The 67,951-nt window shown below is 38.2% G+C and overlaps 10 protein-coding genes across 13 annotated transcripts; 4 read left to right on the top strand and 6 right to left on the bottom strand.

Moving 5' to 3' along the window:
* The first annotated feature begins 303 nt into the window (after positions 1 to 303).
* LOC131770456 (trace amine-associated receptor 9-like) lies at positions 304 to 1,583 on the top strand. Its single transcript, XM_059086165.2, has one exon. It carries the CDS (start codon positions 304 to 306, stop codon positions 1,576 to 1,578), a length of 1,275 nt encoding a protein of 424 aa, XP_058942148.2. The 3' UTR covers positions 1,579 to 1,583.
* Positions 1,584 to 3,298: 1,715 nt separating this feature from the next.
* On the bottom strand, positions 3,299 to 7,168 carry LOC131770429 (YTH domain-containing family protein 1). Its single transcript, XM_059086141.2, has 5 exons — positions 7,014 to 7,168; positions 6,866 to 6,890; positions 6,694 to 6,773; positions 5,044 to 6,510; positions 3,299 to 3,736 (listed from the first exon to the last, which is right to left on the bottom strand). The coding sequence occupies exons 1-5, from the start codon at positions 7,032 to 7,034 to the stop codon at positions 3,701 to 3,703; spliced, it is 1,629 nt and encodes a 542-aa protein (XP_058942124.2). The 5' UTR covers positions 7,035 to 7,168; the 3' UTR covers positions 3,299 to 3,700.
* On the top strand, positions 7,151 to 29,011 carry LOC131770428 (vacuolar protein sorting-associated protein 11 homolog). Of its 2 annotated transcripts, XM_066166871.1 has the most exons (37): positions 7,151 to 7,336; positions 7,409 to 7,483; positions 8,473 to 8,524; positions 9,021 to 9,142; positions 9,586 to 9,639; positions 10,119 to 10,187; positions 10,370 to 10,467; positions 11,190 to 11,236; positions 11,574 to 11,668; positions 12,198 to 12,287; positions 12,408 to 12,459; positions 13,422 to 13,506; positions 13,717 to 13,781; positions 13,922 to 14,001; positions 14,281 to 14,360; positions 14,528 to 14,599; positions 15,286 to 15,364; positions 15,759 to 15,803; positions 15,973 to 16,074; positions 16,243 to 16,284; positions 16,391 to 16,458; positions 17,033 to 17,111; positions 17,194 to 17,308; positions 17,779 to 17,844; positions 18,929 to 19,041; positions 19,518 to 19,652; positions 20,208 to 20,296; positions 20,424 to 20,498; positions 20,893 to 20,989; positions 21,243 to 21,323; positions 21,878 to 21,925; positions 22,032 to 22,105; positions 22,257 to 22,352; positions 22,445 to 22,504; positions 22,871 to 22,937; positions 23,048 to 23,113; positions 28,129 to 29,011. In XM_066166871.1, the coding sequence occupies exons 1-37, from the start codon at positions 7,322 to 7,324 to the stop codon at positions 28,225 to 28,227; spliced, it is 2,847 nt and encodes a 948-aa protein (XP_066022968.1). In that variant the 5' UTR covers positions 7,151 to 7,321; the 3' UTR covers positions 28,228 to 29,011. The 2 variants fall into 2 exon arrangements, with proteins under 2 accessions (XP_066022968.1, XP_066022969.1); XM_066166872.1 differs by lacking the exon at positions 17,779 to 17,844.
* A 950-nt stretch (positions 29,012 to 29,961) lies between these two features.
* On the bottom strand, positions 29,962 to 31,095 carry LOC131770457 (octopamine receptor beta-2R-like). The gene has a single exon (XM_059086167.2). It carries the CDS (start codon positions 31,093 to 31,095, stop codon positions 29,962 to 29,964), a length of 1,134 nt encoding a protein of 377 aa, XP_058942150.2.
* Positions 31,096 to 32,527: 1,432 nt separating this feature from the next.
* On the bottom strand, positions 32,528 to 35,013 carry LOC131770458 (uncharacterized). Its single transcript, XM_059086168.2, has 3 exons — positions 34,921 to 35,013; positions 34,183 to 34,292; positions 32,528 to 33,546 (listed from the first exon to the last, which is right to left on the bottom strand). Exons 2-3 carry the CDS (start codon positions 34,286 to 34,288, stop codon positions 32,528 to 32,530), a joined length of 1,125 nt encoding a protein of 374 aa, XP_058942151.2. The 5' UTR covers positions 34,289 to 34,292; positions 34,921 to 35,013.
* A 2,156-nt stretch (positions 35,014 to 37,169) lies between these two features.
* On the bottom strand, positions 37,170 to 38,385 carry LOC131770512 (galanin receptor 2a-like). The gene has a single exon (XM_059086231.2). It carries the CDS (start codon positions 38,315 to 38,317, stop codon positions 37,256 to 37,258), a length of 1,062 nt encoding a protein of 353 aa, XP_058942214.1. The 5' UTR covers positions 38,318 to 38,385; the 3' UTR covers positions 37,170 to 37,255.
* Positions 38,386 to 39,688: 1,303 nt separating this feature from the next.
* LOC131770480 (E3 SUMO-protein ligase NSE2) lies at positions 39,689 to 42,628 on the top strand. The gene is made up of 3 exons (XM_059086189.2): positions 39,689 to 40,028; positions 40,286 to 40,487; positions 41,089 to 42,628. The coding sequence occupies exons 1-3, from the start codon at positions 39,775 to 39,777 to the stop codon at positions 41,314 to 41,316; spliced, it is 684 nt and encodes a 227-aa protein (XP_058942172.1). The 5' UTR covers positions 39,689 to 39,774; the 3' UTR covers positions 41,317 to 42,628.
* Positions 42,629 to 43,151: 523 nt separating this feature from the next.
* On the top strand, positions 43,152 to 46,527 carry LOC131770484 (E3 ubiquitin-protein ligase RNF217). The gene is made up of 2 exons (XM_059086193.2): positions 43,152 to 43,975; positions 44,609 to 46,527. Exons 1-2 carry the CDS (start codon positions 43,416 to 43,418, stop codon positions 44,946 to 44,948), a joined length of 900 nt encoding a protein of 299 aa, XP_058942176.1. The 5' UTR covers positions 43,152 to 43,415; the 3' UTR covers positions 44,949 to 46,527.
* Positions 46,528 to 46,544: 17 nt separating this feature from the next.
* LOC131770482 (protein FAM8A1-like) lies at positions 46,545 to 51,987 on the bottom strand. Its single transcript, XM_059086192.2, has 5 exons — positions 51,580 to 51,987; positions 50,478 to 50,580; positions 49,363 to 49,489; positions 48,958 to 49,124; positions 46,545 to 47,661 (listed from the first exon to the last, which is right to left on the bottom strand). Exons 1-5 carry the CDS (start codon positions 51,977 to 51,979, stop codon positions 47,490 to 47,492), a joined length of 969 nt encoding a protein of 322 aa, XP_058942175.2. The 5' UTR covers positions 51,980 to 51,987; the 3' UTR covers positions 46,545 to 47,489.
* Positions 51,988 to 52,499: 512 nt separating this feature from the next.
* Positions 52,500 to 67,332, bottom strand: LOC131770481 (uncharacterized). Of its 3 annotated transcripts, none has more exons than XM_066167820.1 (19): positions 67,305 to 67,332; positions 66,095 to 66,229; positions 65,440 to 65,572; positions 65,053 to 65,124; positions 64,650 to 64,721; positions 64,006 to 64,077; positions 63,083 to 63,154; positions 62,640 to 62,711; positions 62,061 to 62,135; positions 61,436 to 61,507; positions 60,899 to 60,970; positions 60,503 to 60,589; positions 59,723 to 59,800; positions 59,160 to 59,234; positions 58,623 to 58,837; positions 57,992 to 58,117; positions 56,156 to 57,739; positions 54,828 to 55,512; positions 52,500 to 54,455 (listed from the first exon to the last, which is right to left on the bottom strand). In XM_066167820.1, the coding sequence occupies exons 2-19, from the start codon at positions 66,159 to 66,161 to the stop codon at positions 54,053 to 54,055; spliced, it is 4,032 nt and encodes a 1,343-aa protein (XP_066023917.1). In that variant the 5' UTR covers positions 66,162 to 66,229; positions 67,305 to 67,332; the 3' UTR covers positions 52,500 to 54,052. The 3 variants fall into 3 exon arrangements, with proteins under 3 accessions (XP_066023917.1, XP_066023918.1, XP_058942173.2); XM_066167821.1 differs by having other exon boundaries at positions 65,440 to 65,569; XM_059086190.2 differs by lacking the exons at positions 65,440 to 65,572; positions 67,305 to 67,332 and having other exon boundaries at positions 66,095 to 66,230.
* Positions 67,333 to 67,951: the final 619 nt, after the last annotated feature.

Here is a 67,951-nt window from a genome sequence, read left to right as displayed (position 1 = left end):
GATCAACACTTCAGATGAACAATCCACTGCTTCTGAAAATTTAAATTGTTCAAAAACAATTTATTATTTTCTTTTGTAAAGTTATTTGATGATTCTGCACAGATATGACAAGCATTAAGGCAAAGATAATATAATTTTTCACCTCACTTGTTTTCGAAACGTTCCGCGTAGATCCTGCTACCAGGATGTAGTTTACTGACGTATTTTTTGGAGTTACATAAGTTACGCATCATAGCGCTCGTGCCCCAAAACGTCATTGACTCTTGCAAAGTATACTTCAAGCGTTTGATTCTAAGATCAGGCATGTCTTTTCATCAAATAATCGCAGTTCTCCACGCTATTTTCAATATCGTCGGACTCCCCGGAAACGTGTTGGTGTTCATGACGATCACGTTTGAGAGGAGATTCAATGTAATGCGATATATTTTACTCGCCAGTCTTGCAGCGTCCGATATTCTCTGTTTGATTCTTACAAACTCGTTCCGCATCGCCAGCATAGCAGAAGAAAAATGGCGCTACGGACAAACGATGTGTTACCTTAATCCGTTTTTTGTGCGATATTTCTACTTCAACACCGTTCTGCATCTGATAGCTGTTTCTTACGAAAGATACAAAGCTATAGTGAGATCTCCTTTGACCCACGATGGCACGATGACAAAATGCAAATCAGTGTTTATCGCCCTCATCTGGATAGTTCCGATTCTAGTTTCCATCGGTCCGTTCCTTGGTTTTGGCAATTACGTATACAACCCCGAAGTGTTCTTCTGCGAGCAAGGATGGTCAGTTCATGATGATTCCATAGCAAGAAACATTGCGTTGTATGTGATTGGCATGTTTCTTGTGCCTTTTCTGGTAATAGTTTTCCTAAACTGGCGAGTCTTAAAGACGGCAAACATTCTTAAAAGAAACGCTGCCGCGCCGATCCTCAACGAACGCACCGTTGGAGCGGAGATCCATCGCAAAGAAACGCTGAGGCGCATGAACGAACGGAAAGCAGCCGTCGATGTCAGCATTATCATTGCGGCGTTTCTGTTGTGCTTTTTACCCGGTTGGATTGTAGGACTTTGCCGTCAGTTCGTAAAAAATGTCAAGATTCCAGCAGAAGTTACTCTATCTACAACTTGTATCTTCTTCGTCAGCTCAGTATGCAATCCTATAATATACTCCATCCGGAAGCGAGAGTTTCGAACCAGAGTAAAGAATTTGTTTAGGCGGGTTGGGGTCGCGCCTCATGTTAGCCCTAACGAAATCAGTTGCCAAGTTGAAAGCGCAAGTCTTCCACTTCGTCGACAATCGAACGCTTTCTTCTTGAAAACAAGAAGAGGACCACTCCTAAGTTTCTCAGGTTGCCAACAGGGCTCTGATCAATTTATTTCAATCGAGGCTGGTGTAATGTCACAGAGACCTTGCCTCAGTCCCATTCCAGAGATGGATACTGATAGCGAACTTCACTTCAGTGAGATTCCGATAGACTATCAGTTAAGAAATTGTGAGTCAGAGGTTCTGCCAAGTCAAATTCACAGTTTACACTTGGGAAGAGTGGGCTTTACAAAAGAGAATACCCTAACCTTTCTGTAGTTGTAAAATAGATCTATATTCTTGAAAAAAGAGAAGTAAACTATCGAAAAACGCGTTGCATGCACTCTTAAAAGAAACTGCCTTACCTAATTTAACCTCCGCTATAACAAGATATTTTCGGAAACGTTGAAACTGAAAATCTTCCCCAGAACAAGTAAAGTAAGCAATTTGCATGACGAAAACATTTTGTATCACTTCTCTTCGCTATAAATGATAAAACAATTTCAAGGTAATTTTATACATTTCGCCTTTTGCTTGTTTTGAGTGTATTAGTGTAGAGAAACCAAAACAAAAGTACAGATTAGGGACTAGCATCACAAGGAGCCAATAGAAGTTCTAGTTAAAGACACGTGACTTGCAGAAAACGCGGCGAAAAAAAAAACTAGTGACCAGGCCGCGATTGATGTCGAGTTTGCATCCGATTGATTGAGCTTGAGAATTTAGCGTCAATAACAGAGTAGTAGAACAAAGCTATCATTGCAATCTCCGATTACTTTCCATATTAATATTTAAAAACCACTCTCATGAGCAAGCCTTGACTAGTTTTCGTCACTGCTGCGGTATTTATTAATACATAATTCATCTTTCTCCGCCAATTTTGTGTAGCCTGGGGCCCCAAAGGATTAAGTCTGATAATCCTTAGTTTTCATAAAGGAATGAGAAACAGAGAAAGTAAGATTTCCACGTCGTGTTTTGAAATTAGGTTTCTTCCTACTCACTAACTCTTATTATGAATGTTATTCCAAGAAAAAACTCCAAAGCTTCAAATATAAGGAAGGAGTGAAACAAAGAACAGAAACACATATTTAACAATTCAGGACGCATGAGAAGAAGAATGAATTCATTCAGTTTCTCTAGGAAACTCGCCGATATGCCCATATTCCATGTCTGTTCTTCGGACACTAACTTAGGATAGGGTGAGGGGAAGTTAAGTAGGAGAATGTTTGGTAGGCAGCATGAAACAAGGATTCAGGTGAGGGCATATCGTCAACTGGCAAAATTTCACTAATTATTACTCAACACCTACGATCCTTTCCGGTCAATATCACAGTTGTTAATGATTTCACCCAAAATTGCATTTTTCTCCTTTTTAGGCCGTCACCACTAATTAGCACCTCTTAATACCGCCTAAATTCACTGAGAATTCTTGAAAATACAACAGGTTATAAAATTGCTCTAACATCTTTTAGCCCGTCATGCATTAAATAAGGAAGCAAACTGAAACGAGATAATGTGCAAAGAAAACACCATTAAAGGTATTTTACCCAAGGTAATTTATAAAAATTGTAGCTATTGTCCAAGTGCTATGCACCTCCTCCAATGAAAAAACCTTTCGCTTCTCACCACACTTTTGCAAAAACTCTAGACCCAGGACTTGGATATTCTACGTTTCTTACAAGAGTATCATGTTATGACTTGTGCATTGTCACCCTTTCATGATGTTCTAAATATCAATTCTCAACACTGTTTGGGATACATTTCTTACACTTTCAGAACTGAGAGTTTGGTATTTCATCAAACATTTTCCTCATCAATATTTATACCCTCCATCAGCACTCTGCTAGAAAATGAATAATTATTGTTGAGAGAAATTCTTTGGGTCATCCCTGGGAATTAAATGCTTAAAATTTTTAAGTGAAACAAATGTAATCATTCAGAAGGAGGTGAGAATTTTAGTGACATCAGATTGTACCATTCAATCAAAGAATCAAAACCAATATCACACAATTGTGGTTTATTGTGAAAGGACCCCCAGCTTACTAGCAGCTATGCATAACAGTCTTAAGCCAACAGCACCACCTTGGCTCCAACCTACAGTACTCAAGGAATAAAAAACAATGATCCTACTACATGTACTTGGGGAGCTTTTGAGCTCAGACCTACCTAAAGACATAAGCTTCCTCCCAGCACGAGTCAGTGTATATTTTTTTTAAAGTTTATACTGGTGATTTGTTATTTTGAAGTTGAGACTATACAGAATTTCAAATCACCATTGGAATAATTGAAATTCTCCAAAAGCAAATCATTAGAGGGTTCCTTTGCCCAACAAGAAAAGAATTATTGGAATAATAGTTTATTCAGACTCTCTGGCTAGGGAAGGCAGACTTATGAATGCCCTTCTTTATGGTGCTTTGACTCCAACAACTTTCTTTCCTCCCTGAAAAACAAATAGAAAGAATTTTTTTATTCAGTAGATGTTAACTTCATATCTTTTCTCTCATAATGCTTATTTTAATAAGCAATTTGAGAATTCCCCAATTATGGGATCTAAGTGCTACTGATTATCTCTTGGAAGAGGAACCTTTTCCAACCCCTTTGCTGAGGTATAGAACTTGCTATCTATAAATACAGTAAAGCACTACGTAAATCTCTTCCCTCTTTAACCCTTAAACAGAATTTCTCCTTACAATATCTTTACAATATCAACCAGATAAGTGATGAGAATAAAGAAAAATATCCTTTTGAGGACAATTGGTTGATCCAATACTAAATTCTCTGAAATAATGATATAAAAACTGTATGGTTGACAGTAAGGAGAATTACAAATTTGATCTAGGAGTTAAAGGGTTAAAAGCGTATCAATATAATTTGTGATTTCATATTCAAGCTATAGATATAGTGAATTAAAAAGATTTGCAAAGATAAACCCGCGGCAAACTTCCTCATTAAGTTTGTTTCTAAAACGTAGCACGTGCTTCTCAATCGATAACTAGACGCCATCTTTAGATTTAGATGAGCCTGACGTTGTATATCATCCATCCTAGTGTCCACTTTGTAGCACGTTAAAGATCTTTTCCCTTACTTAATTTTGGAGGGTCTATCTAGAACGCTGACAGCGTAAAGAAAGATTTTGTTTGTCTTTGAAAATGGCAACCAACTTTTTGAGAATTGGCTACCACTTTGAAGAATTTAGGAGCCAAGTGGCTATCAGAAAAAAAGTTAATTTCACGCCCTGAACAGCAGAGAAACAGAAACCAGGAGACGAAACAATTATTCCATTCTTGATAATTTCTTAAATAATATGCCAGTGACAGTCTAGAAAATAAATGTAAACAGCTAAAAGTACATGTGCACTAATGTATTAGCACAATCATGTCACCATAAATAGCCAGAAATGGTTCTACTTTCTCTTGCCTTTTTTTTTTTTAATTTTTAAAATCAAAAGTCTTACAGCCAAAAATTAAGTGTGAATTCCTTGTTCATGAAGGTAGAATGCTGCAGATTTCCAATCTTTATTTTCCAATTGCTACTTTCCAATCATTACAAGGGGCAAGAATGGTGGATTTAAAATTTTAAACAAGGATGTTTTTTGACCTAACTAATGCCTAAAAGTAAAAAGAAGATGCACCTCTCAGGAAGACCTTTGGCTTGCACTTCCAAAGCTTGGCTTTACACATGAGGAAGTATAATTACTTCAAAAGTAATGCCTTAATGTCACTGTGTTTCAAATCAGCTCAATCTTACCTTTTTAAATTCCTCATCCTGTCGTTTCTCGTAATGGCCAAAGTCATCAAAGATTGACGTCTGGTGCTTGTAAGAATGAATGATCTTCAGTACCTGTTTTCCTTTCTCCAGTGGGACTTCCTGGGTATCCCGGGAATTGGTAACAGGCTTGTTGTCATTGTTCTCCAAGCGAATATGACGTAATGCATTGTTTGGCACATCCTTCACATAGAACCATTTCACATCAAACTTGCCTTTCCACTTGTCCTGAGTCCAAATTCCAGTTTCAATCTCCATATCGACCTCCGATGTCATCATTGCAATTCCACAGAAATGGCCACTTCCATTCACACTGAAAAGCAGATAAATTGGAGATTTACTGCCCTGCTGCTCTTTAAAAGCATCGTTCAAACGCCTGTTTCCATGCTCTGTGCTTGTCCACACGGAGTATTTGATTGAACGATGAATATCGTCCTCGCTGTAACTTTTGATAATGAAAAACCGGGCATTTTTCTGAAGTAGGCCAAATTCCTTTGGATTGTAACAATTCTTGGATCTCAATTTATCAAGAATTGGAACAGATTCAGATGAATTAACTGGTGGATTCACAGGTCCTGGATTTCCGGACATTCCTCCTGTATTGGGTCGCGGCCTTGTGCCGCGGCCAATCGCAGGCTTGTTGGGACCAGATTTTACTGCATTTCCCCATGCTCCAGATTCAACTTTAGAAGGCCCAACAGTTTGTTGTGAGGTTATTGGAGGAGGCAGTTTTGGTTTTGGTGGAGGTAACTTTGCCTTTGGCTTAGCTGGTTGGCTTGCAATAGCAGCCCAAGACTTTGGTTTAGTCTCAGAAGGAGTAACAGTTGATGAACTAGTTGCCTGAGATAACTTGGTTTGATCGTTCAACCCTTCATTTCCTTTGTCATCTACTCCTAGAGCCAAACTAGAAAGGGCATTTTCCACATTTCCAGTAGAACCAAACTCCTTTCCTTTCAAAGAGTCCAAATCAACTCCAATAGGATTCAAAGCTCCGTGTTCAGATGTCGGAGGTGGTGGTGGTTGGTAAAAATTTGGCAACATTGCTGCCCCCTGAGACTGTTCCCCCCATGAAATATCAGTAGATGTTCCAGGAAAATAGAGTGCTGGGGGGCCCTGAGAGTTATGGGTTAAACTGCTTAGATAAGCGTTTGTAGAAACGGCGACTCCTGCATTGTGATTGAACATCTGGTCTTGTAATAGTTGTTCTCCGTTCCCAACTGCTCCGAAACCCGATGAAGGAAACAGCGTGTTAGGATTGAGCGAAGGCACTCCAGTGGACCAAGTGCCGTCGCTGATTCCAGCAGCATTCAGATAAGGGAATGGCATCGGAGGTAATCCTGTATTGGAACCCGTTGTTGTCGTAGGATAAAATGGTGGCAGATAAGTGTCCGTTAATTGGCTCGGCAAGCTCGTGTTGACTTGTTGAGAGTTCAACTGTTTCTCGGTGCCCTAAACAAGAATTTATGATTATCGTCGTAAGCCGATCCATCGGGAATGCCATGACGTTATCGAAGGGATAGAAAAAAAGACATGGCAACAGTTAGTGTAGGCCCTTGAAGAAATCAAATCGTGGTTAAAGCGGAGTGGTGCGAAGAAAATACGCCTGCAAAGTAAACATCTGACAAATCTCACCTGTTTCGCTCCCGGATGGAGGTAACGATCGATATCTTCACCCGCCACATTCTGTAATTCGCCATTTTTGTTCACGTACCCTGTAAAATATTCGAAACAGCGTTAATCGATTAACTATCACGCAAACGGCTCTTTGCCGCTTAAAGCACGCAGTAAAAAGACAGTGACGTACCTTTTCCGCTGTGATCCTTGGGTCGCTGCGCACACACGAGGGAACACGCATTCAGGAATGCAGAGGAAATTAGAATCAAATTAGTCGTTGTTGCCGTTGGTCGCCAAGAAATCGGCGAAAAACGAAATGATTTAAACTGAAAACATACCTGGTCGATAGTAGCTGACATTCCCTAAAAGAGTACAATAGTCTCCGATACTAAAATCTCCAAATGATGGTCACTTCGTTCCACGTCGTTTAGATTATGAGGAAAGAGAACAAAAGAAAATGGCCGCTCCTTCTGTGGTTCGTCTGCGCGTGCTTTGCGTGACTTCACCAAATTTACGCAACTTGTCAATCAAGTATTCCAAATATGGTATTTCCCATAGGCCTTTTTGGGTAGATTCTAAACAAGATGGTGGACTAAGGTACGAGGAACCAGGAATTGAAATATTTTGTTGACAATACTTCAGCGCGATGGCATTATTACAGGTTTGTTTTGGCCATTTTGATGTTTTCATAATCACAAACCAGGGCTCAAAAATGAAAGTTTTCGTCTTGCAGTGGCGCCGGTTCAATTTTTTCGACAAGGAGGTTCTGAAAGACCCCGGAACGACTCAGCCATTTACGGGTCTGAAGGTTGGTTCTTACAAACATAACTAGGATTTAGATGACGTTGATAAGAGTATGAATTTATTCAAATGAAAATTTTGCTCCCCATCTCTTTTTAAATCGATTCATAGCTTATGTCATCGATGAAAAAACTTCAAAATGGTTTGCAACCAGATCTCCTCCCATGCTGGGGGAGGGGTGGTGTGGGATGGGGGAGGGGGTGCCTTGCTCCATCTCACAAAAATTTGTTTAAGTTAAGTTAAGTTTTTACTCTACAAATTTACAGCAAATAACCAAATACTGCAAGGACATTGATTGGATGATCCCTACAAGTAGTCAAAATTGCAGACTGACATAGATTTCATTGCAAAAGTGATTTTCTTAGTAATTTATTTTGTCCAACATGGTGCTCAGTTTTAACAGGTTTTGAAAATATGTCTGTGTTTAATTTGGAATGAGAAAGTGAAAGTCTAATGAAAAATGAAATAAGAAACTGAAAAAAGTGTTTTTGGCAATTTGCACAATTTCTAAACTAGGACAAATCTTCCAGCACTTGAGTGCTACAAGACATGTTTATAATCCTGACTTACATTACAGTCAAGTGTATTCCTTTCAAAGCATGTTGTATATAGAAACAAGTTTTTGATGGCCTATCCTAAAAGAGACAATTTTTACTTCTACGTTGGCAACTGTTGAAAAACAATTTCTTTTTTGTCCCATTTTTGGCCTATATTTTGTGGTCAATTCTTTTGTGAGTGTGGAAGCTGAAAAGAGATTTTAATGCCCACTAAGTTCAACTCTTTTATTTGGAATTTATCCCTGATACTTCTAAAATCAAACCATCAATCTTGATACTATGGGTATATTAATTTTTGTTGGGGGTGATGTGTTAGGGTGAGGTCATACAGCCAGTGGGGTGGGGGATGTGTGACTGTTTGGACACTGACTTGTGTTGATTTCATGGAGATTCATGTAAATGTCAATATTTGAATAGAATTCATGTTTGTGTCATATAGGATACTAGTATCACAGCATGCACAAGTGGAAGAGGCCAGCTAGTTATTGGAGGCAAGTGATCTTTATTACAGATTGAGCTCAAATTTTGCCATTATAGTTTATTTTAAAGATGCAAAAAGCATTTTAAAACATGACTTTCAAACAGAAAGTAGCTGGGGCTGTGAATAAGTTTAGAAGTAGAAGACAGTTAACCCTTTAACACCCGAGATCTCATTAGTAATCTCTTTACTGTCTGCCATACAGTTCTTTTGATGTTAGTTTGGAGAATTTGGTAATGGATCAACTAATAATTCCCTAAGTGATGTTTTTCCTTTTTCTTGTCACTTGTCTGCTTGATATTGTATCGATATTGTAAGGAGAAATTCTGTCTTGGTCACTCATGGGAGTTAAAAGGGTTAAAAAAACATAGGCTGTTAAGTACCGTGGGTGCCATGTAGTTTTGTTTAATTATGCTCAAGACTGGCTAATGTAAGATTTAGGAAAAGTAATTTTGTTTTTTTTTTATATAGTGCAGTGATTAAAGTATTTGGTTTTTGTATTTTGACAGATTCAGCTGGTTTTGTCCACTTCCTGGGCCGTGATTTAACCATCACATCTTTCCAGGCCTATGAAATGCGTGTGTCACATTTTTACCAACTTAAACAGCAAAATATTTTATTTACAGTTGGAGTAAGTGCTTCATACTCAATAAAACAAATTAATTATGTGAAGTACTTCCCTTTACACCTTAACATCATTGTGCATCTTCTCCACACTCTTCTCTACACATTTCTTAGATTCTAACAAGGAGAATTTGTAAAACAATCAAAAGCTTTGTTAGTTGCTGATCATTTCCTTTATTCTTGTGACTTAAACATTTTATTCAGGAGTGATATTGTAAGGAGAAATTAGAATCTTGTCACTCTCAGGGATCAAAGGGTTAAGGATTCATTAAGATGTCACTGGGCTACAGCTCTCTTTACAAATACAAGACAATTATTTCAAGCTTTTATCATTTCCAACTATACTATGTATTCCTAAGACAAGCAGTGTGGTGATGGCAGTTTTGTACATCATGTCTTAATGATATTGTTGAAAGTGTCCTCATGAACTGTAATCTTTTATCTCTACAGGAAGATGAAGTAGGAGGAATTGATCCAATTATGAGAGTTTGGAATCTAGACAAGGTTTGTTTTCTAATATTTTTAAGCTACACCTTATGACTTATACTGTAGATAATTAGAGCACATGTGCACACACTTCGGTTTCTGCTTTTAACAGTTTCTCTAAGTTGTTTGCAAGCTCCTTTAAGAGTTTAGCAAACTCATTAAATTTTAGAGCAAGTTTTTCTAGGTAGTAAGGAAACTCCACTAGGTTTTTCAGCAAAGATTGCTTACTTGATGGTGAACCCACCTAAATTATTGGAAAACTCGCTTCTGTTGTTAGTGAACTCATCTTAGTTGTGAGGAGATTCATCTTAGTTGAGCTCACTTTTAGCTGTTAGCAAACTCATCCTTTGTAAGTTGTTAACAAACTGCTTGAAGTTATTAGGAAACTTATCAAAGTTGTTAGCAAACTCATCTAAGTTGTTTGAAAGTGATGATATTCCATGTTAGTGTGTGTCTTTCACTGATGTTATCAATTAATGAGAATTGTTTTTCTCTAGATTGACAAGTATGGAAACCCTGTCTGCTGTTGCATGCAGCGGCTTATTCCAGGAAACAAACCAGTTGCGGTACAATTTGTTTATGATTATTTTACATCATCTAATTTCACAAAAATTTTCATTTTCTCTACTCAGTGCTTATAATTAAAGAAGTTATAGAAATTGGTCAATTTATCCTGAACTAAATATCTAAACCTGACCTGGAGTGGTATATTGAGGTTTTAAGAAAGGACTTTTATTCTGAATGGCAGGTGTCTTGTTTGGCATTGATGGAAAACTTGACACAGATGGCTGTAGGATTTGCTGATGGTACTGTTCTTGTATACAAAGGAGATATCACCCGTGATAGGTGAGAAGCAAAATGTCATTGACTTAAAAATGCACAGTAAACAATGTATGCAGTTACTATTTTTAGAGTACTGTCTCTCTTTCATTCTGAAGGAGATTTTTGTTTGTGAAAGTGAATTATTTTTTGACAGTCCCAACAGAAGTCATTATGAAAATCATTCATTGCCAGTACCACACAAGTGGCCTATTTATTGCTAAAGAATTTTACTAGGTAACTTACTTTTCATTCAGAATGACAATACTTTTTTGCTTGATAAACCTGGATAGATATAAAATTTGTGATGAAGACTACTCGAGTCTTAAAGCCAATAACATCATCATGAACAGTAATTTACAGAACTGTGCAGTAGCTGTATCTTCAACTGTAATCAACTATGCTGCTTTTATCTTTCAGCTTCCAACCAAATTTGTCAGATCACTTAAAATTCATTGTCATTTTTGATATCTCCAGCCTTGACCATTAATTTTTCTTCCTAATTAGCTGAGTGACTTACTTTGTAAGTCGCTTTTACAAAGGGCAAAACATTTGAAACTTCAGCTTAAGAAACTCTTTCCTCCTGTCAGTTACTTTAGAAATTTACCTTTATTAACTAGTGATTTACTGTCTACCAATGCAATATTTTGTGGTTTTGTAAGAGTCAAAGTTATTTTTCCGCATCAACAATAACAGCTTGAAATATCATTGCCTATTACATTATATCATCATTCTTTATTGTTTTTAAGGCACACAAAGCAGAGAATTGTTCATCATGACAAGCATCCTGTAACAGGTACAGTTAGGTTTAGTTTTCTCCTTAAAAGGGTAAAAAAGGTGACATTGTTACAATGAAAATGGTACAACAATCAGTAATCAAAATAAGGTTCTATCTAGAAGATTATATACTGTGTTGGAGGGGGGGCTAGAATTTGAATTTTAATCAAGTTTTCATTCATTTCTTCAGTATACACTGTGTTTTTGGAATAAATACTGATGCCATTAGTGTTTCAATAATCATTTGGTAACATAGGTAGAACAGAGTGTATAGCTATAATAGGAATTAGGTTTACTCTGATTTGTCGTGAATGATGGCATGATGATATTTTGCTATTTTTTGTCACCCAACATAGGACTTGCCTTCAAACAGACAAGTGACAGTGTAATTCTGTTCGTTGTGACAACTGAAACAGTTCTGTCATACAACACTTCAGCTAAAGATCGTAGAGTGAGTACCAGTTTTGGTTAGAAATTTTGTGGTTGTGTGGCAATATGATGTCAAACTCAAGGAGTTGTCATAGACTTTCTAACCATGTGATGTAGATTCTTTGCATATGTTCAAACGGAGTACAGTGTACCATCCAAGTTGACATAAAATTGAATTTTTTAAATCTCTGTTGTGGAGCTAAATCTCAGCATCCTTACAGTGATTACATGTCCTGTCTAGTATTCTTTTATCTTACAGTTGTTAAGACTTTCTCACGCATGGAGGCATTTTTATAGCATTTTGCACTTGTACCTTAAGCTCTTAAAGGTCAAAATTTTGAACACAAGAAGGGTTGAACTTGTTTGTGCAAAGGAACTAATTTTTAGATATGTTGCTAAGCCACAGCTGAGAAAAAGGGATTTTCTGGCCAAATTTGTCCTTGAAAATGCTGCTGTATTAGAGAGTATGCTACAGCTCACAGTTATTTGTTTTTAAAAAGTAGATTTTCATCAGTAGGATTCAGTATTTTATTTCTAAACTTTATCCTCAGGAAGTACTTGATGCTCATGGCTGTGAACTCCGTTGTTCAGTTATGAGTGATGCTTCACAAGAAAACCAATTTATTGTGGCTCGAAAAGAGGTCAGCCTTGTATACTCTAACTCAGTGTACCTGCCTTTAAATAATTCTCAATGTCTATTTTGGTACCTAAATGCACTCTTGAAAATTGACTATTAAATTGGCACTGATTTTTTTTCTCAGGCTTTGTATTTTTATCAAGTTGATGGCAGAGGTCCTTGCTTAGCATTTGAAGGTATTTCTGATATGTAAACAAATTTAAAATGTACTGTTATGCACTGTTATGATCAGGAGATTCAATAAAAGCCAGTTACTGACTGTCTTTGGCCTTGTGTAAGACCTCTGACAGCAAGCAGGCTCATGATTGGGTTTTGCCTTATGGCCTCTTAAATGGACAATGCTGCCCATTATACCATCAGCATTTGCCTTTGGAAAAATTTATTGAATCCGGCTTGATATCTTCTTTATATAACAAGTAAGAATAATGTTTTCTGCCTGTATTGGATGGTTAATTGATTGGAGTAATGGCAGGTTTATGAAATTTTCATATTAACTTAATGGCAATCCTAATTGATATGTATGTAAAGGAAATGGAGGGTTAGGATGTAGAACTTAATGTCTGGTCTACTGGTACAGCACATGAACCTAGAAAAATCTACAGCAGAATCTGAAAATTGCAAGAGGGCTGAATTTGACTCATTGATAGAGATAGTAGTCATGCTGTGCTTGGTTTGAGAACCTCTCCTTTTTTGCAGTGGTAATAACTTCAGTCTGTCAGAAGACATTATTTTCCTAGTCAGTAGCAAAGATTTGCCTGAGAAAAGAAATCCAAGTTGGAGCTTTCTAAGCTTTCTATGGAAGTGAAGCCTATAACTTTCATTCCAAGTTCCAACTTGTGGCATAAAAATTCTGAAATATCTTTATTTTTTGTGACAAAATTTTCTCACAGGGCACATTGATTTTGAATTAACTATATTCCCTTAAAGTGATAAGCATCTAATTTCTCCAAAAAGTATTACCCCTGAATCAAATGTAACGGTCGTGAGAATGAAGGCAATGATCCTGAACTTGATTGTTAGACAAATTCTCCTTGTAAGTACGATAGGAAATGTATAGAGAAAGGTTAGGAGAACTTGCACATTGATGTAAGGATGTAAAGGGTTAGTAAGATATAAATCTGTTTTGATGCCGTTGCAGGTGAGAAACAGATGGTAACATGGTGGCGAGGGTATCTTGTTGTGGTCAGTAAGGATAACAAACAGATTCAAAGACCAGCAGTAGGGTAAGTTAAGAAATTCATAGAGGACTGTTAAATGGCGACTTTGAACAAACTTCAGCTAGGAGACTTCTAGAATATATGCAACTCAGCACTAAAGGTAGTAACGCTAAATATATATTTTTTTAAAAAAAGTGCTGTTCATGTTTTTTGTTGATAAAAATTATTTTGTTTTAAATATATAATATTGGCTATGCTATTCTTTTCGGTTTGCAGAGGAAGCTCTCAACCAAGGAATGTCAATGTTGTCACTGTTTATGACATTCAAAACAAGTTTATAGGTAAGGGCTAGTGGATGCCGAGAAGAATGGAACCTTCTGATAATTGTCAAATAGTAGGAACATTGTGTGTGATTTATCACATCTTCTGTAAAGAAGAGGAGGCCAATTACATTGGTAAATTTGTGATTTTCTTTTTGCAGCTTTTACTGGGACATTCCAGGGTGTAATTGATGTGGTATGTGAATGGGGCAGCTTGTTTGTGATCACAATGGAAAATAAGGTAATTTCAAGTAATCTTGTCTTTTTGTATTAAATATGCCAATAATTTATGTTGATTTTGCTATGATTTATTTTTATTTCAGGCCTGATAAAAATCTGATTTATGAAAAACAATTATTGCACCCTGCAAAACACATTACTTTAAATATCTCTTGCTGGAAAAATGTTAATGTATTAGAAGGTGAATTGAGAGAACCTGCTCTGATTCCAAAAGCTTTTAAAGAACTTTAGGTGCATACATGTAGTAATTCTGTAAGGTATTTCCCTTTTTTGTGGACAGATTTTTCAGTTAGAGGAGAAGGATACGCAAACAAAGCTGGAAATTCTTTTTAAGAAAAATCTCTATGCTATGGCAATCAGGTATTGTATATTCAAAAATTAAAGTTGAGGTTTTTTTAAGTATGGAAATTTTGATATGCATTGTAATGTTTTAAAAAATAATTTTTTTATTTTCATTTTCTTTTGTTATTCCTTTTTTCTTTTTGGGTTCCATTTTGTTCATTTGTCTTTTGTTTGTTTCCTTAAAGCTTGGCAAAAAGTCAGCATTATTCTGATGGACTGATTGACATCTTTACACAATATGGAGATCACTTGTACAGGTAGTGACTGCAATAGAAAATTAAACTTGTGCAATTGGGTTTTTTTTTCTCAATTGTTCAAAGATGCATTCTGTGAGAATGTTGATCCTATTAGAGTCAGTCTTAACATTGGGCCTATATGCCAGGGTTTCCTAGTTAGTCTGTGAAAAGTGGAAGGACTTCTATTTCATTCTTTTAAGGGATTTTGTCTATTCTTTGTTCATGCAGGGAATCTAAATACAACTTGAAGTTTCTCCTTCCAATATAAATTATTTTTTATCCGTAAAGTATAAAGTTGATGTCAGTAGACAACCCTTTAAAGGGTGCTAACCAGTGATCACATTGACCCTTTTGACACTCTGCGTGACCAGTATTTATTTCCTCCTCACTTCATCACCTCTAAATCAAACATTAAGGTAGTGAGATTAAGGAAATGATCCCCAACTAAAGGGGCCTTGTCAGCACCTTAGGAAATGTATAGAGAGAGAGAGAGCAGTGTAGAGACTATGCATAGTGATGTTAGGTTTAAATTGTTAAGGCAGAAATCTTTAATCTAGCTGCCTGGATAATTATCAAATATGGCTGATTATATTATAAGCATTTACTGAGTAAATACCTTTAATTAACTTACCAATAACTTAAATACCAGTATACTAAATATGTGACTATCACCAAGAGAACAGTTATCTCTTTTCCCTCTCTTCCAGCAAAGGGGATCATGATGGAGCAATAAAACAGTACATTAAGACCATTGGTCATCTGGAGCCTTCTTATGTCATTCGTAAGGTATTGAACAGTTTACAATGTGTATAATGTTATGTTTTGAAGAAATAGTTGCTCTGAATCAGATTGTGGTGCTCTCATCTAGGCCACTGTGTTCTAACATTCAGAACCATTTGAAATTTTTAAATAGTGAAGGAAAAAGATGAGGCACAGGGTGGAAATCAGGGCAAAACTAAGTTTTAGTTCAGTTTTAATCTCACATAAAATAAAATTTAGTTTTGCAATGATTTTCATTGTTGGCCTTGCCATTATTATGCTTCACAATGCATAGCAAATCTCTAAAAGTTAAAATTGTCTCATGCAGGTTTCCAAACGTTCCTTGTCAATGTTAAAAGATAAATTTATTTGAGATGTGGAATTAAGCTCAATATTTAAATTATAAGTTTTTCATTTTTAGTTCTTGGATGCTCAGAGAATTCACAACCTTACAGCGTATCTTCAGGTTAGTGGAAGAGTCAGCTGCACGCTGGTGATATAATCATTCTGATGTGGGCCTCTGTGCTACTATCCTCAGTCTCAATGACAACCAGCTGGTCACAATTTCGAACCTTGAACTATTGTTACTCAAAAATGTCATAAAAAATATTGTTGTTTTATTCATCCTTGGCTAGGCTCTCCACAAACAAGGTCTGGCCAACACAGACCATACCACTCTTCTTTTGAACTGTTACACCAAGCTGAAGGATGTCTCAATGTTGGATGAGTTTATCATGGTATGACTTAGGATCAGTAAATGAATTCTCCCAATTATTCTCATACAAGTCTTATTATTGTTCTTTGGAGAATTTCTTGTCCAATCTGGATGACTCTGCACTTTCATCACATTAAGCTTGACACTACAGTGTAAGAATTTACATTCATTTCTCCTTTTTTCCTATCAGACTGACAGGGAATTAAACTTTGATGTTGAAACTGCCATCAAGGTAAATGCTTGCACTACTGCGCTAAAAAAACTGTGTGAGAATGGTACATTTTAAATCTTCTCAGGATCTTCATTTTTTTTCCTACAATATTTGTTCCTTATTTTAGGTGTGTCGTCAGGCAGGATATTTCAAGCACGCGGTGTATTTAGCGGAGAAATACGAACAACACGACTTGTAAGTTTAAGGAAAAAGGATCGAATGCTTTTAACATCAGTACGCCCATTCTCCGTACTGTTCTCATTTCATATCCTAAGGTACTGACAGGGAGAATTTGCTAACAATCGAGAGCCTCTTAAATAAGTCATCACTTCTAATATTCTCGTGACCTCATTGTTTGATCTCCCCCCCTGCACCCCTCCCTCACTGGTGGTAAATTAAGAGTTAATTTTCTATAATCCCTCCTTTAGAGTCCCTTGGCGACAACTGATACCCTCCCTGCCGTTCCCACTAAAATCCAAATCCAAAATCCTTCGAGCCCCACCCTCAACCCCGCTTCCCCCCTCCCATTTATAGTTTCTTGGCGACGACTGATACCCCTTCCGTTCCCCCTGAAAACCAAGTCCCAAATCCTGACCCACCCTCCCCAAAAAAACCCTCCGAACCCCACCCCCTCAGGCTATAGATAATGAATGGTCCATTGGAAAAATAGGTAGCTGATAGCGAAGAAAAGCACAACACTGCGTGGCCTATGCTCGGGAAAATGGTTTAATCTGTTGCATTATTGTTGACTCGAATTTCCCTCTAATAGATATTTAAAGATTCAACTGGAAGACCTGAAGGATTACCAGAGAGCGCTGTCCTACATTGGAAAACTAGGATTTTATGAGGTACAGTAAATTTGTGTTTCGACTTTAAAGTGATAAATACTGAAAGAATGAAGACGTAAAGCTTTTCTGTCTTCATTTCAAGGCTGAAGGAAACATGAAAAAATATGGAAAGAGTTTGGTGAATGCTGTCCCTGATGAATCAACAAAGCTGCTAAAAGTTTTATGTACGGATTACAAGCCGCAGCGACTTCATGAACGTGAGTTTTGTTCGAGCATTTCGATTTTGTGTGGTCAACTCAAAATCAAAGGAATAACGTCAGCCAATTGGAACCGGGACTATCGTCTTAAAGGGTCAGTGAGAAATAACTGAACGCAAAAACTTGCAAACTTCCTAAAGCGCGGGAAAACACAAATTACCAAGTCGCTGTTGATTTTAGCTTGCATCTGATTGGCTGGGTAGGCGACGTGAGTTTCGTAGACCATTCACATAGCGAAACAATGCAGTCCTGGTTGACTCCCAAAACGAGAAAAAAATCATATAATTTCAAGCTGACGAATCGATTTTTGCGTTTTGAATGAGTGAAATTTTGAATGACTTCACTTCTCCTTGCAATCTGGTGATGTTATGGATCTTGTAGATTTTAAATCGTTACTCTCCGAAGGTAAATTGAGTTGGACAGATTTTAGAGAGTCGGGAAGGATAATATTACTGTTAACGTTGTTGTAGGAACAGTTTCCGGTTCTGTCACACCTGTTAGTGCTGGGGTTTATCAGTCCTTCACAACCGCTCTCGGTAAGCTGCTGTTGCTATTCAGTCACCATCCATGTCTCGTAACACGTCGCAAACCACGTCATACTCACGTCAAAGTCACAGTCAGCGTCACATCTCGTCCTCCCACATTTCTTGCATTGTTTACGTCAAATTTTATCTCACTGTATACTTTAGACATATGTTTTGCCGTGGTATACATCATGTTATTTTTTGCGTCAATGCATAACCTCCATCTCCCTCATGGAACACAGCATTACTTCTTTCAAGCCTCACTCGCCTCGAAGGACTGTTCTCCATGAAATTTTACCTTCGTGGTAGACTTTCAAATGGTTCTAAGTCATGTCTTACTCGTCACGTTCACTCTCCAATCAGTGTTAGTATTGGTTCTTTTGAAAGACCACTAGTGATGGTTGGTGTCTCTGGAAAAATTTGGCTCAAATTTTCAATTTTATCCCATTCACTACGTGTCGATCTTATCAATTTTTTTTCTCTTCTTTTTGGTTTATATCCTTCAGTTTGGTATTTTTGCTGTCTTACCAAACAGATATTTTAGATTTATTTTGATATTTTTCTTGTCATAGTTAACCCGCCTCGTTGGAATATTATTGTGACACTTAAAAAACAATGAGTAGGAGAAATACTGATCAGTAGGAATCGAACCAAACGATACACTATTTTTCTGGGTTCTCACAGTAACACACTGGAAAGTGTCAAGTAAAACTTGAAAATGAACTCTCCGCAGAATATTAGTTATTTCTTCGTTGCCATTTCACTCCTGTAATTCAGCCATTTACAGAAGCGCAAGCAGTGATCCTTTAACATCAAAGAGTCATTAGAATCTAATTTCTCCTTCCAGTAGCGCTCATGAATCAAACATTTAGGTCACGAGAATAAAGGGAATGATTACCTCTTGATTGTCAAACAAATTCTCCTTGCCATTGCCATTGGAAACGTGAAGAGAACAGTACGGAGAATATACATGTAATGTTAGGGTGTAAAGGGTTAACGTTGTCTGAAGGTTCCGCCAAATCTGATTAAAAGAACCTTCACAAATTATGAATTGTTTATGGTGATTTTCCTGCTGTCATGTACGTTTGATATTTAGATCCTGCATCAGATATGGAGAGGAAGATTTACAAGGCTCGCGCTGAAGAGTTTATTCACATCTTTGTTCATCAAAAAGCCAAACTGATTGAGTTTCTGGAACATATGGTGCAGGTACGGAGTCACTTTCAAATCATTACTGAGTCTGGGTTCTTTCAAAATTTGTGTAGGAGATACGAGATTCTAGTCAGCGGAAAGGGCTTCATGTAAGAGGCTAAAGTTCGAACACGAACAACGTCATCGTGTTGTGTTCTTGAGCAATCAATTGAGTTGATAATTTTTATTGGCTACCGTAGACAGTTTCAAAGCTGACGTTTCGGGCGTTAGCCCTTTGTCAGAACGAATGTAGGATATCATGTCAGCCGAGATACTTCCGATAGCAAACAAAAGTTGTCGAGGGTGGTCGAGCACAGCTTTTCACAGCCCGCGCCGATCCTTTTTGCCCTGTGGTTTTGTTTTATGGAAAAGTCTTACACAGGAAGCCTGAGATTTTGTGATAGATCAGTTATTAAACTTCAAGGAAAATGATTACATTTTTCTCAAAGTATTTTTACATTTGTTCGAGTGTGTTTTTTTTTTCTTTTTTGAAGGTTCAGCCTAATTCGTCTAACTTGGTGTATAACACTCTCCTTGAGCTGTATCTGAATGATGCTGCTCGTCAGAAGAATGTTGAGGCGCAAGTCGAACATGAACGTAAAGCTCTTGATTTGCTGAAAAATGTGGAGGTATGATCATGAAAATTGAGTGCGTATTCATGGGCAAATCAATCGTACAACTCACAATTTACTGCCGTACATTTCTTTGTAATTTAGAGTAGAGATACGATTTTCTATTCATAAAACACTCTATGGTCGTTAAGGTTATCTGTTGTGTTATATTCCTGCCCACCGAATGATTTATCATCACTTTTTTAGGGAGTGTTTTCTTGGTTGAGATTATGGCCGATATATTTTTACTCTTCTGATTGAATGAGCATGCTGTCTTCGTACCTTGTCTTTCAGCGGTCTTCGATGCGCAGGCATCGATTGACGAAGCTTCTAGATCAATGTCAGTATCTGAGCAACTGCGCCCTACCCCTCCTCCTACCCAACGACAGTCAACTGATGACAAGTTAAAGTTAATGATGAGCTAGGGTAGGTGCGAAGTTGCTCAGATACAGACATTAACCCAGGCTTCCTATGAAGTGTATCCACAGACAGACGCTGAAATGCTCACTTTGCAGCATCATTGATTTGCGAGTGTTCTGAGGGGTTTTTCTTTTTGCATTAATCTTTTCAAAGGCACGTTACGACATTGACCACGCCCTGGTACTAGCACAGATGCACCACTTCAAGGCTGGTATCTTGTATCTGTACGAAAAAGCCAAACTGTAAGTTCAAATCGAAGAAATTTTTAAGTTTAGACTTATTTACAATACGCCTCAAGCTGTATTTATGCCAGAAAGTTTTCCTTCCTCGCACTCTCAGTTTTATTACTTTTATCTTTAATTTGGATAGATACCAACAAATCCTTCATTACCATATGGAGCAGAACGAATATAGTCACGTGATAGACACGTGCAAAAAATATGGGTAAGTTTCGGGAACTTTTGAGAATGTTTGGGAGAATCTGTGCTATGTTACCGATTATTTTATGGTGGGAACAAGCGAAAAAGCGGCGGCGGTCATTAGTGTTTGCACTTAGGGCGGGAAAATTGTGTAACCGGCGTTATATGGCGGGAAATTTTGTGACTGGTGCCAAGAGCGGTAAAGCATGCCAGCAGCAAGGGCGGGAAAACATACGTGCACTTGGGGCGGGAAGATGTGTTACCGGTGACAGGAGCGCAAAAATGCACTTGCGCTAGAGGCCGAGTCAATGGCATGAAGAGCTCAAGACCAAGTCGCAATGTAAGTTTTTGCTATGCTTCTTATTTGTTGCGTAAGTGACATGGCCTTAAGTGAATTTGCCTTAAAATTTTGTTTTTAGGACGTCAGATCCAAGTTTGTGGGTGCAAGCTCTCTCTTACTTTGCCCGACGTGAAACAGACTGCAAGTCCCAAATTAAGGAAGTGCTTGATCATATCCTTTTATAGAGTTTCTTAGGTTCCATGTAATGCTATTAAGCATTTATGTTTTATTGTGCATGATCGTGAGCTTAGACCGTAAAACCATTTTCCTCATCGCTTTTTATTGCGATTATCACTTTGCGTTATAGTATTGTCAGTTATAGATTGTGGTTCTTGTGCGCGTGTTGACATGCTCTGTATGTAAGAAGACCTCGTAACTAGGTGTATTGTTAGGTAAGACTGATATTTCCTTGACCGTGAGTCACATATCGACCGTGGAAACCTCATGTCTCCTCTACTCGTGTTGCAAAACTTGGCACACAATTCAACAGCCACATTGGCAGTGGTGAAGGTAAGAAACAATTACCACTATGAGGAAAGCGAAATTTATCGTCCTGAATTAGCGTCAATACTCTTCCCAGTGACGTTGTCAGCCTTAGTGAAAGTCGGTAAGGAGGGGGCGAGTAAAGAAAGGCGAGGAGGCTTTGTGTACTCAAAGTTGAAAAAAAAAAAGGCAACATGCTTGAATCGCGGGAAAACGCAAGTGACCAAGTTAGGATTGGTTTTACTATTGCATCTGATTGGTCGAGATAGTGGCGCGAGTGTTTTAGACCAATCATGGAGCGAAGTAAAGCGAAACCAAAACAATCAGAATCAATTTCAACGCTAAATTTGAAATCGCCCAATCTAAGAGAAAGTAGCTTTAAAATCTGAATTTTTTAGCTCAGTATTGGAAATGAATGAAATTCTAGAAATTTGCCTAATTTTTAGTTTGAAGTGAAATAATCTGGGCCTTATCACAATGTTCTTGTCAACTTTACGTGAACTACGAGCATGTTTCTTCTAAACCTCTTGTTAATCAATTTATGCGACTTTGACTACCCACTGAGAACTTCTCTTTTACAGGACTACATCATACGTCGCTTGCAAATGGAAGACGAACTTATCGCAAATGTAAGAGCAAGGATTTTACTCTGCTACCTTAATCGTCTCTTAATTTTAAGTACTTATACTATTTTTTTTTCTCTTTAAGAAGGTCTTTCTATGTGCTTTTCTCTAGGATGAGCGTTATATCCGACAATATCGCGAGGAAACGGAAAAAATGAGGAATCAAATCAAAGAACTGAAGACAAGGTAGCGGTAATATCGTAAAAGCGGTTATTGTTCATCGTGGTGGCAGTAGTTTCTTTGTTGGGCTAATACTTGTTTATACTTACGATAGGATGTAAAGGTTTAAAGCACTAACTTATTTGACCAAACTTAATCATGCAATCTATTTTACCAGTGCAAAGATATTCCAAGGTGCAAAATGCAGCGTCTGTTCCCGACCTTTGGACCTGCCGGCTGTACATTTCTTGTGCCAGCACTCATTTCACCAAAAGTAAGTGCAGCATGTGCGGCGCATTTGTTTTTCCACGTGATTTTGCTTCGCTCGAAGTCATGACCTATTTTTTCATTATCTTTATTTTGTAGCTGTTTTGAAGGATACGCAGAATCAGACAACGAATGCCCGATATGTGCTCCGGAAAACAGGTGAGGGTAATTTTCAGTTGTTGGACTGAAAGGGTCCTAAAAAAACATTTTAATTTATGGTCTTTTTTAAAAGAGAACCTGGGAGCTTCCTGAGCAGCTGACATGTTTTTGAAAATTTACCCTCTGGCCCTTTTTCTTGCGCTTAAAGGTTCGAGTAGACTTAAATTTTGAAATAAAGGTAGGGTCTGTTTTCTCGTTTTGGGAAGTCTTCAAGCACAGATTGTCATCGTGGATCAAAGAATCCATTTTTTTTTAATGATTTGCCAAAAGATGTAAAGCGGGTAGATGAAAAGAAGATAGAAGGATGAATTGCTAATCAGATCCTCGAAGTCGAAGAGTTAACACTGAGATTTCGTTCTGTTTCAGAAAAGTACTTGACATAATAAGACAACAGGAGCAGGCGAAGGATCTTCATGAACAATTCCATTGCCAGGTGAGGACGAAATCTCCCGGAGATTTACGACAGCTTTCCGATGAAAATCCGAAGACGGATCGCCCGTCTCAAAACAATTCGGACTAAGGCATGATTTTTGTTCATTTCAGCTGGAGAGAGCGGCGGATGGGTTTTCTGTTGTGGCTGAGTATTACGGACGCGGTGTTTTCAATAAGGTTTGTTTTTTCTTTGAATAGACGCACTGCATAGGAGTATATCCTCTTTTTTAATTAGTTTCCACTACGGATCTCGTTTTAACGAGACTTAACCAAGGGGCAGACGTGCCAATCTTTGTAAAATGCCCAGAAAGATAGCATATCATTGTATTTCTTTCAACACATACTCCTGGGAATATACTTGTGGGTGAATTTGTGTAACTTTTTTCTTGAATGCTTATGAGATGCATAATATGCTAATGACCTGTTTGGGCGCTATAAGAGATTCATGTTGGAAGGTAATGGACTGTCCAAAACAAGTGGTACAGTTGTAACCTTTGCCAAGAATGTCTCTGCGGCCAAAAGTTCATGGAGGTGCATGCTTACGTGCGTTGGTTTTAAATATATATGCCTTCTGACCGGTTTTTCTGACTTTACAATCACCACCACCCGGTGGAAACCATTACTTTCTGCAGCATCAGTTCGGGAATTTTCCACGGGAAAAATTCAGCGGTTTAGACGTGTTTGATTAAATGTTCACAACAGTTCTACGCAATAGTTCTTCATTTTTGCTTTTAGTGATAAACTTATTAGCTTGTATCGAAAGGATTATACAAATTCACTCCACACAAGCTTTTCTAAAAAATCGACACCTACGTAAAATGGTCGAGTTTGAAGTTTTCTCAGGCACGCAAGCGCTGGGTGCGTAAAGGGAATTAAGGCAAGCGCGCCAAAGGAATTTGGGCATTATTGCTTATCAATGTTCTTTTCAGAATTGGCACCGTAGAGATTTCCAGAGTTGGCATTTCGAGCGTTAGCCCTTCGTAACTGCGAAAGAAACTCGCTGACGAAGGCCTAACACTCGAAACGCAAGTTTGCATGATCAACTCAGTTAATGAAAACAATTCATCCTTTTAACAATGTCAAAACAAAAAATTGTAATTTCCTGCCAACCATTTGAAAACGTTGGAAGATGTTGCCAGGGATGGCCGAGATAGATGCACGCAATCCCGTACGTCATAACTGACGAATTCAAGCTGGCCCCAACTAGTCGTGAAAAGTTTTTTTTTTGTTCCTACCATTGTTTTGGATTTATCTCCTTTTGAACGCTCGTCGTTCGATGCCTTAATATCATTGTGTCTGATGGAGGAAAAATACTGAGTACTCTGTTGACCTCATTTGAAGCTACAACTAACCTTAACACTTTAACTCCCAGGAGTGACCAAGACAGAATTTCTCCTTACAATATCAATACAATATCAAGAAGACAAGTGAGAAGAATTAAGAAAAATATCATTTGGGCAATTGTTAGCTGATTTAATACCGAATTCTCCAAACTAACATCATGAGAACTGTATGGCAGACAGTAAGGAGAATTACGTTTGAGATCTGAAAGGGTTAATAGAGGGAGAGTTGTGGGAAAAGTCTGTGAATGAAAGAAAGTCGTGAACACTTATTGTCGAGTCATGAAGGAAAAGTGTAATTTGAACATGCTTAAGACAGACAATCAAGTGATTTTATGGCTTGCAGAGATGAATTCGATAGTTTTTTTCAAATTGCTGAAAGGAAAACCAGGATTAAGAGTATTGTTGTCTTTGTAGTTTATTTTAACCCTAAAATGTTAGGGCAATTTTTTGAATTACCATTTATAGTTTTGTAATATAAGGAAAACTTAACAGTATTCGTGTCTCGCTTCTCAAAGGTGTTTTCATTGACAGAAAAATAGGAAAATTTTGTGGACATCTTAAATACTTTCGAAATTTTAAGTAGGAGCCTTCTACTTTTCAAAAAATGAGAAAACCTGCCGTTGTTCGTTCGAACTTCAATTTCCTTTCAACTCTTCCGAGGTGATGAAAAGACGAAAGGACATCTGCGATTTATACACGCAATACCAGAAGTCATGACTAAGAAAGTCTACAAAAGGTTATCCTCCGTGAAAAAGATAAAGCATATCGAGATTTAGCTATTAGCGAAGTCTTTTTCAAACATGGTTTTTAACGAAGTAATTGCAGGTTTCCACGTCCTATTCAATGTCATTGGTCTTCCTGGCAATCTACTTGTTATGGTGACGATCGCATTTGAAAGATTCCGCATCATGCGACATGTTTTACTTGCGAGCCTTGCATTTTCAGATTTCCTATGCTTGATTCTCGTGAACTCTTTCTGCATTTTAAGCACAGCACAACAGAATTGGTTGTACGGAAAAACATTTTGTCGCCTCCATCCAATCTTGGTGCGATATTTCTACGTCAACACGGCACTTCATCTGATAGCTGTATCGTACGAGCGATACAACGCCATAGTGAAGTCACCTTTGACCTACAGTGCCGCTATGACTAGTTCCAGGGTTGTAGGGATAGTTCTTATTTGGTTACTGCCGACTGTAGTCTTCATCTCTCCCGTTTTCGGTGTCTGGAGGTATGTTCAAAACCCCAAACTGTTCCTGTGCGAGCAAGCGATTTCTTCGGGAAGCATCATCATTGCGATTATTCTGCTAATCCTCGGGGTTGTTCCTTTCATCATAGTCGTCCTTCTGAATAGGCAAGTTGTGAAGACGGCGAGAAACCTACTGCGAAATTCTTTAGCCCTGCAAATGGGCAGCATCGAGGGCTCTAACCCAAATCAGCAACAGGAGATGCCCAGTAGGCACAGGGAGCTGAAAGCTGTTGTAGATGTTGCCATCGTCATTGCCGTGTTTACGTTCTGCTTTCTTCCCGGCTGGGCTCTAAGTGTAAGCCGTTTGTATTATGAAAATGTTCCGGTCGCAGCCATTTTAACCACAAGGTGCATATTCGCTGCAAGCTCGGTTTGCAACCCTTTAATCTACTCCATTCGAAAAAGAGAATTTCGAAGTGGGGTGAAGATGGTGTTGAGGCGTATTGGAAGAGCATTTGGAATTTCGTTCGGCACCGACAGCACAATCGTTGTTAACAATTTGGCATGTGAAACACGTGCTCGTAACTATGCCTCCACGGCAACAGCACAAGAATTAAAAGTCATTCGGTCTCTGCATGGAAGGATTTCATGTGGCACAGACGACACAAGGGGCATGAGAAACTCGGATTTTGAAGCTCGCCACCGAAACAGTATCTCCAGCGTAAGACGACAAAGATCACGGGCCATCCAGCCTCTGATTGGAAGAACTCCAAGTTGTTCAGAAGACACGATAGTCGTGGACAACTCGACTTTTGAAGCAAGTAATTCGACTTTTGCAACCAGCCTTCATAAGAAACCTTTCACAGGAAAACCATGGGCAAAAAAGTCCATTCACCCTATTTATGGAAACACCGCACCGCATTAGTGTCTATCTTGTTGAAGTTGCCTTCCAGCGATTGAAGACACTAACATTTCTTAGCAAGAAATTCTTATAGTTAATCGAGTAATTTTCAATAGAGTATCAAAAGTAATTCTAGATAGCTTTTGGTTTTGCTTTACTCCGTGTAGTGATTGGTCCAAAACCTTCTCAACTAATAAGACGCCAAACGAAAACCAATCGTGATTTGGTCGCCCGCGGTTTAACGCGCTTTCGGTAGTTTGCCCGTTTTTGATCGTCCGTTTTAATTATTTTAGTTTCAGTTCAATTAACCACAAGGATTGCTAAAATAAATTATAAGCATGAGGTTTATTTTAAGCAATACTGAGTACTTTTCGGGCATTATTCTGTGGCCGTTTTCGGTCGCTCTGGCCATGATATAAGGCAATCTTGAAGTTTTGGAGAAGCCTTTAAAATTTGGTAAATCAGTTCACAAGTTCTGGAAGAATGTCTGTCAAATAAAGATATCGTCATAAGAAAAGGTTGGAGATTTGATTTTGATTTGACTTTAGGAACCGCCTTGTGAAATCTTTGCAAGGTCGCTGAATAGAATCTACCCTAATTCCATTAGCAAAAACGTTTTAAGTAGTGTGATTGGGGTATTCGATTTTGTGCCTTACCCTACAAAACTACATTTTTGGGCAGGATGTGTGATTTTATTCATAGCTCTGACTCGGGAAAATGGATATTAAGATTTGTCGAAAGTTTCGCAAAGTCTTGAAGTTCAAATTGCACCCAAAAATTTGTAAGAATCCTTGAACCCTTAAATCTTTTTAACTCCTAATAGTGAATAAAAGCAAATTTCTCCTCACGTTATCACTGCTGAATGAAAAATTTAGGTCACGAGGACAAAAGAAATGATCGCCAACTGAAAGAACTCTTGACTGTTAGTCAAATTCTCCTTGTCATAACCATAGGAAATGTATAGAGTACAGTAAGGAGAATATGCATACTGATGTTAGTCAAATTCTCCTTGTCATAACCATAGGAAATGTATAGAGTACAGTAAGGAGAATATGCATACTGATGTTAGTCAAATTCTCCTTGTCATAACCATAGGAAATGTATAGAGTACAGTAAGGAGAATATGCATACTGATGTTAGTCAAATTCTCCTTGTCATAACCATAGGAAATGTATAGAGTACAGTAAGGAGAATATGCATACTGATGTTAGTCAAATTCTCCTTGTCATAACCATAGGAAATGTATAGAGTACAGTAAGGAGAATATGCATACTGATGTTAGGGTGTGAAGGGTCAATAGCGTTTAAAGGGGTGTTCAGTGCGCACGCTGTAATCGGAAACGAAAAACGAAACGGAACAACGAGTCGTTTTACGGTCGCTTTGGGATCACAAACCAAACTAGGGCGCTTCCCACGCTCTCTTGTGTTTTTTCGTTGCGTCAAAGCGCGATATGGCGTGTGCGCGTCTTCGAATGGCTGAGAAAGATCAATTTCCTCTTTTTGAATCGGAATAATACTCCGCCGGAAACAAAGTTGTTTGTAAACGCCTTTCAAGGTGGATGGATTCTTCGCCGTCTGGTTTACTCAAATTCGGAACTTTCCGTCAGCGCTGACATCACTCCTCTTTCTTTTGTTTATCAATCTAATCGCTTTTGGGATAATTATAGTCTAGTTTTGTGCTTGCTCAAGGGTGCAGTCAAGCGTTTCTGCCGCTTACAGAATCTAAAGATTGAGTGTTCATTTTTCGTTGTCATTTACAGGTTACTGTGGTTACTGACCCGAACCTCTCACGAGGAGAGTCATCTCGCGAAGCTGCTGTAGATCAGCGCGAGAGACTTTTGGACACCTCTCACAGCTAGCTGGAGGGCAGAGCCGGTGAGCCTTCGTTGCTCATGGTATGCGGTGGTACCATTGGGGAAATGCGGAGAGACGTGCATTCCTTACCGCACAAAAGAAGTGTCTTCCAAAGAAAATTAAATAATTTGGTAGAAAAATAATTACAACTAGATTTTGAAGATGTTTGAGAGTCTGGCTGATGATGAAGTTGCAATTCGTGTTGATCTAATCGCTACTTTTGTCGCGTTCAGAGTAAACCCTTACGGTGTTGTGGCTATTTTGAGATCACGATATCATGAGCATGCTGAATTTATTCAAAGTGGTCACCACCTAGATCAATGGCCTATTCTTTTGATTTGTTGTTGAATACCTTGATTTCGGTTATGGACCAATCAAAATGAAGGCACATGGAGAGCGGTGTCGTGTCTCTCTCCTCAGAAGTAGCGCCCTTTCGAGGAAAATGGGCCTTGTTCATCAAGTCAAGGAGGAAGGACGAGATTTGCCTCAATGTCGTGCGCGAGACCCAGTTTACCAGCTTTACGTTCAACCGTCGAACAAAAGCCAAGGACTTTTCCAGCGACACAGTGGTCGCCCATTAAAATATTCATATCCCGCTACTGATACAAAGTAACGGACCGTCTGAGCGGTAATAATGACGATCTTGTTTGAAATTTTATCAATATCTTGATAGGGGGAAATAACGATTAGTTAATTATGTTTTTTTGCAGAGAACGCTGCAGTCGAATAATTTTTTATGGTAGCCTTAACAAGTCCTGTATTTGAATTAAATTTTTATTCTGAACAACATTCAATTTTACAAGGCCTGTTTTAAGAATTAATGAAGAAATGTAAAATGGTTTCCGTGTTTACATAGCCTGATGTAAACACTTGGGAAGTTGGGAGAACACGAGATAAGCGTAGGAAACGTTACTTGCGCAACGAGCTTGGCCGAAAAGTAAGGACTACTCGTGATGTAGTTTTGAGTTCATAGTTCATATTTCAGCCCTAATACGTGTACCTAGCCTATGATAAGATTATCAATATTTTCACGGCTGATGAGAAAAAAAAATTGGTATTATCTACTGAGTTGATAACATAAATCGGCGAAGGAGGAAACGTGGGTTGTAGGCGTGCTTCTATGCATAAAATGGACCCACGCTATTGGTGGGAACATAGCAACGACAAAAACAAGAATAGATTAGTTGAATGAAAAGCGTTCGTTAACACCTTAGGATTAAGAGTGCCGATTTGAAATATAAATTTTTGTTCTTCAGTCTTGTCGCTTTCCGAACTGCTAAGACTCAATGGGGAGAAAAACCTTTCGTCTCGTTTGTGAGAAGTGTTTATCGATGGCAGAGAATGAAGATTGTAAAAATTTGATAAAGGAAAGGATTTATCGGTGCGAATTGTGATTTTGAAAAATATGAATTTTGCTAGTAGGTGTTCGAAGGCCAATTTCCTTTCAATTTTATCTAAGGTGTCGAAAGAACGAAATGGAATCTGCGATTTATACACGCAGTGAAATTCATTCAATGGTTAAGTCTGCTAAAGTTTAGGCCGTGTCATGCACCACTTCTTTGCATTCGCTGAGGTTCTTTCCTGCAAATCTCGACTTTGAAATTATTTTGCTTAAACGATTTCCGAACTTGATATCATTAGAGCGTCCTCAAATTCTTCATATTCGTCTTAAACACATCTAACACCTGCTCGAAACACATTTTCAGATGCTTTTTTCTTTATTATTGTTGTGTTTGATCTTATGGTTCTGGGACCTCTTCAATCGAAGAAAGATCACTTCTGTAAAGTCTTACTGCAAATTGTTTTACGCCGCCATTAACTTGAAGTTCTTTATTCCGCTGTTCTAACGCAGGTGCGGTGGTTGTTCTTACAGTGAAAACTTCACCCCGGAAAATGAAAAGAGATCTGAAATTGTCAGTAATAACCTCTGTTTCCCTGATGTCATTCAAGCAGGTTCTGCACATTTCACAAATCCGCCCCCAGATATTTTTTACTCCGGCTCGAAAATCCCTCTTACGGATGGAGTAAATTATGGGGTTACACCCAGCGTTAGCTAAAAAGATACAGTTCACCACAATTATTGCCTCAGCTGGAAATTTGCTGCTCTCGATGTGAAGACGATATAGACCAGCGAACCAGTAAGGAACATAACAAACCAGAAAAGCCGAGATGATAATGGTAACATCAACAGCTGCCTTCCGCTCGTTAAACCTCCTTGCTGCATTTCGCGGTTGGCTTTCGGAATCTGAAAAACAGCCTAACTGGACCGCAGCTATTGCGTTTGCGTGCAAATTGTTTGCCGTCTTTAAAACTGATCGGTTCAGAAAAAAGATCACGAGAAAGGGCGAGAGAAAAGAAGTCACGGCGAAAATACTGATGAATATTTTGGAAGTGGTGTTGTTTACGGACCATCTATGTTCGCAGACGAACACTTCAGGGTTATATGTATATAGTAACTCTCCCCAACCGAGTAACGGACCAACGGAGAATGGTACCGGGATCAGCCAGATGAGAGCCAGAGACAGCACCCTGCACTTAGTTATCTTACCATTGTATGTCAAAGGAGATTTGACAATGGCCTTGTATCGCTCATAAGATACAGCTATCAGATGAAGAAGTGTATTTAGATATAGGCATCTCCCAAAGAAGGGATTGAGATAACACAGAGTCTCGCCAAACGGCCATCTTTCTATTGCTGTACTTGTTATTCGGGGAGAGTTGACCAGGATTAAGCAGAGCGCGTCTGAAACTGCTAGGCTGGCGAGATAAATATAACACATCACATGAAGTTTTTTCTCCAAGACGACCGTGGCTATCACCAGTAAATTTCCAGATAGACCGATGGCGTTTAAAAGAGAATGAACCACTGCCATGATTTGAAGGAAAACCATCCTGTTGAAAAATACTGTCGAGTAAGACGTCAAGGGGTTCTTGTTTTTGGTTTGGCGTGTCCAAAAAAACGTCCAAAAAAAAACTTTTGTCTCTCAGTTCATGTTATACCCACGCTCTTATTTTGGACGCGATCTTTTCTGCTCTCAGTTTTCTAAAAGAGATTATTGAAAGTAGTTATGAAAAAGAAAGCATTTATACAGGCCCAAGTGGTCCATGGGGCCGGCGCTTAACTCCGGTTTCCTTTAGCATGAAGCGGCTAGTAGTATTTCTACTCCCCTCTGGATGGGATGCTAGTCCATCGCAGGGTTACCCCTAGCTTATTTGCTGATACCCATTTGTACGCCTGGGTGAAGAGAAGCACCGTGAAAGTAAAGTGTCTTGCCTAAGAACACAACAAAATGACCCCGGCCAGGGCTCGAGCCCGGACCACTCGATCCGGAGTCGAGCGCACTAATCATGAGGCTATCGCACCTCTTAGAGTTAAGAAAAACAAACTTGAAAATAGAAAGAAAAAAAACAACTGTTTTTCCACGGGTTTCTTGGCGGATTTTTCAGTGTACTATCTGGTTCATAATCTACTTTCCTGAGCCATCAACAAATTCTAATGAGTGAAGAAATCGTCTCATTTTAAATCAATTCAACATTAACAGGCCAGAAACACAGCCGTTCATAGTTAAAAATGGATTGCGAGATCTTTACAAATGAGAAAATTTATTAGGCCATGAAAAAAAAATTAGTAACTAAATAAAAAAATAGAAAAGTATAGTGAGATTGCCCAAGTCGAAGACCAAACTTACCGGTTACTGATTGAATATCATTTCTGTCCAGAAGTTGACTTTAAAAATATAGATAATTCCAAAAAGTCCTCCGTCATGCGTTAAAAGAAATTATCCACCCACAAAAACATCGATCGGACAGCTGAATTTCTGACGGCAGGATAGTATTCATCCAAATCATCGCAGTGTTTCAGTCTCCTTTGGCGTCATCGGTCTTCCGGGACATTTACCAATGACGGCACCGGTTTTCTTGGAGAAAAGATATCATGTGATGCGGTATGTTCATCTCCCCAGCCTCGCAGTTTCACACTCTGCTTTATTATAGTTAGCTCGTTGCGAGTAACAAGGACAGCGCTCAAAGGAAACCTCAAAAATCAAAATGGAGAATTAAGGGGAGGAGATTAGAATGCAACAGAGCCTTAGAGGCTCAGCATCCCCCCCCCCCCCCACTGCACGGCTAAGAACAATAAATAATAACTAGTCCCATATAAGAGTTTGAGTGTTGGCCTCACTTACAGGCACTCTCCCCAGTCTTCTGGGCTCGCGTCGAAAGATATCGAAGCTGGGCTGTTGAGGTCAAATTAAATGACATCGCATTTGATTAAAAAATAAACAAACAAACAAACGATAAAAATAATCAATTTTTTTTTGGTTTCCTACTGGAGAACGTTAAGGGCCTGCAGTTCGTAAGTGATTTAACTTTCTCTATGAGAATGAATTTTAACATGACCATGTTGAATTTGCTATCAAGTTCGTGCTGGTGCAGTTTGAAAGGATGGATGAACCACAACTTGTTTTTCGGAAAGTACACAAACCAGAAAAACCTGCTATCAGTGACTCGCGGGTCACCTTTGCGTACATCTCCTGGAATATAGTAGCCCGGGAGTCGACCGATATTGTCATTTTTTTCCAGGAAACGAATCATAGTTGGAATGGCAATTTCCAGAAAAACTTTTCTTTCGTAGAAAATCTCTGAAAGTATTGAAAATGTTTTGGCGTGTTTGTAAGGAATGTACAGAATATCAGAGCGGCCACTGAAACATCGTAACGTTCCGTTACTGTTCTTAAAGAGAGCGCTTATGTGATATTTTACGTTAAGTTTTTTCGGCCCCGAGTTCATGTTCGCCACGTCTTCGCAAGCTCTTCGGCAATTGTTCAAGCCGTACGGAGATATCCACCAGTACCAGTTACTGTTCGCGGGCTCATAAATAGGCGTAGAACCAAACGAGAACGAAGATTCCCAAATTTTTCCTCTGTCAAAATCCAGGAAATTCCAATAATTAAGTATGACGTCATCGTTTATATAAAAATACCCCTTGTATCCCGGATGCTCCCTTATTGCCCTACCAAGACACTCATATCCTAAAATACCTCTGTAAACATCGACAATTAAAATTCCAGAACGTGTTGTATTATGAGGAGGACCGCAGAATAACAAATGAGGAAAAGCTGGTCTGTAAAGAGCCGCTAGATGAGGAATACTGTCATAAAGTGGATAGTTGTAAGCAATAACGAGTAAAATTTCTTTAAAGGCATCCTTTAAGCAAGGGCTGTCGTTCTCCATATTCATTCGAGGGCTTTCATTTGATAGTGCTTTGCTAAAAGATCGTTGACTGCTCGATTGTTCCATGTTACGACTACTTGTGCAACTGTAACCTGACATATAAGAAGGAAAAATAAATGAGACAAGTCTTTTTCTCAGATCTGCAACTCGATGTACGGGAACTTTATAATGGTGCACTGTCGTTTCAAACAACGCGGAACCTTCGCACTTTAACCCCCTAACTCCCAGAAGGGATTAACATGAATCTTCTCCCTGTAAAATTCTTACATTCTCCAGAAAACAGGTAAAGAGAATATTCAAACATTAACGTCTTGTAAATAATTGAAAGGGAAATGTACAGCAGCTATAGGAGAGAATTAATGATCAGATCGTGGGAGCCAAAAGGTTAGGATAACTTTCACACACTGGTGCAAATTATTCACTTAAAAATCTACTAGGATTATATTTGAGATGATACGTTTTACACAGTCCGATAAGAAACCTGAATTCGAAAGAATGGGAAAAGGGAAGCTGATTCGGATATTTTTTTTAGGGACATGATTTGAAGTTTCAAGGCATTTTCCAATACTAATTATGTAAGGCTGTAGACAGTTCGAAAATTGCTAGATCTTTTACATCATTTACACCACAGCATTTCTCTATGTCTAATGTCTTAACCATGGAATGAAGTTTCTGCACTACTGTTGACTTTGTGGTGGCTAAATGCCTCTGCATGACAATTCCCTTACCTGAGTAAATTGCCAAAATAACCATAGCAACAGTGCATGCAAGACATAACGGCAATCGTCTCAGGAGAAATCCTTGAACAGGAATGCAACATGCAGTGTGAAGCATTCCTCTGAATGGAAAAACAAACCCAAACAACATGAAAAGTTTAAATTCACCTCTCAGAAAAATATGATAAATTTGCATCTGGGAATAACAGTGAATCTTGTGGTAAGATCTTTCGAAGGAGGGCAGCCGGCGTATGCTGACTGTAGCCTTCAAAGGACTGTGGAGATTTCAAAACCGTTAGCAGAAGTTACTATCAAGTTCAAGGGAACTAATTAGGTCTTGACTCTGACAATGAGTTCCCATACTGATTTGTACTCCTGAGCTGAGACAAGTGGAGCATTGAGTCTCCTTTCACTTAAGAGTCGTTTCTAAGAACAAAGCAGAACTCCCGCTTACAGTTCGAACCCAGACCTCTCGTTCTGGTGTCCTAAATACCAACTAGCACTAGGTTTGAGGCTAACACACATAACACGATACTAATAGACCATAGATACAAAGAAGATCTCCTGCTATCTACAACCAAAATTGAATCGAACCGTTAATCGCGACCAGAAAATTCAAAGCGATCGGCTCAATGATAGCTTGGTTCAAATTTCGTTGAAAGACACTCAGTTTCAATACTAGAATTAAAAGTTGTCTTAAAATATGGTGAACTCTCCAAAAACACTTGTGACTGTAGTTTGCGTACATACCTCAAAAATTTCTCGCTAAATTCCAGTAGAAAAGTTAGATTCCATCTATGTGATTTGAAAATAATTTTTCATGACTGGTTTGAATCCAAAGTGACCTGTTGCACTACCCACAAGGTTTCTGGTGGCTTTGCTCTTAAACCGAAATGCAGGTAGGGAATGCTGGTGGTCGATTGTCCGCCATTGTCTATACTTTGCCAATTTCGCCTCATTAAGACGATTCATTTTATCGTAGGGAAGTACTTATTTAAATTCCAGAGATGATAAAAACCTATTTTCTCCTTACAATGCCGATGCGTCATTTGACCAACTGGTTTTGAGAGTGGAGAAACTAAATGATTAGTTAGTGGGGTTGATACCTTGATTTAAAATCAAATTGTCTGAACTTAACACAAATAATTTCCACTGCGAGATTCTCCGTGTCCTCAACTTTCTCTTTGCATAAATATGAGCCCTCGATACTGTTGAGCAGTTCGTAAACCTTTGAATCTTTTCAATACATCTTGAATAGTCAAACTATTAGTAATCGACTGAACATCTTGATTTCACAGTGAGGAAGTTCATTGTTAAAAACTTCTCTCTGAAAATATCACCGCAAAATAACTTATATTACTGAAGATGAAGTCATCCTAAATTGATTTTATCAACAGATCTAAATAAGAGTAGCATAATATATACCTCATTTAGGTCTATTTCTGAAATATTGTTAGCTCAGACAACACTTGCTAAACTAAACTTTGTGATTTTGTCAAATAAAGGTTGTTTTTATGATTGCTGTTATAATTTCCTATGTAATATTTACTAGTCTCAATTTTCAACGCCATTTTGAAGCTCGATCTACTGAAACAGAGCTGGAAATGAAGTCGGGCTCAGAAAGTAATTAGTATCCATTTTTTAAAATTTACTTACCTGTCAAATCGTGCTTCTTATGTAAACGGAAGTCCAACAGCGTTTAAGTAGAGTTCTCTGGAAAATCAATTTCCTCCCGAAATGAGTAGTGGTGCTGCATTTCTTAACCAATGGACAAAAACGAACTTTCGTTTACATTAATTTAACAGCTTCGATTGCCTTCTCGTTGGCCTCTTTAGCAAAGCCTCATTGATCAATGCTCTTCCCTTATTAAAACAATTTTGATTTCATCACGCTTAAGTCCGTTTTTGTCTTCTCGGGTTTAAATACGAGGATCTCTCTCTCCCTCTTTCTGATATGATTAAATGTCTTAGTTGATTTTCTCATTAAGAAGATTATAAAATGCGATTCTGATCACCAACTCTGATCTTTCCCTTTCACGAGACTAGAACAGTCGATATTGATGTTAGTATTTAATAAGCGATCTGAATGTAAATTTTCAATATAGACGACAATTAGAGTTGAGATGATATTCCTTGACTGGGAAAAAACCTTAATTTTCTCTTTCATATGTCTGCAATTCAGAACTTTTCAATGGTATTTTCTCAGAATTTAACTCAATGCATTCTCAGGCTTTTACATTCCTCGCGATTTTCGCATGTTTCATTCCAGCGAAGAAAAAGAAAAAGCACAAAATACCAAGCTATTGATCAAATTTCACAATCGCCTTAAACAATGTCAACATAAGCTATGTTAAACGTGGCTGCCAAAGTTTTGAAACATATGCTTACGATACGGTAAGGCAAAGGTACTATCAATTTTCAGAGAGATGCTGCAAGTAATTTTACCGCGATATCTAAATAAAGCTTTCAAAATTTAGATCAGGCTAGGATTGAAGCCAGACAAATTTTTTAATTGAACAGTTTTCCCCTTTCGCAATCAGTGATAGTTGTAAGCCTTTGTAAAATGTGACAAAAACTGTTTAATAGCTGCTCTTAAAGGTAAACAAATCTCGATAAATCGAGCTTTCAGCTGCAAACATTTGTGCTGAAATTTTATGAGTTCAGTCAGTGTACGTACTCGAATTTTTCACCTGGCTCCATAAAGAAAAAAAAAAGTTAATAGCCGCTATAGCGATGTTTAATGTTGTACACATAAGCAGAAATAGGTGAAATATCTTTTTATTAAAAAAAAAAAACTATGTTTGGTTTACCCATGTTTGGTGGAATTGTCGCCAACGATTCCTTGGTCTACATCTGAAAAGATAACTTTGTTTGACAGCCAATGTTGCGCAAATTTGACGGAAAAGTTTACATCTTCAAGGATAATAGCTGACATTAAATTGAAATAGCTGTGTTTTTTTTATTGGAACAGAAATATCTCGGTTTTAAATTGTCATTGAATTGACTTGAGAAGTGAAGTCAAAATCTCTTAAAACTGATCATTCTTGTTTCGAAAACAAAAGAATCCCCTAAAGCCTGCAAATATATCAGCTGACTTTACTAGAAGATGGATGAATGTTTAAATTGTACAAAGTTAAATTCACAGCTCCGTTGGAGGACGCCCGACGTCTCTTCAAAAAAATTGCTTTCATTGCCTGCCTAAATTTAGGAAGTCGCCAAGCGTAGATAAACGGATCAATGAGGAACTTGAGAAATAGAGTCGTGTCTATAGTAATATTCGCCATTGTAGCCTTGATTTGTGCTTCGTAAGTCTCTGGTCTCCAGTAAAGCGTCAAATACCACATAACAGTCACAGGAACGACAAAAATCAGTAGACATGTAGCAAGAAGTAAGCTTACCACAACAAAATGTTTCTGGTCTCGTTTTCTTCGATATTCCGAAGTGCCATCGATCTGCCACGGAGATAAACGAGCAACTTGACGACGGTACGAAATGTGTAGCGCAATATACGAGAGGAGGACGAGGAAATTTGTGAAGGACAGATTAAAAAATACATCTATCTTTTGGATAATTTTCTCTGGAATGCCCAGTAAAAACGAGCAGGAGAATAGCAGCGAGTAAACCCATATAACGCAAACGCAAGCTACTACCCTTTTCGTCGTAACAAGCTGTTTGTGGCGGTGTGGAAACGTAATCGCAATAAACTGCATCCAAGAGAGAGACAAAATTGTTAGACAAGACACGTTCATTGTTATGCCAGACAGGAAACCAGCCAGTTTTAAAGTGCGGTTGTAATCTTCGTCGTTGAATGTATCTTTGTAGAGTTTAAAGTAAAAATACGCAAATAGTGGATCCACTGCGATTCCGGTGAAAAAATCCGCCAGAGCTAATCCGAAGATGAAAACGTTTGGAGGATGACGAAATGTCTTGAATGGGTCTTCATAAAGGACTACCAACAATGCACAGTTCGAAAGAGTCGTCAGAACTGATAGACAACAAAGATAGAAAGTGGAGATAAGGCAAATGACAAAAAAGCGATTGCGGAGAATTTCAACTTCGCGGTTCAACAGGCCATTGGACATTTGTGTTTCGTTTAGCGAGGAATTCATAGAGGAACTCATGGTGAAATGTATGGCCAATTCTGCCATCTTTTCTGTATACCTTCTGATATAAAGTTGGATCAGTTACAGGAATACAAGAAATCAGGCTGCACGAAGTTACAATGGTTGCAATTTGAGTACAAAATGATGATGATGTCTTTTATATCGTAATCATAAATGGATTCATTTGAAATTGTTCAAATATGACTGGCTCTATGCGTCAAATAGGATTTCATTTTTCTATTAAAAATGAAGTCAGCAAATAACACATTGTCTTGGTTTGTTTGATGTGTGTGATGCAGTGACGTTTGAATTAGCAATGACGTCCGAGACACCATTTTTCAGCTTGATAGCTACTGTCAATTCATAACTGTGTAATTTCCTCAACAATGAAAGTTAAATATCGTATGTCGAGAAATACCAGCGGCTTTCAAAGTACTAAGAATGTCATCTTCACCTGATTTATTCATTTGAAAAACTTTACGCTTGGATCCTTTCTCAAACTTTTTTAATACGCATGATAGAAATATATGACATGCAGTATAAACATCATTCCGAGCAAAATTTTGAATATATATAAAAATATCTGTTTGTCCTTCGAATCATTATTTCTTGCAATTATGCGCGAAATTATCATGCATTCATCTGTTCATCTGTTCATTCAAACAGTCATTCATTTATTCACTAATTCATTCATTCATTTGTTCGTTCGTTCAAGTAATAGTGAAGCCCTAATAATCAGAATACCCATCATGCAATATTTTGATTTTTCAAATAAGGCATAATTTAGTTGTTCCTATAATCACACCAAAACAAATATATCAAATTAAAAGTTCCCCTCAGGCTAGGCGATTGCTTTCGTAACTGATCGACAAGGAAATTATACTAAGTAAGAAAAACGTGTTGAATTAGCTGGGCTTGTTTAGTGTCAATAGATATCATAATTTATATCACGGAGTTATCAGTTGAATTGTAGTGATAATTAACGTAACTTTCATTTATCCTCGAGCATCAGTCATTTGCTGAGCTGTCTGTATTTTTTTTAAATCGTCGATGAAACTAAATATAAATAGTCGATCGATTTCGTGCAGACATCGTTCAGCTGTGGTTTTGCCTCTTCTTTTCCTTAAAATTTTTCAAAAGAGAAATAAGGAAATGATGGTTTTTGTATTTGTACCTTTAATATTTATCTTTCATTCATCTCCCTATCGACAGTTTCTGGGACGTTAGAAATCCAATGACAGAGCCTTAAAAGACGATCGTCAACGAGTCAATTTGCCAGCGGAGGCGAGTTGACTCCTAGCAGTGGCGAGGTTGGTGGTGGCTCGTTTGTCGTGATGGCGAGTTGACCGTAAACCGTGTCAACAAATCCTCGTCCCAGAGCTCTACCTTCTTCGTCCTACCGCTGACTCCAAACTCGCTGCGCCATTTCTGAACTTCCCGCCATCATGTGGCACCATCTTTGAGATTCCTGCTTCCCCGTATCTATAAAACACAACTTCAAAATGCCTGCTCACTTTAGAGCCGTAGACAACGCGGTTGAGAAAGTTCGGAAAGTGAAGGAATATGTAGATAATGGCTTGGGTGTAACTTTAGATGTAGCGCTGGACTTGGAAGAAGTTAGTAAAGACAACGAGCTGGTGAAAGAGTTGGAAGATACGATGCTGCAGTATGTTAGCATGGAGAGAGAGATGGACCAGTGCATGAAAGCTGTCGAGCTAGCGAAGGAGGAGTTTAATCGAAAGTATGATGTAAATAGGTGAGACTGTATGAAGCCAATTTACTCTTTATTCCTAGGATAAATGCTGACCTTGTTTACAGACCGATGTTTTGCTTGTGAAATTATATTCAGTGCTGTGGATATCATTTGTACAGCCATTAGCATTGTTTTTTATCACAAAGATTCATTTCATTTGTTGAAAATCTTATGGCTGTTACTTTTAGCTGTGCAAGCAAATTTATTGTATTTACCTGTACTATAAATTAGAACTGACCCAAAGCCTTATTCATTCTCAGTGATGATTCTCCAAACATTGAAGATATCTTCAAAGAAAAGTTGAGTTCTCTTGAAAAGAACAGCAAAGTTTCCGATCTTGATTCTCACCCCAAGGTGAAAGAATTCAGGGAGAAATTATGGAACATTCATCATCAGGGGGAACCTATGCCTCAGACAAACACACAGCCAGGAACACAAGATGAAGATATTATAATGTCACAGGTATAAAAAAATATCTCCAGGGTATTTAATAGTTTAACTTATATTAAGGGTGGATATTTTTCAAATTGCATTGAGAAAGAACACCAATAATGAGCAAAATATCCATCCCTATAATACGCTAGACCATGGAAAAGGGATTTATCATTCCACATTTATTTCATTTTCTAGGGTTTTGGTTTGTTGTTTTCAAACTTCATCCTAAGGCATCATCTGAGTATCATATTGGTCACATGAGGTGTCTGTGAAAGACAAAAAATATTATTTTATGACACCCATTTTACAATGGAAGGTTGCCAAAAGGTAACTTTTTTAAAAGATAAGCAATGAGAACTTGTTCAACAATCAAGATCTTCTTAAGTTATGAATCATTTTCATTATTCTTGTGATATTAATGTTTGATACGGGGATAATATTGTAAGGAAAAAATTAGACGCCAGTTGCCCTTAGAGTCGCATGGTTTCAAGCTCAGTTTGTCAATATGCATGTCACTCTTGCCTAAGGAGACCTTTTCAGGATTATTTTCATACAGATAATCAGACTAAGTGCTTTAACATGTTAACTATATTATGGAGTATTTCAAGTCTTTTCATTTTATTTCCAGGCACCTGTAGAACAAACAAAGTGTCCACTGACTTTGAAAGATATGGTCAAACCAATGAAAAGTAAAATATGTGGACATAACTATGAACAAGATGCAATTTTTCAGCACATTAGCAGAGGGAGGGGTAGAGCTAAGTGTCCAGTCTGTGGACAGCTTCTCACCAAAGCTGACCTCGAACACAATGCTGTACTGCAGCATGCCATAAAGCGAAAAAATAGGAGAAAGTAAATTATAGTGAAAAAATAGGAGAAAATAAATTATATGTATATTCTTGTTCTTAGGAGTTAATTTTAGTTAAAAAGTAAATGCTGTGTTGTTAGAAAGTGTAGATATCTGTTACTGTTATGAGGAATACTTGTAGTTTTAAGACACTTGCATACTGTTATGTTTTTCTATGAATGCTTGTTCATGGCAAAAACAAGGAAAAATTGAATTGTTTTCATGTGATGATATTCTGATATTTGATATTAATATTAAGTAAGGAGTGGCATATTGTAAATGAAAATGACAAAGTTCTTTAAAGTGGTGTGTTTGTGAATGTTTGTAACTCTATTCTTGGAAACACATATTTGTATATTTGCCATTTTATGAACTGTAAATCTAATACAATAGGTATGCTTCACATAACTTGACTTGAGGAAATTCATTATTTGCTTCTGTTGTGACAGAAATCTCTTGTAAGGTTCAGGAATTTTGTGAAGTTCTGGGTGAACTATAATTTGATCATGACAGTTCCCAGTATCATGAATAATGTTTTATATCTTTTTTGAGCTCTTTTATAAGACGATGTTAACGTTGTTTTTTCTCACAATGTTTAAAGCTGATTTTACTTGAACCCAAGAGATAGATGGATGTATAGATGAGGAAGGATGCTTGAAATTTGTACATGTGATGTTGTCTTCTTATTTTCCACATAATATCTCTTAGTTGGTGTATTTTTTTGAATGATTTGCATGGCAAAGTTGCTGTTGATATCAAAAGCAACTATGTTTCTTTTTATGTCACTCCATTCTTTGAAAAATTCCATCAAGAAATCTTGCGGTGGCTTGAATGATTATTATTATAATCTGCCTGTGCAGGTCAGTTTAGAGCAAGGTATGTCACAGTACTCTAGAATTAAGAGCTCTCTCAAATCAACTTTATGATATTTACTTAGGCTGACACCTCCTGATATATGATCATTAAGCCTATTTTTTTTTTACTGTACCAGAAGGTTCTGAATTCTCTTGAAGAATTGGCCTCAAATCTATAAAAGTTGATCAATTTATTGAATATTAATAATATGATGTAAAAATGAAGACTTTTACTAAGGAGAATAAATACACTTTCTTTTAATACGACAATTAAGGTTGGGTGTCCTTGAGGGAAATTGAAGTTCATCAATCTGGTATGAACTTTCAAAGAGTAAGAGAAGTATAAAGGAACAGATCAGCGAACAAATAATCTTTTACCTTCATTCCCAATTTTTGTTATCTTAAGCATCGATACAAAAGTATTATTAATAAATTCAAAATCAGTCATTAAAAGAGTAATGTTATCAAATATGATAATTTTGGAACAACATTCCTTTGTCTACCTATCAAAACTGTGACTAACATCATGAAAACTCGTCTATGGAAGACAGTAAGGTGCTTTTGTAGTGAGATCTGGGAGTGAAAAGTTTGAAAGTGAACGTCCCTTTCACTTCTTCTGTGATTTATTGATGTATAACCTTTGGTTGTTTAGGATGTTCTTCATTACTGTCAGCTAAAAATGAAAAGCTCGCATGCCCTAAAAAAAGTTACATTTTTAAATATTCCATCTACAGATGTGTAATGTAGGCAAAATGGGTACTGGATCTGATATTCATCTCTCTAATCTCATTGGGTGATGAAATCCATAAGTTATGACTCATAAACAATTACTGGATGAATTGTGCTCTCCTTTTGTTCATCAAATTTCATCGTTCAATTACAATGGCTTTTTCCTCATTAGTATGCCTGTACGTAAATGTGCGCCCGCGTTTCAACAGCGGCAATATATGATCAAAACAACATTTCTTTGTTTACTTTATTCCTGCTGCTGGAAGATATGATCGATGATGCCAGGCCAGCCGGGGTCACTTCTTTTCTTCTCCGTCACTTATGACCTCGTGCTGAATGCGAATTTCATTTGGTCAACAACCAAGAGAACTCACAAAGTTTTGTTTCGAACCAGTTTACGCGGGTTCTAAAAATACACTCGTCACGTGTACATACAAAAGGAAACACAGTATAAAGCTGTCGAGTCGACGAAATTTCCTTCATTGAAACACACCACCGAAGAATTTTGTTAGAACAGAAAGCACCATGACACATTGTATGATTTGCTTTGCAGAAACGCCTGACAGAATCTCGCGGACATTATGTTGCTCGGGAGTTATATGTTTGTCTTGTTTGGAGGCACACATTGTGTCGAAGATAAACGAAGCTATCGTGGCCATAATATGTCCTCTGGGCAATTGTGACAGTTTAGTAAGCGAGGAGGAGATAAGACAGCTTGTTCCTGATGAAGTGTTCGAAAAATACGAACGTTTCAAAGTGGAGGTAGAACAAAACCCAGGGATCAAGATATGCCCAGGATGTTCGCGTATTTATCAACACCCAGACTTGGAGAAAGTGGAACGCGAAAAAGTCTCCCGTCCGGAAGTTATGAAAGTAACATGTTCAAAATGTCGCCTGGTTTGGTGTTTTGCTTGCCAAGCTCCCTGGCATCACGGCTTGACGTGTAATGAATTCTGTAAAGGGGATAAATCTTTGAAAATATGGGCAAAAAATCGGGGACAGCCTGCTCGAAACGCCTGTCGTTGTCCGAAATGTCATGTCTTCATTCAGAAGTCCAGCGGCTGCGACCACATGTGCTGTAGCAGGTGAGAATCTTAAATTGGTAGCGCATAATGTTAAACTGTTTTTTCGTGGAACCATCTAATGAAAATTTCTATGTTATGATTTTAATGTGAAAAACACATAGGTTGCTACTTCCGTCTCTGTGAGGTTCCCAGTGTTATCTTCTGAATTTGATCGGATTTAAACATTAGTTAGCCTATCGAGGTTTTTGTTTTGATCGACGAAACAAAGAAAAGTTTATCTTTGTACATGTGCGTTGAGTGATGTCTTTGAAAAAACTTCGGACGCCAACTTTTAAGTCATTTAATGATCGTTTAGCATAAGAAACAGGTTTAACACGTCTTGGTAGCTTTTTCCATAGATATTTTTCACTGGCAAGCGTTTAGTAAACACAGCTGTGCTCCCTTAAATTATTTGGGAGGGAGGGAAGGGTCATGATTTGACCTTCTTTGTAACAGGGGCTGGTAAAATAGTTTTTTGTATCATTCTTAGCATCAGTCTAGTCCAGTTGTGATGAAATAAATGATTTGAAAATTTGATTATTGAAAATTCTTATTAGCATTTCCCATTTCTTAAAAAAAATTTGCTTTGAGTTTACCTTGCACCCTCTCAACATGGTGCCCAATGTCATAACCAATTTTTCTTTCTTTTGTCAGATGTAACACTGAATTCTGTTACCGTTGTGGCGGGAAGTACCATGATCTTAAATTCTTAGGCAACCACTATGATCGTTTCAGTATCCTGGGCTGCAAATACAACTACAAGCCAAATCAACCTGCACAGAGGATAGCAGTGCGTGGAGCGCTCTTCAGTGGTAAAGTTGTATTGGCACCTGTAGTTGCAAGTTTGGCTGTCAGTGCTGGTTGTGTTGTACTTGGTGCAGGGTTGGTTGCTGCACCGTTTTATGCCCCATATGTGCTGATAAAGAGACAAAGAGCAAAACACAAGCAGAAAAAATTGAGAAACAGAAAAACAGTGGAAAATTCTAGTCTTTAGGCCTAATGAGTTTTACATGCATTACCAGGAGACTTGGGTTTGGTTTTTATTTTATCAAACTAGTACACATTTGGACCTTGTTTCATGCCACTTTTCAAATGGAAATCAAAAAGGAAGGTCAGAGTGATAATTATCTGTCCTTTTAAGGCCAACTAACTATAATGTAAGGCCAGACCACGGGGAACAGCTGCACGACTAATTTTTTAAAATCAGTGGGTTGCTTCTGCTTTTGAGAACCAATGTAAAGCATGGTGATATTGGGCTTCCAATCATCCAGTTACCATGATCTGCTTCTGTCACAAGATAAATCATGCCTTACCTTGGAGACATACATAACAAAGAAAAATGCTGTCATGTCTTTAGAGCTTTTAAAATCATTCTGCATGTCTTAGGGACAGTTAATCATGTCAAATGAGACAGCTGCATCTGATTTTTCTTTTTAAGCAAGTAGTGCAAGCAACAAAAGTCGGCAACACTCAGTTAAAATCTTTGACAACTTGAGTATTCCCCCCCCCCCCCTTTTTTTGAGACCTTCTTCCCCATATACTTCTGGGATCTTCCTCTTCTTATCCCTAGGAAATTTTACACTTACCCTAGGGGTTCATGTTCCCTTCACTGGCTACAATGAAAGTTCTCAAGTTTAAAAGCTGTCATTGCACAATGTATTATAGTTCAGATTTTTCTTTCTGTTGTTCAAACTCATTTGAAAATAATTTCTTTTTAATCAGTATTGCTTTTCAATTGTAATATCAGAGTGTTCTTAAATATTGCCAAAATATTCAGAAATAATAAGACACTACCATGAGAACTTTTTCACCTTGTTGGAGGTAATTGGGCAATGTAAGTTGATGTTTGGTTAAGGGCTTGTGGTGGCCAAATTGTGGCAAAATTCACAAATGAAAAATTGACAGGGCAACTGTATTGATGAGAAGCCTTGTTAAGTTAGATATCTAATTGTTGTTTTTGACACAAATTTTCATTCTTGAACTTTTGCTCCAATTTGGCTACCGTACTTGTGAAAAATAGTAGAATCTTATTAAGCATTTTTTTTTTCACTCTGTCTGATTGCCAATTTTAAAATGTAATAAGGTGAAAACTTATAAGTCAGTGAACATCTGCTAAAAACCAAATTCAGCATGAGTGTGTAAAATGTCAGGAAAGTGTTGAGCATGAAAATCTTGTTACTGAGACAAAATTATCACTCTATTTTTCCCTGCCTGTGTTACAGTTCAAAGACTTCAGTAAAATCAATTGTAACTGGAAGATATAACCATGGCTGCAGCCAATTTGATTATTGGAAATTTTTATACAACTGTTATCATAATTTTAACCCTTGGTCACTAAAATTGTCATAAATTGTAGAGAAAATAGTTGAGTTAAGGGAAAAAAACTGAAAAGTATGTTGGAATGAATACATCTTCAAACTATATAGTTAAATATTTTGGGTTAACTTGAGGTCTTCATTTGGTGAATGGTGGTATGAAAAAAGCAGATGAATTTAGAAAGGAAAAGGGAAGGATTACTTTTTTCTCCTTTGTAAATGGTGATTATTTAAGCTGTATTTAATTGAATTCTAAAATTAAAAAGCTCACATAGTAAGGTATTAAAATTTATTGATAAAGTGGAAAGGTTTACAATTGTTGCAAACCTGCACACCTCACATACTCCATCCCTTTTTCACATCTAACCCTCTTTGTTATAATTAAGTGAAAAGAACAGTTACAGAAAACACTAAGTAACATTCTAAATACTTAATGTCAATTAATATTGTCAATTAATAATGTCAAAGAAGGGGCTTTGCGCAGAGAACTTGTAACAGACTAATGCTGAGTGATCAAAATGCTTAAACATCTAAGAGCAACTGGCTTCTAATTTCGCCCTATTTTATCACCCTTCAATCAAATATAAAGGTCATGAGAATAACCTCTTACTTGATTTTGAGGCCAACTGTTGATTTCTCAGGAGATGAACCAGGGATGTCCACTCAGTTTCAAATGTTTGAAAGGTAAAAGGCTACAACTCCCCAATGAAGGGTGGTTATTTTTAAAGTTTGCTCCAAATGAATACCACCTAAGAAGAACAATAGGCTCTTTTATCTTCAATTGGTAAAGTGTTCTGTTCTTAATTTCCTGGTATAGACACTGATGCTACAACTTGAGGAAAGAAAGGCCACAAAGAACCTTTTTCTGTCTTTTTACATTTTGTTTCTCACCTAAAGTAATGTTAGTAATTTTTCTGAGCTTCCTTGAAAAGTGCAAACAAGAGACACTTCTGTTTTTCTTACAAGGGAACGTAATCTTAAAATGTTTATCAAGCACCCACTCTTCTTTATTTCACCCAAATGCTGTCCTCACTGCTCCTGTCCAAGATAAAATCAAACTGACACTTCTACTCAATATCCCTCTCATTGAAATTCATGGTTCTTTTCTGTGTTTGCATGTGGGCAAAGACTATGTAGAGGAACTTTGGAGAATATTTAAATACACAAGGTATAACAATGTACTCTAACAAATTATTTTGCGCAAAACTATAACAACCCTGTCACTGTAGGCGATCCTGTGCTTGTCGAGGTTGTGGTGAACCGGTGACAACAACTGTAGAATTGGCTATTACATCATAGATGGTGCGATTGTGCTGGAAAAACAGAATGGTCAAAAAGACTGGGAAGAGAAAAGTCATGGAGAAATTCTTCACAAGGGCTCTTAAAAATGATCTGTGAAAAAATAAAATAAAATTGTGTATAAATTAATTTGTGCTCACTTTATCTATTAAGTATTAATTAATAATTACAGATGAACAAATATTGGAGCAAAGTCCCATTCATTTGAAAATGTTTCCTTAGTTCTACTAGTAACATTTTCATTGCTTAAGAGCAGAGCTCGCAGAGCATAGCCCCATAATTATACAAAATGGTAGTAGTAACCCATCAAGCTGAAAAAATTTGGACTTATGATTGTACGACCATACAACTGACTGTACAAAGTGCTACTTTTAACATGCGTGGTCAACTGTACTGCAGGCACGCCAACACCATGGCTTTGTCCAGTAGTCCAGTGGTCAGTACACTGGGCTCCGAGTCAGACAACCTGACGTGTGGGAAAAAAAAAATGCAAGCTCTGCTTTTAGGCTTGGCTAAATCTATATATTATCAATGTTCTAAAGTTACACACTGTTAACTCTTTCACTCCCATTAGTGACCAAGAAAGAATTTCTCCTTACAGTATCCATACAATATCAAGCAGACATATGATAAGAATACAGAAAAATATCAATAAGGGGATTATTAGTTAATTCAGTACCCAATTCTCCAAACTAACATCACAAGAAATGTATGACTAACAGGAAAGAGAATTACTAATGAGATCGTGGAAGTAAAGGATTAAGTGAGGTAAAAATTATTTTGCAATGGTACATAATATTGCACAAAATGATTTTTCTTTCTTTTTTTTTTTTACTCACAAAAATATTTCTTTAGGTAAACATTTTATAGTTTAAGGTCACCAAATTGTGTTTAATCCTTTGCACCCTAACATCAGTATGCATATTCTCCATACTGTTCTCTTAAAATTTCTTAAGGACCAGACAAGGAGAACTTGTTTAACAATCAAGAGTTTCTTTAATTTGTAGGTTGTCATTTCATTTATCCTTGTGATCTCAACCCTTTACACTCTAACATCAGTAAAGGTAATCTCCATACTGTTCTGCATACAGTCCTTTAGGTGCTGACAAGGAGAATTTGTGTTACATCAACAACTTCTTTTGCTGCTGATAATTTTCTTTATTCTCATGACCTTTCTGCATGACTGAGGGGTGATATTGTAAAGAGAAATTAGATGCTAATAAGTCACTATTAGGAGTTAAAGGGTTGATGTTTGATTTCGAAGGTGTGCTGCAGGAAGATATCAGGTTCTTGTCACTCTTAGGGGTGAAAGAGTAACAAAAAGGTGAGCTGGAGCCCTGCACCACTGTGGTGATTTATTCCATAAATCCTAACTAATTTATGATGTACCTTCGAAATCCCAGGTTACCACCAGGTTCAATCCTAACTCGGTCACCATCAAAACCAGGAGCCACAGTAGTAATGGTCTCTGTTGCCACAACTGACAATCCCATGAGGTACTTGCCGGGTGTGGCACCACCAACACTACCATGTAGTCCACCCATGAGGAAAAACACCTTGACATAAGAAGAACCAAAATATTGTTCATTGAACATGCTGTAACTCTAAGATAATTCAATTGTAAATTAAGCTTGCTTGAAGATAGCTATGTCATCTTTATGAGTCATTCTGTGCTCAGTAAACTTCAGCATCAGGGAAATTACAAAATACTGAAGATTTAGAAGGAGAAAAAAGTGCTAAAATGGGAAAACATATCAATTATGATAGAATTCTTCCTCATCTTTCAATATTTACCTCAAAAGCAAACACTATAAATCGGTAGACCAAAGCTTGTATAAGAAGTTCCTCAATATCTTTCAGACTTGTATTATCATCTGTTATCAAAGTGTATTGTAACTGTGTGTATCTCTCCAAATCATCACTGAAAGAAAAAAAATCAACAATTTTACTGTTTATGGTTTGAGCCTAGGTGTAACATTTGATTGTGCTTTTGGTTGGGATTAATCCTGGAAAACTGTTTGAATAATTTCAGTGAATGTCACTTTCAGAGCCTCAAACCATGTTATGATTATCATATCAAAAGCATTTCAAAGAACTTAGGGCAGAGATCATTAGATTCAAATCCTGGAAATAGCCAAGGGTTTCAATAAAGAGCTGCTTACTGGCCATCTATTGCAACCTGTAAGACCTCTGACAGCTGTTTGTTTAGACTGCAAGTAGGTTCTTGTGTTTGGGTATTGCCTTATGGCACAGCTGTCTATTACACCTATTGAAGGCTCTCGCTTATTGAAACCCTGTTAGAAGCCCCCTTCATAACAATGTTTCAACCCTTTGCTCCAAAAAGTGACTGGCTTCTAATTTTTCCTTACAGTATCACCCTTAACCCTTTAATGCCCAAGATCTCACTAGTAATTCTCCTTACTGTCTGCCAAATGATTCTCATCATGTTAGTTTGGAGAATTTCATAAGAGATGAATTAGTAATCCCATAATTGATATTTTTCTTTATTCTCATCACTTGTCTACATGATATTGTATAGACATAGTAAGGAGAAATTCTGTGTTGGTCACTAACAGGAGTTTAAGGGTTAAATCAAATGTAAAGGTCGTGAGAATAAAGGAAATGATCTCCAATGTAAGAAGCTCCTGATTTTCCAACGAATTCTCCTTATTATTACCATGAGGAATGTAAGGAGAACAGTTTGGAGAATATGAATACTAATGTTAGGGTGTAAAGGTTAAAAAGCTTTTAGTGGACTTCCATCTCATGGACAAATGTCTTTAATTTGTTCAGTCAGTCTCCTCTGAGATTGTGATTTCAAAAAAGTTTCCGTGGTAAAGTCAGTTACAAAAATTAATGCGTTATTTAACTGTGGAGATTTACTTTGTATTTAAGTCATTTGTACTTACTAAAATATTGAGAACACAAGGACCTTTGTAAAGTAGAGAAAGATGAAATCCAGTATTTCTGCATAGATCCTCTTAGAAACAGGGGAAAGCTTAACTTCACAAGCTGCGAGTAAAAAACAAAATTACAAAAATTTTGTCATCAAGTGACCAGATCTGTAACTGAGAGGTTGGATAATTTTATATTACTGACCATTCATCTAATCAAAACACTGTTGGAGAAATCTGAACTTTTACTCAACATATAGCTTAAACTCGGCATAGGTTCAATGGCATGAGGTGACTGGGAGTATTTCTGTTCTCCCCTTAGATGGAAAACCAGGATATCTCAAATTCCCCCCTCCCCCACCCCACCAGCAAAGAAAAAAAAGGGGGGGGGGAGAGAGTGAATTGTTGTGCCTAAGAAGACGCCACATCACAATGACCTGGCCAAGCCTGGAATCCAGATTTCATAACTCAATGTTCAGCACACTGATGGTAAGGCCATTATGGCTTCTGCTGATTAAAACCTGACTGAGTTAACCCTTTAACTTCCATGAGTGACCAACACAGAATTTCTCCTTACTATATCTGTACAATATCATACAGACAAGTAATGAGAATAAAGAAAAATATCAATTATTTGATTACTAATTGATCCGATGTGAAATTCTCCGCACTAACATAATGAGAATCATTTGGCAGACAGTAAGGAGAATTAAGAATGAGATCTTGGGAGTTAAAGAGTTAAGCTCAGCCATCTTGTTCTTCTCTTCCCTCAAAATTATTTCCTTAGTTCTAAATCTGTATACCTTAACTTACCCTTGGCTTCTTACAACAAATAATGTACCTAGAAACATGTCCATTACAATGTAACTGTCTACAAGAGGACTGTAAGGAAGCTAACAGTACTTGTAAAAAAAAGTAAGTGAAAAAGAAACTTATTTTAATGAGTAGGGTACATGTACAATTAGACGAATAATCGCATAACAACAAACAAAGCTAATTCGTAAAATACCGCACTGAAGCCCGTCTTATACACTAAATCATCTGCATTTTCGATTCTTACAAATAAAATGCGACATTTTGTGACCAATTTAAAGTTTTAGTGTAATACGAAACCCACCTGTTCTAACTGCCGGTTGTCTAGCTTGGAAATTCAACCAAGGGGCTGTACGGTTTTGTTGGATATTTTGAGGTTGTTGTCCACCAAAAACGGCCTGTGCTCCCTGTTGATTTAAACTCGTCTGTGGATCGACACTTTGGGTTTGAAAAGCTCCTTGGTACATTGGATGCGATGCTAGCGTTTGCCAATAGTACATGTAGGAACACAGCTGATAGTAATATTGTTGATAATATTGAGCTGACATCCAGTAAAAAAGCATATTCCACGGCTCTTGAGAACTGAACGGGCGACTGGTGGATGTAATTCTTCCATTAAATGTTCCCTCTGATCCGTTATTCAGGGGAGTAGATGTATTTTTAGCTGCGTCTGGACCTTCGTGAGTTGCCGTGGCGTCCGCCATGTTTTTCTCGTTGAGCGAGAATCGAGAGGAGACTGGGGTAGTTCAGCTGGGAAAGCCGTGAAGTCGATAATCGATTGATAGATTGATAAACGATGATACTCATAAACGAAACTTTGTCAATTTTAAAACGAAGGGCCTCGAAAGGGAAAAGTGTTGTATTAATTCGGTGGGATTTGAGGTAGATCGATTGAAACTACTTTTTTCAAAATAACAACAACTTCTCAATCATAAAAAAATAACTTATTTGAACCCGGGACTGTTAACTATGACAGTGTCTCTGACTTTTCGACAGCATCAAGTGAGGATCATTTTGTTTTTCAAGGGCCATAGGTCTGGTTCATGAGAGCCGATTGTTCGTCTTTTCCGTAGTATTATTGGTTGTAGGACTGAATTAGTGTAAGTCAGCTGTGGTTGGTTACTTCTCAGTCGACTCTGGGTCTCATGCTCGGCTCACGCTCACGTGTGGGCCATTAAAACAGGCCTCGCACAATCGTCTCGCGATTCCTTGCTCGAATTTTATTCCTGCCTCAGCGTTTTACCAAAATTACACAAACTATTTAAGTGTCTACAAAATTTTGTAACCGCAGGCAGAACTCTAAGGAACGACCAATTTTAGTATCTTTATCTAGTTCTTTGAAATATCAACCTCCTAGATAAACGAGTGATAAATAGTATTTTAGATAGCTCTCTTATGTTTTGCAGTTACCAAATGCTTTAACTGTCTCAAAAATGTCAAAATGAAAATGTTATGATGTCTGCATAGTTGACTGAGGAAAACTAAACAATGAATGTCCCAGATTTTATAATTACTGAGAGAAAATGTTGTTTTCCATTCGCGTGGATAAATGGAAGTAAAAAACAAAACAAGACAACTCTTTAAACTACTGATGTAAGGCTACGAGGTCCTTGTGAGTCTGCGCAAACGATTTTGGTGCTTGCATAAGAGAGCCACCTCTAAAACGATGCAAATAATTAAGTAATTATGCCTACCGAGAGAGTAGTAGTTTAAAAACCCAGCCACTTCCTAAGTACATCATAAAAAGACCTGGCTCTTCCCTTTGTTTGTATCCAACATTGGTATCTTGTGACGAATATGAAAGTAAAACTAGTCTAAGAAATAGTGCACGAGGGAAGGTCACACCGCTGACAGTAAATATCGTACAACTTAAAAAGTGGGTTAGCATTTGAAATTCTCGCTAATGGTTGACAAACATTTCCTCCAATTACCAAATAATAAAAAATAATAGCAGTGATATAGCAATAATGGCAATAATAATGATAATAATAGTAATAATAATAATAATAATAATAATAATAGGAATAAATGTAATCAGAATTATGAAATTTATAGTAATGATAATATTTATGATAAACGTTTCATTGGCAATCAAGTTAGAAGATACAAATTTTCCTCCTTTTCATTGCTTGGCTGGGTTTGGTGAATTAATGAATTGAACTTGAATTCGTATACAATTGTTAGATAAAATTGATTTATATTATGAAACAGGAATACAATCGAGTGTTATTTCGGTTAATCGGTGTATCAATCATGTAGAGACCTTTGAAGTGTTTTGTCCAATCAAAGAAAAGGCTTTATCTCAAATAAACCCGAGACTACATCTTTTCCATCTGTTGGCCATTTACGAAATAACTTTGGTTTCGTGCAACGAATATCTCTGAGGGCTAAAACGAGATTTGACTCCCACGAAATAAAACTCATTTTCGTAGAGAATCATTGGACATGCATGAAGCTTCGCCTTCAAGAGGAGACTGAGAGAAGCAAGGAAGAGCGCCATTCCCTAAATAACACTGTTTTGTTTTCCTGATTCAGTATCAAGCTATCTATCAGCCCTTAATGTGAGCATAAAAGTATACAACCGCCAAAAAATTACCTGACACATGCAATGGCTAAGCAAATCTAGCAAACGATTCTAACCTTCAAAAAGCTCAAATAGAAAAACGCTCATGATTTGAGAAGCGATAAACTAGGTAAATGTTTCAACACCTAAAAAAGTCAAGAAAAGCTGCCTTCACATTCTGCTAAATGATACGCTTCTATGGCGGAGAAAATTCCTACAGAGCGCTTGAGAACGTATCGTTTTCCTTCCCTAGCTCCGACCCTGGTGCAGGTTCCACTTCCAACGCCATTGCCTCTTCGTTGTTTTGGTTGACGGACCAGGAGCTCGCGAACGCCTTGTTCTCCCGCCCTACCACTTTCGGCTCCGGTGCAGACTGGGAGGTTTCTGGTACCGATACCTCCTCGCTGTTGAGGCTGATGGACCAGTCGCTAGAGAACGCCTTGTTCTCTTCCCCTATTTCCGATTCCGGTGCCAATTCATTATCTTCGTCGCTAGGACAAGTGTCTTGATCCTCTGCTTCCAGAGTAGGTTCTGTTTCCAGGTCCGCCTCTGCTTCGTTCTGCTGGTCGATGGAGCCTTTCTTGTCGGAAAGGAACTCTTCTGGCAACCCAGCAAACCTATGATTAAAAGCGAAAAGATTATATAATTGTGAGATACGCAGATGATTTTGCACAAAGGTTTGTATTAGCTTCTTAATTAACCTCTATTTCTGAAAGAGAAAATGTAGACTGTTAATGGTTACAGTGAATACAACTTACCAAAAGAGGCTGCACTCATAATATACCCCCGTAAAAATCGTTTCCTTTCCCCAAGCTGCGAAGAACGCTTACGCATAAAGCACGGCGGAGATAGTAGAATTCTAGCGTGCGAGACACGCGAGCCCCCAGTATCCTTTGGTAGTTTGCATTGTGCGCTTTAGACTGATTGGCGAGGAGGAATCGATTATTTTTACCTTCTAAACCCGTCATCGGGCTTGGGTTGATACCTACAGAGATTCATCTTGAGGCTCGCCGAAAAGCTCATATATGGTCTCCTCATCCATCTCAAGAGTTGTCAAGTCTGTCTGTACCTCTTGGTCGCACATCTCCACTATTTCCTCTTCCTCTTCCTCTTCCTCCTCCTCTTCTTTCGCTTCCACCTGCTCGTTCAGCTCTTTGCCCTCTTGGGATCCATCCTGGATTTCGGATCCTTTGATCTCCTCTTTCCCTTCATTTTCATTTTCCTCTGGGATGACATCAATGGCGAAATGTCCGTGCGCTGAGTAATTGACATAACGAGGTTCTTGCTCTTTTAATTCATCGTAAATGGCAACTTCATCTTTAAATCTGACTGTAGAAGGCATGTTTCGGGGTTTTTTGCGGTTCATGTCCAAAGGAACGGGGATGATGGCATAGGGGTCATCTTTCATTTCTTCATAAATAGGATTAGAGAAAGACGCTTTGTTTTCCTCCCCGATGGGGTTGAGTATTTTGTCGTTATTTTGCGTGGGGTCTGGGTGGATGGATACTATCTCCATCTTGCCGTCTTCAAAATGATACCCCTCGTCGTCCAACTCTTCATCGTCCTCTCCCAAGTCATTCACCGGAAGGAGCAGAGACTGGAAACAAGTGAACGAAAAGTGCGGATTCTTGATCCAATTCAACAAAAATCGTAAGACGTACGAAAAGTATTCCCCTGTAAGAATGAAACAGAAAAAAAATCTGTTGATATAGTCCTCCAAATTCTCAGTTACTTCTAAACGACGCCTTGCTGCCTAGATAGGGAGGTGATTTGTGCTTGATTAAGTTGCTTCTGACAGAACATCTGAGTTACAATTAAAAATAACAGGATGGATTTAATATGTACAACAATTGTAGTGAATAAAAATGCAATGTAAATAATAGACACTTGAAGGTATAATAGGGTCTCTAATTGTCTGAGTTTCCACTCACGAGACCGTGAGGTATGGCCTCGTCACTGATATCTAACACGATATTTCCATGGTCTCTTTGTTATTCTTTAGTGTGAAAGGCTATACTGTTTATTAATTTTCTTTTCGCGTTCTGCTCAAAATTTTCTCATGGCAAAACCTACATTCCTCTTAAGTGGTTGAGTGAGTGTGACCGGCAAAGCATCACGCTCACTTGACGCTCTTTCACATCTGCGTTTCCTCTGCTGCGTTCGCCGTCCTAAATAACCCGGCTGACTAATTAAGTTCAAGTACCACGGTAAACTATATCATTTCAATTGCTAATTAGCAGGGTACTGGGCTTCAATCTAATGTACTTAAAAATCATCCCATCGATTAGTGCCCCCAACCCCCGAAGTGACATCTTACAGATAAGCTGTCCAACCACCAAAGTATTCGCTCCTAGAACGGTTATCTTGAATATGTTTGTATCCATGAGTGGATCTTTGAAAGGCTCCCTGTTCTCTGATGGGATTCTGCTCACGGCGCCAATTCCGAGGTTTATGAACGTGACTGAGAGAGCTGTGACCATCAGCTTGTTCTCGAAGTAGTCTTGAATGGGAGCAATGTAGGCAAACGTCATACCATACAGGCCTGCCAGAACACACGTAACACCCACATAAGCCCTGCTCTCTTGTCCAATCAGAATCAGACCGGAAGTTAGTGTGATCTTGCGAGCCATCTCAATTACTTCCCAATACCAAGACGGTGTGTCGTAATTTTCATAAAGAAAACGCAATCCGGTGACGATCTCTTTATTAGGAAGGGTCTCCTGGTATCTCTTTTCTTCCTTCTGGGCTATAATCAGCGCCCGCTCTCTCCAAAGCACAGTGATGGAGAAGGCTGGGAGTGCAATTATGTAAAGGATATTTAAGTAGGCCCCAATCAGCTGTAAGTGGTACTTTGTTCCGTGACAGCGGATGCCGTAGTCAGCTTTGAGGTAGTCGTCACATAATATCCCTTCTTTGTCACGGCAAAGTCGTCGGCAGGCGAGTGGCAGGACATTGGCCGTTTTAGAACACGTGCTCAGATACGTCACGAAGAGGAAGAAGAACAAATTCCTGTAGACGAGTTCTTTGGCGTGTGAAATACGCCTGGCTTTTTCCATCTGGGTCAGGCTGTTACTTAAGGTGACCATCACATAACGCACACCGAGAATGAGTGCAAAAAAGGCGATAGCACAAGCATTCAATCCCATGCTAGCGTACAGACTACCAAATGCGTCCACCTGGAGACTCGAGAACAGACAATGGAGAGGAGCAATCTGCAGAAAATTCAGCTGTAGTAATTCTGAATACTGGGCGATATCGTCAAGGACATTTGGCCATTTGACGAACGAGAAAGCTTCGAGTAAACCATAGGTAACCTGGTAAAATCCGATTATGATTTTAAGTCTGGCGAAGATGATGTCAATCAAAGGGCGTCCTCGAGCTTTTTTCGTCTTCTTCCTGCTGTACCAAACCAAAATGGCCACAATGAACAGAAAGAATCCGGCCAACATTCCTAACTGTATTGCCATTAACTTCTTAGTTGGGCATTTGCTGCAAATCTGCAACTGTTTGTAGTATCCAAACTGACAAATGCCACAGACGGGACCCTCATAACCAGGCTTGCAAGGATTGTCAATGGCATTCACCCCCCCTTGACAAGACTCCTCCCTTGGACATTTGGTTGCCTTCGGCATAGGATAGTTGAAATCCCTGAACGAGTTATCGAAGGATTCTTGAGGATTTATGAGATTTGTGGAGAAATTTCTGTATCGTTCCCTGTGTGTTTCGTTCTGCCATTCCCACCAATAACCAGGTTTCAGATTCAAAAAGTCAGTCTTGCATTCCAGGCCCTCGTGTTTACCGCCTCTCTCGCACTCTATACATTTGCCAAAGATATCGGTCCGATGGAATCCATCCAAGCAATGGCAAGCGATCTTTCCGGCCATTGAATCTGTGTTTGTTCCTGATAGGGTAACAGAAGTAGATAAATAAGGATTTCTTAGCAGTGGTGCATCCCTGAAGTGATTCATGTGCAGAGATCCAAGCTTGAACTGGAATTCAGGAAGCCCAATATTATAGAAGTAGAAAAACTCTGCTTGTCTAAAATTATGTTTAGAGGGATTTCAACATATGTAGCAAGGCCTGTACTAATGGGTATTCCTTCTCTAAGCTAGATAACCCCTGCTGAACAATTGTTGAGTTTTGAATTACTAACCTCGAGGACATGCCCTACAATGTTTATAGCGCGTTCCTGGATAGATGTCCAATTTCACGTACGCGCCACGTGGACAGGTAAGACACTGGTCCGCAACATAGCCAGCACTGTCGGAAAGAAAACCCCCTACGAAAGAAAGCCGTGAAAAGTAGTCATATAGACTTATTTCTCCTGATTCTCTGCTCCGTAGGAGTAATAAGAAACTTGTAAAAAGAACACTGACGAAAGCCGTCGATGCCTCCATTTAGGCTTAGTTCAGATGAAGTCAGATAAACTCTTGAGGGCAGTGGATTAAATATGCAGAATAAATCAAAGGAGATAACAGTTTTAAATTTAATTTTCATGATATCAAAATATTTAGCAGGTATTCGCCAAAGTGGAGGTGCATGTTTTTTTTAAGTATAGACTAAAACAGCGAGATAATACAGCAAGAAAGATGATTGTAACTAATTTATTCCTGCAACGATTACAATACTTTCGGGTGCAAATCCCACGCGTGTGGCGTGGAGGTAAATAGCAAAGAATATCCAGAGTTTGGCAGCCAATCAGAGCGTGCCTTTAACGCTATCCTCTGTTTTAGAATACACTAGTCTACTTTGTCCATTGTTACAACGAAGGGGCAATAAACTACCTGGTGGACACTTTTTGCATCCTTTGCCTTTAAGTGAATAAGTCCCCTCTGGGCAGGGAAGAAGTTTATAGTGATGGGTCATATTCTCTGCATCATAATAATGCTCCACTTGTTCAAAACCCAGGTTCATGAAACTGATCAAAAGATCCAGTCTCGCTCTTTCATAAATCTTCCCTGATACGCTGACCATTTCCACGTTCGATGCATTAGGATTCCTACAAAGAAACCTGCTTTGTTATAGAAAATATTGCTGTTTATAGATAAAGGAATGTGTAATCGTTTGTTTCACGATGCAAGAGTCAGGCTAATCAATCGTGTATTAATGGCGACGTTTCAATTGCGATACTTCTAGTCTTCGTCCGGCAAAGAGGTTGAACGTTTACTTGTTGTTATTTTCAGCACCTGGTTTGTTGTTTCGTCAGAGACAAGTCAATATTTATCTGGGGGGGGGGGGGGGGGGGAGGGGGGGGGCGTTGGAGAATGTTGGGGATCACGTGGTTTTCAGGGAAAACGAAGGAATATTTTTTGTGTACTGACAGATAAATTCTGCAAAGAGTTTTTTCCTTTTTCGTGTAGAACCTTACTATTCCAATGAGCTCGTCATTCATTGTCCTGAAAAGACATAAAACGTTGCATAAAACGGAATTGCGAAATACTAAGGTTTTTACAACAACATAATTTGGAGGTGGAGGCCTGTGCCCACACGGGCTGTATTCTTAACAATGCTTAAATCGTGTTCAGTTCAACATTTCAAAAATGTAAAGCTATCGCGGGAAACTTTGATCTATCGTTCAATAACTTACTTTTTAGCTGAATCAGTTACACTTGCAAACCCTAATTTTAATTTCAATTGAGTGCGATAAATCCAGAACCAAATTAATGACTATCGCCAATCAAGACAAACAGCGGAAAGATCAGAGGAAGCTTTCAAGAGTCTGCCCGGTTTTAACGCGCAGAAAAAAACTCTCCTAGTCGCGATTTGTTATATAGTTTCCTCTGATTGGAAGAGAGGGTACAGATTTCTAAAGTGATCATATTACGGCGTGATTAAGCAACCCAGTAAATTTTGGAATTATTTAAAACATTTAACTGAAAATTACAGTTCATGAAAATCGTCAGATCCGATGCCATAAAAGGATTCGAGATTCATTTCTGGTACATTTGTCCGGATCATGTATCTGAAGAAAGAGGTCAAGAAAAATACTGTCCGTTTTGCTGGTTTTACTCTTTAGTCTTACAATCAAGTTGCGTCGTTGCAAGCACGTTGTCTTTATTACTGTAAAACTAGAAGTGTTTTTTTCCTGCCATGATAAAAAAAATTCTACCCATTTGAAAGTACTGTATCCTCTTTGGAGACTGCTCATCCCTATCTAGCCGGATAATGTAACCCATATATCCCTCTCGGGGGCTGCACATACCTATCGAGTAGGTGAACATTAACCCTGTATCCCTCCTCGAGTGCTGCTCATCTCTATGAAGCATGAAAAGACAACTCATATATCCTTTTTGGGGGCTACTTATTCCTACCTAGCATAAAAGTATAATCCATGAATCTCCCTCGGGGGCTGTATTTCCCTAGGGACAGGCAAGTGTTCCCATTAAGGGCTGTATATAAAGTATGTATACGTACAGGTGTAACTCACGCATTCCTCTGGGGGGCAGCACATCCCTTTATAGCATGCATGTATAACCCGTGAGTCGCCATCAGGAGCAGCACACCCCCATGGGGTAGGCGAATGTAACCCCCCGTTTTTTCCTCCAGGGCTGCATGCGCCAATAATGTAGGCAAAATAACGTATTTATTCTCCTGAGGGGCGGCAAGTTAATATAAAACATACTCTTTAGATAACTTATGTCTCCCCGCGGGGAAGCTCACTCACATAATGACTCCATCGGGCGTCTGCTCATTCTCGTCAAAACCAAAGGCGTGTCTCTCGAGTTTTTCAATTTCATTATCATTCAACACTCTGAGGAAAATAATTCACAACAGAAACATTAAGAAATAAACAATTTTTTCGACTATAACTTAGACGACTGATTTTTCATATAAAACCATTCTGTTTATGCCATTTTGTAGCATAAAGAGGTCATAATTCTAACTGGGCTCTCTGGCTTATGCAGCAGAAACGCCAATACACAAATGAAGTTGTCAATTGCTGTTCTAGAAACGTTCCTCTGAAGAAGGAAAGTTCCAACTTAATCCAGAAAAGCTTCGAGTGCAATCTGTTCTAGAACACCATTTTAAATCAACTATGTAAGTAGAGTAAGAAACTCACAACATCTCGAGTTTAAGATTCCTCTTGAAGGCTCCTTCAGGAATCACAGTTATGTTGTTGTTACTCAGCAGACTAGGATTGGAAGTAAAGAAGCGCGCGAGCGTTTGGTGAATTCGTTAAATTGAAAATGTTTACCTAAGCACTTCATTATTCTGTTTGTCCCTGAATTATACGTACATTCTTAATATCGGGTCGAAATATTGAAACTTTCTGGCTTATCGGAAGTACTAACGCCCTGTTCTGACCAGAGATTGTTTTTAAATTTCCCAGTTACCCTCTTTTGGTTTGTTCCTCGTCTGTCTTTTGGACAATAATTCAATCGCGGACCATGCACATATTTGATATGTCATCTGCAGCTGAATGCAGGAATTTGATCAGTTATTAAGTGCACATTCAGCTTTAAAGTGAAAGTGTGCACATTTTAGAATTTTGTCATAAACTTCGCTTAATTATATTGGCTTGAATCAAAGTAGCAACGGCACAAAGTTTTAGGACATTTTCTGTGACTTGCAGATCTACCTAAATGTTTCAACTCACAGGTATCTTAAAGTGGGGACATCCGTAAAAGTGTTTCCTGTTATTGCTTGCAGATTGTTATGCTGCAGAAATCTATAATTTTGAAGTATTTTGTCACATTAATGTTCATGAGATTGTTGATTCTCTTCTAGTAAGAAATATTGTTAAAAGGAAAGCGGGTTGTGTTCGTTGAGTAGTTTTCGGGAGGTTTCGGGAAGAAAAGTCGGATCTTGATTCGGAATCAATAGTGAGGTAATCAAAGTGCAAAAAACGGTTGGGTGACGAAGAGAGAGTGAGAAGTAGAGAGGGGGGGAGAGAGAGGGGGGGAGAGAGAGGGGAAGAGAGAGGGGAAGAGAGAGAGAGAAAGGGGGTGGGTTGGTAGTGGAAATAACATTAGGGAAACGTAGTCTAAAGAAATAATTAAAAAATTCTGAGTACATTTCTAACTGGTCAAAATTGACTGTCTGGTCTCTTTACTCCCCAGGCTTTCCCTTCCAACATTTCTGCCCCCACAGCTTTGAGGAATTATTTTGACAAAGATACGTGAACACGAAATGACAGTAAAGAAGCGGGAATAACCCCCTCCCCCTGACCTGTTAAATGGCTGATTAAGGGAGAAATGAATATCTGTTGTAATTTTACTCACAGAAATTCAAGGCTTGTTAACTTATTACTGAACAGGTCGTCATCTAGGTAACTGACACGATTGTATGAAAGATCTCTGCAAGAATTAACAATAAATTGCACCTTTTTTTTCTGATATAAAGATGGGTTTAGCTGATTCTACTTTTGGTCCAGTGGATTTTTACGCCTGTCGGGATATTACATTTCCAAGAGTGTTGCGGCTCACTATGACACCAAAGTAACCAATAGGAGCGATTGATGCTGAGGAAGAATTTCCAAGCTATTACACAAACTCGATGTTTCATACCGTTACGTCGCAACATGATATAGTACAAGCCTAAAAAGGGATCTAGAAAGGTTATCTAACGTGGTGGAATTTTTCCTGGTTTATGTGGATGTAACAGTCCGCCCTCAAGCTTTTTCATCATGCTTCTTTAATAGTTCATTGGTACCTATCCCTACCCGTGGGTGGAGGCACTGTGAGGATAAAATTTCTCGAACCCAGACCTCTCCATTTAAGGTCCAGGGCGCTAACCGATGAACTGCCACGTCTCGTAATATTCTGAAACATTGTATAACTTCAAGTGTGCGCGTAACATACAGGTATTTAAGTTTTCCCAGTTTTTCAAACAAGCGATCTTGAAATTCCAGCATCCTGTTATGGGACAAGGACCTGCAAAAGTAATCAACAGCAATTATGTCTTAATTCAACTTCTTAAAAACTGTTTTTTAAGGATTTGGACTCTGTCTTGATTTAATTTCACATTCTCAATACTGACTTAAGAACATTATCCATTTCAGAGAAGGAGAATTACGATGTAAAAAATTGGGAATAGATCGGGATGAACCCTCCTCTACCAGGCCCTCCATTTTGAACTCGGTCGGGTAAAATCGGTCGCGAGCTGACACATGGTTTCGAGGCTTTCAAAGTGTTCTGCCATGAGAAGTTTTTAGTTTTCCATCCCCAGAACAGTAGTATTCAAATTTCCATAGGTTTTGCCACGTGAAGAATAAGATGTGGATCTTTTAATTTGTCCTACTTACAGGTAGTATAAGTTTACAAGATTGGAAAAAATATCCTTGTCGAGTTCTTCAATCCTGTTTGAGCTGAGATTTCTGAAAACGGAAAGAAGTCAAGGCAACGTTCACTATGCTACAAGCTGGATATTAATTGGTATTTTTCTCGAACGTATTGGCTTACAAAGCCAAATTTTATCCTGGTTTCCGTGTTTTGAAGTAACTGAGAGCATTAATTGTTCAATACCCGCATGGGATGGTTATATGATCAAGTAGTCCATCTTTCCCATTGCAAATGCTCCTTCCTATCTCCACCCCCCTAAGTCAAACTCCTTGGGAGGTGGTGTAGCTGACAAAAAATACGATCACCTTGAGGAACATAATCGACCCACAGAAATATCACATGACAGAGAGAGGCTATTTAAATTCTAATTCAATATTTGCCATTATTTCTTTGAATATTAAAATCCCAAAGGTGTGATGTTTTTTTTGGTATCTGGCGGCCATTTTGTACCGCAATCATACCAAAGCTCATACATGTTTAAAGGCTGTTTTGTTAAACACGGTTAAAATTGTTTTCTGCATACAAGCTGCATGCTTACACCAATGCTTGTCGACTTCAAATTTAGCAATTTGAAAATACAAGTTAGTGACTACTAGCAACCTATGGAAAATTCCGTTTTCAGTTCTCTTTTTCTGATTTTCATTAAGTTAAAACTGGTTTAACTAAACATGTTTTTGTAGTGTGAATGAGATTTTGGTTACCAAAACAATACAGTGATGATTATGTTCGTGCCTATGGTAATTCTTGTGGGACTCGAACTCTTTTCGTGTCTCAACAGTTTCTTTCATCCCTGTCAATTAAGATAGCTTATTAGCAAGCGGTTGTAAATGTTCCAGCTTCTCTTGACTCAATGCAATCAGAAAAGTATAGATTAGATATTACTCACAGGCTTTCAAGCTTAGTAAGGCTTGAAAATATTCCCAATGGTACATCGTTAATGGCGTTCGAAGACAAGTCCCTTAAAGATCGATAAAATTGAATCATGCAGAAAATGATATCAGTGAATAATTGAAATTTATTTATGATTCCGAATATTGCATCTCTAGTGTTTTGATCAGTTCACTCAATTCCGGTTATCAGCTCATATTCCGGGTCACCTTAAGTGGAAATGAATTGCGCCAACTGTTGCGGAGCTGAAAGAAGGCTCCAGATATCCACCCTGTTTTCATACACAAAAAAATACCAATAGAAAAGGTGTGCGCTGTTCGCGTAGTACTTTTTCTTCTTTTCTTGGTTCCCAAGAGTGGACTCTACGTATCTTATTTCGCTTTAGTTACCTCTGCTAACACGCGTTCTGTTGTCAAGCAAACTTTACTCGCTAGCATCTAAGGTTCTAGAACACTAAAGGGCATCGGGCCTTGCCACAGTTGGTTAAGGGGCAGTCACTCTTATTCAATGGATGTGGACCATATTTGGTGAAGAGACATGACCGCAACAGAATTAAAAAAAACCTATCGTGTGCAAGATGCAGATTGAAGGAACTCTGCCATTCACATGCGTTCGAGATCTTTCAAAATTAATTCAACTCACAGTTGTAGAAGTTTCGTCTGAGAACGAAATAAAACCACGTTCAGGGTTTGGACTCTGCTTGACACGAAAAAACTGCAAGGAATCGAATGATCAAAGTAAAGAACATGAAAGTTTCTCAGGAATTTTGTTTCGAAATATGATTGCTGTTAAGGTGGACATTTAAGCGGAAGGAGAGAAGAACCAGCGGATCCACAGACGAAAAGAAAGAGGAAAAGATACGGACGAACATGGGATAGATATAGACAAACAAATACGACCGTCTGACTGCTTGAATGACTGGCTATCTGGCAGACAGACAGGTCGACAGACTGACAGACCGTCAGACTGACAGACCAACAGGCAGATAGTCTTATAATATTGTAAATGTAAACTTAGGGAATAGTTTCCGATGCAGTTAACTTACAGATGCTCTAGATTCGTGAAAGCACTGAACATGGCAATAGAAGGGTTTTTCAAATTACTTTTAGTCACGTGCCTATAGAGAAATAAAAACAAGCTTAGAATGGGATTTTGAGCTTAACCGAACCAAAATAGGTCAATGAAACTTTTTTTTCTGAGATTTTTGGTGAGTAAGTTGCTCAAATTAAACAAAAACCTTGTCTGATTTTTTTTAGGGGAAGGGGTGGGAAAAGGAGTAAAGGGTACGATAGCACAACCCACCTCCCGCAAAATTTACTCACCCCTCCACCTATGGTAAATCCCATTCTTTACCCCGGTGGGGTCGTTCCTCCTGTTATTTTTCAGGAATACTTAACAAAAGTAAAAGGATTCTTTTTAAAATCATTCTTACAGAATATCGGGAGCCATGATAGAACACTCCATTATTTCAGTGGATTGTTGAACGTATTGGCAAGAAAGTGATTTATTTCCCAAGTAAGAAAACCATTCATTAGTTACCAGAGCACATCGTAGCCTGCAATCTTCTAAAGAGACAATTAGTTATATGAAATTATAAATAAAAGATAAATGACTAAATAAGGGACCAGTCGGGAGGGGCGGGGGGGGGGGGGGGAGAGTCGGAGGATTTGAGGGGTCACATGGTTTTCAGGGGGAATGGAGGGTGGATCAGTTGTTCCCGACAGATTTTTGAAGGGGGAGGGGGGGGGGGGGAGGGGGAGGACAATTGATTGAAAATTAACTGCCAATGAAGGGAGATCCTAAACTGTAGTGCATGGCGCTCCCTTGTCTCGTGCGAGCAGTTATTAACGGCGCGTGGAAATGGAAACGCACGAGTGTAGATCGTCGTTCTGTCGCTCGCTCTTTCACTCGCCTGTGCGCTAAATCTCTTTCTCCTCCAGCATTTTCCCCTTTTTTACAATTTTAAGATTTTAACTTGGGGTCTCCTACCATTAAAAGTGTCAAACGACTCAAATAACCTTATAAGATTTAGCCACATTATAAACTCAGATACTCAGCGATGACAAACAACATGAGGTTTCTCTTACTACTCGCTAAACATCCGTATTCTTCACTCCATGTAAAAGCGATCAAAAACACAACCAACAGCTTCATGGCGCAAACGGGTTATATAAGCATAATCACAGAAATTCTAGATCATAGTAATTCTGAGCCAGGGTTTCCTGCAAAAACACAAAAAAAAAAACAAACAAAAAATTATACCACAACTAATAAGGATTAAAAACGATTCTACCGTTTAGAGCCGGACGCTTGCTACCTAAGTTCATAGCTAAATAATAGAGAGAGTTGCCCCTTTTTGGTCAGAAGAACAATTATCTGAAATAAGGAAACAATTCCATACGCTCCCAAACGCCAGGAGGACAATACGTTCCCTTTTTCCAAGAAATATCCACTCAAATGTTCCCACGGAATTTCCTTGCTTTCCCAATCTTTCCTGTTTTGTGGGAAAATGCTCTCAATTCAAAGAAATTTCATCAAAATAGCTTGGCGGGTTTAACCGGAAAGTTGTAAGATAAAGTGAGTATAAAACTATAACAGACGGTACATTTCATTTTCGTGCATGCTTTAGAGTATCTGGTCATAAATTGGAATAAATAAGAATTTTCATTTGTTTTTTTCATCATTCGGTAACGACTGATATTAGTGGTTTGAAATTTTTTGAAAAAGAATAATAATTTTCCCTGTTTCTTTTCTCCCAGCATGCAATACTGGGAGCTTTCAGTGGAAACAAAACAATAAAGCCGAAAATGGAATTGAAAGAAAAGAGCCAACTGCAATTATATTCTGACAAAATAATCTGTTATTTGTGAAAACTGCAGGAGGAGTTGATAGATATTGGTTTCAAGTCAGAATTTAAGCAACAGATGTTAACATATGGTAGAGGTTCAAGATTTGAAAAAAATAAATTTAAAATTTTCTTTCCTTCAGAATATTTCTCTAATTTAAGTAAATCTCAACACCAGCACTAGCAAAATCCAAATGTTTGCATTTGAAGTCTTGACATCAAGAGGGAAATGTCCCGCCAAATTCTCTGCTATATTTCTCTTTGAGAACATGTATTTGGGTCAGATATTAGATAAACAGATTGTGTTTCTTCTTGTTCAAGTAGCGGATCCAGAGCTCTCTGGCATCAATTTTCAGCGAAAATTCTCACGTTCTTTTCGATTTAACTTAACTGTGTAAACAATTCACTGAAATTATTCTTAAAAACACGAAAAAGATAGTAAACGATCTTACCTGATGAAGCTTCTCCTTTTTCTGCAAGTTTGCCAAACTGGTGTCAACTTCTTTTCCTTACCACGTGATTTTTAGCCAATGAACGTACCGTTAATTCAGTGATATAGCAATTAAATAGCATTTTCCTTAGAGGGTACCTCTCGCGATGACTTATTCACTAATCACCTGTTATCCGAAAGGCTATTTTAAAAAGAGTGGTCAGTGGTATGACGTTTTACCCTTTATTTAAAAACATTGTTTGACTACCTGTCATCTTTCCTATGAAATGAGTTTTTTTTTTACATCTTTATGGCGTCTCATACGAATCAAATGAAAGGCAATTGTAAACTGTTGTGACTCTCATAGTCTGTAGGCGCCATGATAGCATAATTGTCTTTGTTCGTGATTTTGGTTTTTTTGCTTAGTTTTAGGTCTTGTAGCTTTTGTTAATTGGTCGTGTGCTTCCTCTGCTTCGTATGCATGTTAGTTTGTATTTTGCATATGTTGGGATGGTAAGTTATTTTTTCAGGAGTCTTTTCTACTTCTGTTGAAATCGAGTGTAGTTGCAGCGTGTTATTCAGTTCTATTCGTCTTTTATCGCTTTACTTCACCTCGTTTAGAAAATGAGCAGTCTCTCCTTTTCGACAAAGTCCGCTGCACAAGTCAAA

This window comes from Pocillopora verrucosa, chromosome 5 (genome assembly GCF_036669915.1).
Source record: "Pocillopora verrucosa isolate sample1 chromosome 5, ASM3666991v2, whole genome shotgun sequence".
NCBI classification, from domain to species: Eukaryota; Metazoa; Cnidaria; class Anthozoa; order Scleractinia; family Pocilloporidae; genus Pocillopora; species Pocillopora verrucosa.
The sequence above is the reverse complement of the archived record's forward strand: the minus strand, read 5'-3'. Positions and strand labels throughout refer to the sequence as shown.

Excerpts from the sequence above, each read along its gene's own strand:
- LOC131770429 (XM_059086141.2), bottom strand. The coding sequence starts at position 7,034 with ATGTCAGCTACTATCGACCAG. Across the intron at positions 6,891-7,013 it reads TGTCAGCTACTATCGACCAG|CGACCCAAGGATCACAGCGG; the intron begins GTATGTTTTCAG and ends GTGTGTGCGCAG. Across the intron at positions 6,511-6,693 it reads TCCATCCGGGAGCGAAACAG|GGCACCGAGAAACAGTTGAA; the intron begins GTGAGATTTGTC and ends ATTCTTGTTTAG.
- LOC131770481 (XM_066167820.1), bottom strand. The coding sequence starts at position 66,161 with ATGAAGCTGTTGGTTGTGTTTTTGATCGCTTTTACATGGAGTGAAGAA. Across the intron at positions 65,573-66,094 it reads ATACGGATGTTTAGCGAGTA|AAGATTGCAGGCTACGATGT; the intron begins GTAAGAGAAACC and ends TTGTCTCTTTAG. Across the intron at positions 55,513-56,155 it reads GGTGGTTGGACAGCTTATCT|GGGAATACTTTTCGTACGTC; the intron begins GTAAGATGTCAC and ends TCATTCTTACAG.
- LOC131770458 (XM_059086168.2), bottom strand. The coding sequence starts at position 34,288 with ATGCTTCACACTGCATGTTGCATTCCTGTTCAAGGATTTCTCCTGAGA. Across the intron at positions 33,547-34,182 it reads TATTTTGGCAATTTACTCAG|GTTACAGTTGCACAAGTAGT; the intron begins GTAAGGGAATTG and ends CTTATATGTCAG.
- LOC131770482 (XM_059086192.2), bottom strand. The coding sequence starts at position 51,979 with ATGGCGGACGCCACGGCAACTCACGAAGGTCCAGACGCAGCTAAAAAT. Across the intron at positions 49,490-50,477 it reads CTTGTGTTCTCAATATTTTA|TGATGATTTGGAGAGATACA; the intron begins GTAAGTACAAAT and ends TTTTTCTTTCAG. Across the intron at positions 47,662-48,957 it reads GGTAACCTGGGATTTCGAAG|ATCATTTTTAAGAGCCCTTG; the intron begins GTACATCATAAA and ends ATTTTTTCACAG.
- LOC131770457 (XM_059086167.2), bottom strand. The coding sequence starts at position 31,095 with ATGGCAGTGGTTCATTCTCTTTTAAACGCCATCGGTCTATCTGGAAAT.
- LOC131770484 (XM_059086193.2), top strand. The coding sequence starts at position 43,416 with ATGACACATTGTATGATTTGCTTTGCAGAAACGCCTGACAGAATCTCG. Across the intron at positions 43,976-44,608 it reads GACCACATGTGCTGTAGCAG|ATGTAACACTGAATTCTGTT; the intron begins GTGAGAATCTTA and ends TTCTTTTGTCAG.
- LOC131770456 (XM_059086165.2), top strand. The coding sequence starts at position 304 with ATGTCTTTTCATCAAATAATCGCAGTTCTCCACGCTATTTTCAATATC.
- LOC131770480 (XM_059086189.2), top strand. The coding sequence starts at position 39,775 with ATGCCTGCTCACTTTAGAGCCGTAGACAACGCGGTTGAGAAAGTTCGG. Across the intron at positions 40,029-40,285 it reads CGAAAGTATGATGTAAATAG|TGATGATTCTCCAAACATTG; the intron begins GTGAGACTGTAT and ends ATTCATTCTCAG. Across the intron at positions 40,488-41,088 it reads AAGATATTATAATGTCACAG|GCACCTGTAGAACAAACAAA; the intron begins GTATAAAAAAAT and ends TTTTATTTCCAG.
- LOC131770512 (XM_059086231.2), bottom strand. The coding sequence starts at position 38,317 with ATGGCAGAATTGGCCATACATTTCACCATGAGTTCCTCTATGAATTCC.
- LOC131770428 (XM_066166871.1), top strand. Across the intron at positions 10,188-10,369 it reads CAGGAAACAAACCAGTTGCG|GTGTCTTGTTTGGCATTGAT; the intron begins GTACAATTTGTT and ends TCTGAATGGCAG. Across the intron at positions 22,353-22,444 it reads CAGCACTCATTTCACCAAAA|CTGTTTTGAAGGATACGCAG; the intron begins GTAAGTGCAGCA and ends TTTATTTTGTAG.